Raw genomic sequence first — 72,089 nt, forward strand, 5'->3', positions numbered from 1 at the left:
GGACACCCAAGAGGGCCACAACACCCACCACCACCACACCCAGGACCCTCCTGGGCCCCCACCAGGCAAAGACATGCTACTCCAACTACACCTAAACATGTACCAAATAATACGCCTGATGTTGCAGAATCACAGCTGGTGACATGAATGTGTTGGCACGGAAATGACCATGACAAATTCATTATTGAAGCAAACAATTAAACTTTATTGAAACAACACAGACATCACATTAAGACACATGGCGGCTCCCCTTGATACATTCCAGAGGTCACAGCCTGCAAGACAAAAACCATGATGAGAAGGAGTGTCCTGTGCACATCAAAGGACAGACAGAGAGCTAAGGAGAGAGAGAGGAGAAGAGAGGGGGTGAGAGAGAGAGAGAGAGAGAGAGAGAGAGAGAGAGAAAGAGAGGGGGAGAAGGAGAGCGAGAAGAAGAGAGGGGGAAAGAATGAGATGGAAGAAGAGAGATGATAGAGAGAGAAGGAGAGAGAGGGAGAGAGACAGCCGACCCTGCGCACCCGGGCCACACTGCTCACCTGCTGCCACCGGTGTGTCTCCAACCTCTTGCAGGTACGTAGAGCAGCACACCAGGTCACACATCTGAGACAGGGCTGTCATCTGAAACAGAGTCCGGAGTCATCACTGGCCCAGTACACACACTTGCACAAAACAACATCGCCCATCCCCCCATGCACACCCAGGCAGAGGCATCTCAGCCCCTCTATGCGCCCATCGGAGCATGCCTGCCTATGCACACACGGGACTTACTGCTAACCTTCCGCCACTGGTGTGTAGACTGCAGGTCCCACCATGTGCAGCTGCAAGCCAGAAGGCCAGGGCCCACAGACATGGCACCCTCCACACTATGCATCCATGCTGCGCTGACCACAAGGTAACTCGTCTGGTGCTGGGACCATATTACACCATGGCATGGTATGAACCAGAGCACCCAGGCAACATCGCAGCCTGCACAGCCACTCAGCCCAATGGGTGCCACTAACTCTGTGACCCCGGAAGCGGGCCACACTGGGCAAGACCCGTACAGGACCCTGGCACGGCCTACACTGTGTCCAGCAAGGCACACAAATCCTGGTCAGTCCGGACCACCAGGATTGGCCATCATTGCAGGCTGCACACCCGCCCAGCAGCTCAAGGTGTAAATGACTCAGTGCACCCTAAGACACAGTCCCTTGGCGGGGTGCCTGTGCCGGCCACAATGCAGTGTCTGCCACAAACCCTGTCCAACCCTAGTCAGCGTCCCGTGGCGGGGTGCCTGTGCAGGCTGCTCTGCAGTGACTGCCACAAACCCTGTGCAAACCCAGTCATCGCCACGTGGTGGTAGGCCCGTGCCGGCTGCATGGCCTTGGGTCCCCATCCAGTCAACACCGGGAGAGGGGTATGTTACGTCATCTGCCCCTTATATTGCAGGGTCACATGGCCTGTGATGCCTGTGCCAAGTGGGTGTAGTGTGTGTGCAAACCTGCGCTCAGGGAGTGGCTGTGACATGCTGACAACTAGACCAGTGACTTGCACAACACCAGTTAGAATGCCTTCGACGGGTAGCGTTGTGCCCCCCTCCCCCCTCCCCCTGGTAGCATGAGCAGATTGGACTGGCCTGCCATATGCTCAAACAGGGCAGGGCTTGAGAAAATGACTTGTGGGCACTGTGCGCGGTTCAGTCCATGTCCGGACTAGAAAGTGGCCGCTGCGTGTGTCCCTGTTGTGGTGTCCACGGGGCCCCTGACACAAATTGGCATGTTACCCCCTTAGACTGCCATCACACAGGATGTCCATCATTGACTCCAGGGAAATCACTGTCTCTACATTCATCCACACATACATACATGATTGAGAAAAGACATGACACAGCAGTGAGTCACTGGATGATTATTGCACATCCAGTGCTTTTCCTCAGCTGGAGTGGTACAGGGCAATGCCACACTGGCCAGCCAGAGTCCATCCGTGGAAACCAAGTACTGCAGAAGAGGAGGGGTGCCATCCGCAGTCTGGTTGCTGTGTCATTGGTCATCAAACAGAATGTGGCAGTCCATGTCGCTGTCCAAGGTGAGTGCATCTGAGTGAATTGGGGGTCAGTGTAATTGTAATTGTAATTGTAAAATAGTTTTTATAGAGCGCATGCTATCGCTCCACGGAGCATCTTGGCGCTGTAAAAACCGTAGCCTAGAATGGTGGGCCGGAAATACTACTCACATCACTTTCAAAGTACCTGAAGGTTTATTTGAGCCTAGACTAACTGTTTACTAGCCGTGTCTGGTAGATTAAAAATCCAGGTTTTCAGGGCTTTCCTGAATTCGATTTCAGTGGGGATTTGCCGTAGGCTTTGTGGGAGTTTATTCCAGGCTTTAGTACCAAGGACGGCAAGAGATCTTCCTCCTTTGGTGGCTAGTCTAAATCTGGGGACTGTTAGGAGACACATGTCTGATGACCTCAAGTTCCGACTTGGTATGTACGGCTTGAACCGTGGGAGCAGATATTTAGGCCCTTTTTTGTGGTATGCTCTAAAAGTAATTACCAGTATCTTAAAGAGCACTCGCTTTGTATGGCGAGCCAGTGTAACTGCTTTAAGGCAGCAGAAGCAGAAGATCTCCTTGGAAGATTAAGCACCAGGCGTGCAGCAGCATTTTGGACAACCTGCAACCTGTGCAGGGTAGATCTATTCACTCCTGCATATATGCTGTTGCAGTAGTCTAAACGTGATGAAATTAGTGCCACTGCAACTGTCTTCTTTGCTTCCAAAGGGATGAAGTTGAAAAACTTTCGAAGACCACGTATGATGTTGAAACACGATCCTGCCACTGCATTCACTTGTTGTTTAAAACAGAGTTTTTCATCAAATCGGACTCCCAGGTTACGTGCGGATAGTACTGTTTTTGGCGGGATTTCCTCATTTGGGGGCCACCATAGCTGGGGGGAGAACAGATTTTGGGGACCCACAGGGAGAATTTCAGTCTTGCCCGTGTTGCATTTCAGATGGTTAGTCTTCATCCAGTTAAAGGTAGCGGTGAGGCACTTTCCAAGATTCTCCTCCGCTCTTGTAGATTTGCTGTCTAAGACTAAGATGAGCTGAGTATCATCTGCGTATGATACTGTATTGATGTTAAATGATGTTATTAGCTCAACTAGAGGTGTCATATATAGATTAAACAGCACCGGGCTTAGCCTTGATCCCTGGGGTACACCTGTTGGATTAGATTTTTTTGCTGATAAATACTGTCCAAGGACAGTAGTCTGTTTCCTATCCGCAAGGAGATTTTCCATCCATGCCAAAGCCGTGCCCCCTATGCCCACTGTAGTTAAACGGTTAATCAGTATCTCATGTGAGATCGTGTCGAAGGCCGCCGACAGATCCAGGAGAACAAGTACTGCCCTGTCCCCCTGATCCATGGCGGCCCTCAGTGTCTCCGTTGTATAAAGGAGAGCTGATTCCGTTGAGTGGGCGGCTCTGAAACCTGATTGGTTGTGGTGTAAAAGATCCTCATCCTCCAGAAATTTGGTCAGTTGTTTGTTTACAACTGCCTCGGTGAGTTTGAAGAGAAACGGTAGTAATGAGATTGGCCGTAAGTTTGATAGAGTGGTGGGATCGGCCATCGCTTTCTTCTGTAGGGGTTTGACCGCCGCTAACTTCCATTCCTGAGGGATTTTAGCTGATGTAAGAGAGGAATTTATTATGTTATTAATAATCGGGTTCACTAGGTCAATCAAAGAGTGTAGTATCTTGGGGGGGCATGGATCAAAAGGTGAACCGGATCTTCCAGTCAAGATTGCCTGGCGGCTGTCTTCCAGACTAATTGGCAGAAATTCATTCAGCTCCGCCTTTCTGGTATCTGGGTCTGAAGTTCCTATTTTATATCTCAACAATGGTGTGGGGAAGGCTTTTGTGAGATCCTGGACCTTTGCCTCAAAATAGTTCGCAATGGATGGTCCCGCAGTGGAAGGTAATGAGACCACGTGCGGGACCAACCAGGAACAGGCCATGTGCTCGTACCCGGATATGTGCCCTGCCCCACCTGGGGGTATTGCTGTACCAGCTGCGGCACTGTGTGGCACTGACACCTCAGGTGCCGTACGGTGTCTTTCTGCCACACTGTGTGGCACTGTCACCTCAGGTGCCAGAGGTGGTCTTTCTGCCACACTGTGTGGCACTACCACCTCAGGTGCCGGAGGTGGATTGTCTGCCACACTGTGTGGCACTGTTACATCAGGTGACGGAGTGGTTTGGCCTGGCATACAGGGAGGCATAGCCAAACCAGAGGATGGAGATGTGGATGGTGTGGGGGCAGCAGCATTCAACATCGCCACATCTTGTGGCAGCAATGCCATGATGAAGATCTGCAGGGCATGGTAGATCCCTGCTACATTCTGCTAATGTGAGCGGTGGCTGCCACCCTTTCTGCCTCCGTCCACACCCTGTCCTCCATGAGCCTCTGCATGTGTGCCAGCTCATGGCTGGTATCTCTGAAGCCACTCTGAGTGGACAGGTGTTCTGCTCTCCATGTCATGACTCCTGCTTTGTCAGTCAGGGCTTGTTGGAGACCATGGAGTGGGGCTACACACCCAAGGACAGCATCAAGTTTGGTTGTCATGTTGCCGAAGCCCAACCGCACCTGCTTTGCGGTGTCCCTCTGGCCCTCCAGCACATGGTGTTGGAAGGCCATGTGTTGTTCCTGGGGGTCTTGTGGGGTGCCGGGTCTGTGGGTGCCGGGTCTGTGGGTGCCTCCTGCTGGGAGGTTTGGTTAGTGGGTGAAGTTGTGTTATGTCATGTCGAGCAGTGTCCGATCCTCCGACTCCGGCCACGCACTGCACACTGATGACTATTGACACCAGCTCCTCCATGTCATCCAGGTCGAGCTGTGGCACTGGGCCCCCACCTCCAGTCTGCATTGCTGCCTTCCGGTTCGCGGAGAGTTTTTCCTTGGTCCCCCGCTTGATGTCATTCCATTGCCTCTTGACCACGTACATTGTCCTCTTGTGCTCCCCAACGACATTCACCTTGGCCCTTTTCCATGTGGCCATAACACGTTGAAGGTGACAAACTGTTGTTGATGGTTTTGCATCACCTTCGTGACTATGATCCTGTTCGCCTGCGGACTGAACTTCGTCTTCCTTTTCTTCTTGTCCTTGCCCTTCCCTGTCCACGGTGTCCCAGGTTGGTCATTCGGGGTGGATGCGCTCATCCTCTGTGCCTGCTCTAGCAGCCTCCATGGTTCTAGGGTGTTGGTCAGTTTGTTTTTGGGTGTTTTTTCTAATTTTATGGTGATTTTTCCCACCTGCCAGGTGTGTGTTGCAGGCCTGGTGCTGCTTATTGCTGGTTTCATTATTGCGCTTGGGCCCATTGCAGGTTTTTTGGTGTTGTGCTTTGTGTTATTGTCTCCATCGCGGTGGTTGTATCGAGGACATTGACTGCGGTTTCGGCAGACTATCGCATGCTACCGCTGTGTTGTGAATTCCACGTTGTCACAGGGTTATTGTCCCGAGATGGACTGCGATGTTGAAAGTTGTGTTACGCTACGCTTGCGCTAGTTATCACATGTTCTTGTGAATAAACCTCAATTATGTTTCTAGTCGGAGGGCTGTGAAGCTGGTGCTTTGTCCTGTTGCAGCGCAAAGGCAGTGCTGACAGAGCGGGATGGGCTAATTGCATTCAATCTTGCATTTTTACCCTTTGATGTTTGAAAAACAGGAGTTCTTTGGCTCTTCATGCATTTTTTCAATATTTTCAAACAGTCCTTTCATGTGATTTTATTTCTACTAGATCCTTTTCAGTTTTCAAGCTGGAACTTCTTTCAAAATAGTCCCAAATTAGGCCACCCTATCTCCCGTCATTTCGCCCCCTCACGATCCATGATCCTCCGGACTCGATAAGGTGGATGCTGCATCAGGATTCATTTGCATCGTGACTACCCGTGCCACGGTACACAGTAACCCGGACCACCTGAAACACCAACCAGCCTTCCATCATCATTTGTGACACCCTCCTAAAACATAGACCGCAAACGGTATGGTTTCTTGGCGCTTTTATTAATAACAGTAATGACTGCCACACTTCCAGTTGAGTCAACTCTGCCTGGATGCAGCTCTTTACCAGCTTAATCTGTTAGTAGTATTTAATATGCTCAGTATACTTAGTGGACCTCGAAACTGTCCGAGCTATGTCCATGGGAATGGCACATGCGGGATCGAAGTTACACACCTAAGCTCTGTAGCAGGCCTGTTAACCCCATGAGCTAATATAATTGGATCAGTGGTCTGCAGGTTACACACAGCAGACGGCATGTTCCTTCATTTCAATTCCTTTAGTCATCATAATATGCACGTTTCTCTATGAAGTTGTCTATCTCCAAAATGTTGCCCTTATTAAAATATGGAGTGATTTTTTTGTTTGTATCATTGTTCTGCTCGCATATTAAAGACTAGCGCAAATGGGATTTGCTCAAATTGATATTAAAGACTTTTGCAGCAGGCTATAACGAAGGTGGAGGATCTTGCACCCACGGAGAACTATATGAACTAATTATTGTGTTGAAATATTTTTAGCACAGTAGGGTCGTATTCCTTTATGTAACAGTTGTTTTAAAATGTTTAAGTCATTTTTGCATTCTTCATGTTGCTTTCAAATGAAAAAAGAAGAAAATATGGGAAAAATGAAGTTTTCTAATTCTTGCACCACGAGTTTATTATGAACATTTCACTTAAATAAAAAGAGCTATTCTGTTATTTTGAAGGAGGCAAGGGTATGTATTAATGAAGGTGCCTTTTCGCGCCCCCAAGGGGCAGCAAATGCCTGTGCAACCCTTTCTGTAATACTGATAGCGCTGGCACACTTAAAGTGCCAGCACTATGTTCAGGCGAATACCTTTGCCCATGTGCTTGTGTTGTATTGCAGACGGGGGTGCAGAGGCAATCCCTGCCTTGCAGGCGGGTGCAGTCCCTGACTGCGCCCACCTGCAAGCGGATTTCTAATCCCCTTACAAAGTGCAGGCAGATTGCTGCCTGCACTGTGAAAACACAGAGTATCTATAAAGCAGCCAATCTGTTTTTAACATGAATGCGCTGCCCTGAGGGCAGTACGGATTTATGGCTGCCCTGGGGGCAGCACATTGCATGTAATAGGGCACACTTTCCCTGTTTGTTCCTGGCGCACCTGTTTTAAGGTGCGCCGGGTGCAAACACGGAACGTGCCCCCTTTACATAATAGCGCCCCAGGTGTATGGTAAACCTGGCCACTACATTAGGCTCTACACTCCACTCTTGTGATTTTGCTGCCTCTATAGGTCTGGCACGTCAGTTTTCTGCTTTACATTTTTTTTATTCTAACACTTGAGTGTGGAATGTGGGAGATTTCACACCCTCATGGTCTGACAACTTGGATAACATTGTGGGATAGCTAAGCTGTCAGCTGTTCATAATATTGATAATAACATTAATATTATCATTATTGTAATTACATATTTATAGCTGACATTGTAAATCTGTGTCTCACAGATTTTAAAATAGGGGCACCTATAATCAACAGACGTCATCTTATTAACATTAGAAAAAGGAAAGTTTGAACAACTAGGTTTTACAGTACAGTCTATCACCTAATGCCAATAGCTACTGCAGTGGCCATCACCTGCGACCCGACACTGGCCATCATGTATTTAGCTGCCCAAAAGTGCTGTGGTGCCTCCCGTTCATGAGTGAGTCTTCAGTGAGCCCCTGTAAGTTGAAGAAGAACACTTTTTATACAATGTGTTTGCTGACTTTACCTCATTGGGTCACAAAGTTGACTCATTATAACAAATCTTGCATTTGTAAGGCACCTTCTGCAGAAATCTTTGTGTGCCCAGCAATTTTCAGAGCATTATAGTAATGGCAAGATACCTGTGGTGGTTACTGCACTTCCTATAGCTGCCTAAGTTTTTTCCAGTCACAGCTTCCACTCATCATAAAATATCATAAAGGTTTAATGTGCTTGCCCCAAAGCACAACTTTTAACATGCCTATTACAGATTTGATTTTTTTGAATATACCACTGCGAGTTATTAACCAGCATCAAAGCGCTGCATGCAAACTGTAAGGAATGAGTTCAGAAAGTAATTTTTTTCTCAATCATTCCCAAAACTTGGAGCAATCAGCGGCTTTGGAGACACTACATTTCTGGGGGCACAAGGGCATCCTTTTGGACTTTCCAATGACCCTATACAAATTGCCCATTGTGTGGATTTTTAGTTTGCGATCTGAACATTATCTGCGCCAGCTTGTCACCTATGTACTGCGTGCACGGCAGCCATTTTAGATATCATGGTCTCCCTGTCCACGATCGATCGCCAGCACGTCCCTCTGACCCAGCAAGCATCCTCCGCGCACCCTGGCTCCCCCTCCCTCCTCCTTATGAGCATGACCCTTCTGCATGACCCTGTCCTTGGGAGTCACGCCAGCGCCTGACCAACACCTCCTCTCCTCCCATGAATGCCCCTCTGTTGATAAACCTCCCTCCTGCGCTGGATTATCCACGCAGCATGAATACCACCCCATTGATGGTCCCTCACCCCGTGTCCAACTGTCCACACAGGTCCGAGGCCATTGCCTAAGCCGGGAGATATCATTTACTGCCCTTTATTGTATGAGGTCGCTCTCCTTCAAGGGTCCCTCTATTGATCCAGGCCTCCCCACCCCCCGTGACATGATCAGGCGCACACATCCTAAGACTCGACGGAACACTCAGCTGCGTGATGACCCCCTCCTCTTATCAGCAGGTTGAGGACCTCTATTGTGAAGGTATATGGGGGTGGGATTAACACGAGGATTACGGGGATGTCTTTTTCTTGCTTTACAAAGTTCTGATTGTGATAAGGGAAGGTCACATGCCATAAACCAGTGTATAAGAGGCCAGGCCTCCGAGAGGCTGTTAGAGCACCTCGAGAAGATACCTTGTTGTCTGATCTGATGTGTTCTGCTCCGTCGGAATAAACTTCTGTTTCCTGCCTTCTGGTCTCCGGCGCCTGCCTCATTGCTTGGTAAATCTGAATGGTACAAGGGCGGTTAGCGCCGGGCAAATCTTGAGAAAGGTCCTAGCCCTACCTTTTTCCACAATTGGCGTCCCAAAGCGTGGGGCCCATCAGCGACACGTGGATCCAGTGGGAGAGGTCCCGATGACAGAGTGAACGACTGCAACGATCGGGAAGAGCTCATGTCCGATAGACCCTCGTCTGACAGCCGATCATCCGACCTTCACTAGTTCTGAACAGACCTCTCTCGAGTGATCTACGGTCCTGACTGGGAACCATCAGGAGTGCCGCGAACATCACGAAGAAGAGAGGACGATCGGGCGCTGGATCCAGAGGACAGTAAACCGTCCATGCGGTCCGGGTAAGGTCGTGTAAACACGACGAATTGAGGAAAATTGTTTTTGTTTGGATAATACTAGTATTACGCTTTGTTGAAACCCTCTGGAGATTCACTGTCTGCAAACGGGGAAAAACAAACAGGCTCTCTCTTTGCAAGCAGTGAAGGATAGGTAACGCAGACTTTTGTCCCCGTTGTAATCCGTCGTGCCTATCTTCCTCCCCCACTGTTTCCCGAACTGTCGTTCGTGGATTATTGTCTGGAGATTCTTTGTCTGCAAATAGGGAAGAACAGGGTCCCTCTTTGCAGGAAGAGAAAGAGTGGGTAGCGATAATTTTTCGTGCCCACTTATTCTCCCCACTGAATTGTTTGATTGACCGATTATTCGGTATTGGTTCGTTTGAGGTATTCACCGCCGGCAAACAACGGAGAATAGAGATATTCTGTCTAGTCTTTGCCCGCCGTGATAAGATAGGTAGTGCAGACTTCTTGTCCCCGGTGTAAACCGTCATGCCTATCTTCTCCCCACTGGTTGGTAGCCTGTTTAGCCCGGACCGCTTATTAGAGATGAACCATCCAGCTCCACTGGAGGGCACCCCTAATAAGGACATGTTCACTAAGTATGGACTAGTCGCTATAGCTTACACTAGACTATGGCATAAATATACGAAAAAGAACCCTGAATGTCAGTGGCCACTGATAGGTTCCTTTAGTGAAAATAAAATAAAAACATTAGAAATAGCGCTCCAGAAGAATAAGACCACACCCACTATGCTCGACAGTATCGGCATGTGGCGCAAGGAAACGGAACAACGAAAGAAAAGAGAAGAAGCAAAAATAGGGAAAGAATTACGAAAGGCAGCCCACCTAGCTGCAAAACAACTAGAAGAAGAAATAAAAGGAAGAAACGAAGCTACACAAAACCAAGAATCAGGGTCGACAGGCCAATGTCCTGTTAGGACCCCCTCTGCGCTCTACCCTGAACTACCCTCCAAACAACGGGCAAACGATGAGTTACTGCTAGGTCCCCCAATCATCTACATGCCCCCTCCATATGCTCCCAGCCAACAAAACCTGCAAGCCCCGAGTGTGAGTGAAAGTGACCCTAGTGCTAGTACACCGGCCCTCACGGCCTCCGCACCAGCCACATTAACAACTTCGTCAGACGACCCCGAGGCTAGCAAACAATCATCAGCTAGGTTAAGTAGGTTAAGCAAAGATGAGCGGGATGGGATCAACGAAATAGCAAAGACATTGGTAGAACGAAAGGAGAGCGAAGAATACACAATGAGCATATATAATTTACATGCCGACAGCCACAGACGGCATTTCATTTTGCGATTTAGCTACCACACCCTGAACGCGTATGAAGATAGGTATCAGAGTAAGGGTCCTGCTAAACTAACAACGCTGTATAGGAAAATTGATGTTGGAGATGGGACTGAACGTGAGGCGACGGAGCTCTTCATGCAGATGCTTGAGGTCTTCCGCCACCTCACGGAACAAAAACCAGAAGCCAAGGCCACAGTCCCTGAAACGACCTCGGTAGAAGTAGCCAATACTATGATGCCTATCAGAGAAGCGGCTCCTTACTGGATCCCGCCACGGGGCCAGGGAACAAGCGACGATATTAATAATGAACATGCGAAAGGGAGGGTTGTGTACAATTGGGTTTACCAACCATGGGACCGGCAAGATATCCTAACCTTTAAGCAAACCCTGCCCGATTTAAGAAAGAACCCGACAGCATTTTATACCGAATTAGGCACAGCCTTGGGTTCGACAATAATGACTTTAGCGGACATTGACTTGTTCTTTGGGTTATGCCTGCCAGCTGATGTGTGGAAGCAAATCCGGAAGGCTGACCACACGGATCTGTTTGGACATACCTGGGACCAACTCGGTAAACTAGATGGACAAAGAGAGCCTGGAAGGAAACCAGTAAAAGACATACTGGAACTCCCAGATAAAATAGTTCCGAAATTAAAAACCCTGGTCCCGGAAAGAAAAGTAGACTGGTCGATAGTCACGGCCTGTCGACAGAAACCCCAGGAAGATGTGTCAGAATACTTCTCCCGATTTGAGACAGTGTTCTCCGACTACAGTGGCCAAGACATGACCACCGCAACCGGACAGCACCTGTTTGTGCAAAATTATGTAAAGGGACTAACACAAGAAGTCTCCCAAAAACTGCAGACGAGTGAGAGTAGCTGGGGGGCCTCCAAACCCGCAGCTATCCTTCAGATGGCTCAGTATTACGAGCACCAAAAGAATGAGAATGATAGGGCGTCCGAGAAAAAGAAGAAAGATTTAAAGGAAAGGGTAATGATAGCCCAGATACAGGGTATAGCGCTAGGACGGGAACACCAAAGGGGGAACTACCAATCAACCACCCCCAGAGATCTACCTCCTAAAGATCACACCCCAGCACCCCACACTGGACGTAGAGACGTTAGCAATGACCAATGCGCCTTCTGCAAAGGGCTCGGCCATTGGAAATTCCAGTGTCCAGTTATGCTAGAAATTAATAGAAATAGGGATTCCAGGGATGCGGCGGGTGGTCCGAGGAATAGAGTACAGGGACGAGGGAGCCCCAACGACACCAACAATGACAGATCAGGAAGACTGAACACATTTGACCGTCCCCGACAGAACCAATACCAGCTGTCCGAAGGTGAACATGCCCCCGACTTTGCATAGGACTGCCAGGGGCAAGGGAGGGATCCAGTCGAGCTCTGTGTTGACCAGCAAGGTCCTTATGTCACCGCTAAGGTCTTGGGTACAGAGTCTCCATTCTTGGTAGACACTGGGGCGACACGTAGTGTGTTATCAAAACGACTGATTCCAAGGGCACCCTTGTCTGGCTCACACATAACGTCGATAGGTTTCGATGGAACGCCCTCCACTAACCCCCTGTCCGTACCTATTACCTTTGACCTAGAAAACAACACTACTGACGCGACATTTCTACTCTCCTCCAACTCCCCTGACGCCATTATGGGCATTGACTTACTGAAACATTTTCGAGCTACCATTAGGTGTTCCCCAGATGGAATACGAGTCATCCTGTACGACAACCCAGACCTGCCCAGATCCCCTCCCCCACGACACATGTGCTCCATGACTGACGCTGACCTGTCCCTGCTTGACACCCTGCCTCCGTACCTATGGGCCAAAAATGACTCTGATGTGGGGCGAATGATGATTGATCCTATTCACATAACTGTACGACAGGACGTTATGCTCCCGAAACTCCCGCAATATCGGATATCGCCAGAGGGTGAGAAGGCACTGGTAGCGATCATTCAGTCTCTGGTAGATGCAGGAGTGGTTGAAGAGGTGGTTAGCAACGTCTGCAACAGCCCAATCCTACCTATTGTTAAGAAGCAAGGTGAAGGAGATGAGAAAGCGTACCGCTTCATCATCGACCTGCGAGAGATTAACAAAGTGGTTGTACCCCAATATCCTGTGGTCTCTGATATCACCACCATCCTGACCCTCATCCCGTCCACTGCCACCACCTTCTCTGTTATCGACCTTAAAAACGCGTTTTTCTCTATCCCCATTCATCCAGACAGCCGTTATCTCTTCGGCTTCACTTTAAAATCCCGCTCGTACCGATTTTGTAGAGCTCCCCAGGGGTACACTGAAAGTCCCAGCATTTACAGCCAGGCCCTCAAAAGACAGCTGGATGCCTTCCAGCTACCAGAGGGAGTGGTGTTGATCCAATATGTCGATGATATCCTTTTGGCGGCCGACACCACCCCGCTTGCAACGACAGCCACCGTCCAACTCCTACACTTTCTTGCAGAAAATGGCCATAAAGTCTCCAAAAAGAAGTTACAGTTCTGTCAGCCACAGGTGACTTACCTAGGCCATCTTCTGTCCAAAGAAGGGAGGAAACTTACACCCGACCGAATCCAAACCATCCTAGACACCCCCATCCCAAAAACACAAAAGCAGGTCCGCTCTTTGGTTGGCCTAACCTCTTTTTGCAGACAGTGGTTGCCTAATTACAGTCTCATTGTGAAGCCATTACTTGCCCTACTGACCAAAGATGTCCCCTCCCCGCTTCCTTGGACCGCTGAGTGTCAAGCCTCCTTTAAGGAATTACGGGATGCACTCTGTTCGGCGCCTGTCCTAGGAACTCCAGATTACTCCAAACCCTTCTCCCTCTTCACCCACGAAAGGGAGGGATGCGCATTGTCTGTCCTAACTCAATCAATTGGTCCTAAGCAGCGCCCTTGTGCCTACTTCTCCGCCACTCTTGATCCTGTAGCCAGAGCTTTGCCTGCCTGCCTTCGAGCAGTAGCCGCCGCTGCTGTCTCTATCCGTCAGAGCGAGGGAATTGTGCTTTCCAACTCCCTCACAGTGCTAGTACCCCATGCAGTCGACACCCTCTTGAACCAGACCAAAACCCAGCACCTGACTAGCGCACGACTGACAGGGTACGAGTTGACTCTGCTTGCACCCCACATCACACTGAAGAGATGCACGACTTTGAATCCTGCCACATTGTTACCCCTGCCTGAAAATGACCCCGACATTCCTCCCATCCACGACTGTGTGACCCTCACGGACGAACAAACTAGGAGTAGGGTTGACCTCCGAGACACTGCTTTCCCTGACCCCGATGGAGAGCTATGGGTAGACGGCTCATGCATCAAACTCCCAGATGGCACCACTTCAGCTGCCTATGCAGTAACGACAGCCCGAACAGTAGTTGAGACAGCCTGCATCACACAACGATCTGCCCAGGCAGCAGAGCTGATAGCCCTCACCCGAGCATGCATCATAGCCGCAGGGACCACCACGAACGTATATACGGACAGCCAGTATGCCTTCGGAGTGGTCCACCATTTTGGGCTCCTGTGGAGGGAGAGGGGATTCCTGACGTCCCACGGCACCCCGATCCTCCACGGAGATTTAGTCTCCGCTCTGATTGAAGCAGTACTCCTCCCCAAACGATTAGCGGTGATAAAATGTCAGGCACACAAAAGAGTGACAGACTTGGTCGGACAAGGGAATGCGTTGGCCGACATCACTGCACGAACCACAGCTGAGAATAGGACGGTGACACGCATGTACATGACCAGGTCACAAGCAGAAACATGGAGTGACACAAGGCTAATGATCAGAGACATACAATCGACCAGCACCCCTCACGAGCTGACTAAGTGGGCAAGGGTGGGTTTGAAGGATGAGGAGGGCTGTTGGCGAACGAAGGATGCCAGCAAATGGTTGCTGCCCGACTCATATCTGATTCCCATACTGACAATGGCTCACTCCCCCGCACACATAGGATCTGCACCCATGATTGAACTCATTTCCAAAGTCTGGCATAACGACAAAATCCCTGACTCAGCCAGACGTCTAGTTCAGCAGTGCCTTATCTGCCTACAACACAACCCCGGGAAAGGAACTGTAGTGCCCCGGGGAGGGTTTGGGACCCCCAATCACCCCTTTGAGGTCCTTCAGATGGATTACATCCAACTAGAGAGATGCCAAAACCTGAAGTATGTACTAGTCATTGTATGTGCCTTCAGTAAATGGGTAGAGGCCTATCCAACCCGCGACAACACTGCCATGACTACTGCCAAAGTACTACTGAAAGAATTCTTCCCTCGCTATGGCCTTTGCCGAATTTTATGGAGCGACAATGGCCCCCACTTCATAGCTGAGGTTATCCAATTAATCCTAAAGGGGTTGGGGGTGAAGCAACGATTTCATGCAGTCTTCCACCCCCAATCCGCTGGTCTAGTGGAACGCCATAATGCCACACTGAAGCTGAAACTGGCAAAAATAGTGGCCACCACTGGACTTAACTGGCCGGATGCCCTCCCACTGGCTTTGTTATCGATGCGCTCCACTCCCACCAAGCACCATCTGACCCCCTACGAGGTTGTGTTTGGGCGACCGATGAATCTCTGGACTGCTCCCAAACCGACCTCCATTCATGACGTCCCGGACGTCCTACTGTCTGATTATTTGTGCAAGTTAACCAAAACGTTGTCTGTCATTCATCAACAGGTGCAGCAGGCCATCCCCGATGCTTCCAGGGGCCCCGGCCACGACATCCAACCGGGAGATTTCGTATTGATACGAAATTTCCAGCGAACCAAGAGTCTGGAACCTCGGTGGACGGGCCCCTGGCAAGTGCTGATCACCACCCGAACGGCACTCCGAGTGGAGGGGAAGAAGCACTGGCTGCACGCGCATCATTGCCGAAAGGTCTCTGCAAACCTGGTCACGACAGAAAACGTCAGCACCCAAGAAGAGCTCCTGAGCAAAGACCGACCGATATTGGACTGTTATCCCGATACTGAGGCACTCGAACTTGCAAAATTCTCTGATCCCACTGTGCCATCCAGAGAAGGGTATTTCCTGCGTCGAAAGGAGGGAGCTTCGGCTAAGTAGGCCACAGACTAAGTTAAATCTCAGAACGGTGACCTACACACAATCAAGGGTTGCCGGGAGAGAAGCTAAACGAAGTCTGTGGTTCTGCCCACTACCGAGCCCCTTGAAGGTGATGGAAGCGCCAAATAAGAAGATGATGGAAGCGCCAGATAAGAAGATGATGGAAGCAACGGGAAATACCCAGTATAGAAATCCAAAGACTGACAACCTGCACAAATCAAAGACAATTGCACTCTTCATTGTCTTCCTCTTCTGCCTCCTCCTCATGACCTCCTTCTGGATTCTGGAGGAAAGCACACCGGCTCATGAGACATTGCTACCTACTGCACAGCCAACACCTCTGAAAGAGCATCACCTAATCTCTCTGTCGCCTCAGCTCCGAGAAAGGCGCAGGGAATTCTGGAACAATTCCTTCGTGCAACTGTTGCACCAACACAACCTTGCTGCGAATGCTACAAACTGTTGGATCTGCGGGTTGCTCCCGCATGCCACTGGACACTCCATCCCCTTCATCCCTTCACCCTTCTCAGTTCACGGCTCATGCCTCGCCTGGCTGATCCTCATGCAAGAGAGCCACAAGGACAACGCCACCTCCAGCCGGACAGTGTCACACTTCTACTCTGGGTTCTGGCTGAACAGAACCGGAAAGACTCCTACTGCCCTGTGTCCTGCGCTCGCAGGCGCCACCTTCCTCAAAGACATTCCAGCCAAGGAACGAGTCGAAGTACAGGTGCTCCACAATCCGGCCAGAACCACCTTCACTCATCTGCAAAAACAAACTACCGCCACTTTAACTGTGGCCCTGTCTGTTATCAATGTCACAGGTCTCGTGTGTCTCGAAGGCCAGGGGACGCAGCTGGTGGGTTACAGCGCCTGCCGAATCACCAGAACATTGGACTCAGCTGACCCCCCTTCCTTTGTTGCTTCTCCGAACATGTACTTTGTGTGTGGCACCAAGGCTTACACCTGGCTCCCGAAGGGTTGGAAGGGTATCTGTTACATTGCCTTCGTTCTTCCACCCACATATGTAGCCCCTGCCAACCATCACCGGCAGAGGCGTGCAGACGACCTTGGACAAGCCGACTCCACCGGAGCACAGTTCCTGGATGCAGCAAAGGGACTTGTTCCCCTGTGGGGCCCAATGGCAAACAGCCGTGCTATCCGGCACCTGACCCAGGCAGTAGAAACAACGATCAACATCACTGCCGGTATCCTCGCCAACAACACTGCGGAACTTCAGGCGGTCCGCCTTGTGACCCTTCAAAATAGACTTGTCCTAGACGTGGTCCTAGCCGACCGAGGAGGAGCATGCCGCATCATCGGATCCAGCTGCTGCACCTACGTGCCAGACAACTCGCCTTCAGTCTACAAAGCCATCGAACACCTCCACAGACTCTCCTCGGAGGTTCACCAAGAACAGGAAGGATGGTCGCTTGGGAGCTGGTTTTGGGACACTTTGAAAAAATGGGGCTGGAAGTTGTTTTCCTTCGTGCTGATACCTGTTGTGATACTATGTGGGTGTTGCTTAGGTATCCAATGTCTGCCACCTTTGTGCGGCCTTGTTTTTAACTGTATGTGCCCAAAGACTTTGGACTTCCGAAATGAGCACATGAGCCCCCTCTATGAAGTAGAAATACGTGGCCTTATGGGGATAAATCCAAACTGACAAGTTGGCGAGACATGTTAAAAGGGAGGACTGTGGAATTTTAGTTTGCGATCTGAACATTATCTGCACCAGCTTGTCACCTATGTACTGCGTGCACGGCAGCCATTTTAGATATCATGGTCTCCCTGTCCACGATCGATCGCCAGCACGTCCCTCTGACCCAGCAAGCATCCTCCGCGCACCCTGGCTCCCCCTCCCTCCTCCTTATGAGCATGACCCTTCTGCATGACCCTGTCCTTGGGAGTCACGCCAGCGCCTGACCAACACCTCCTCTCCTCCCATGAATGCCCCTCTGTTGATAAACCTCCCTCCTGCGCTGGATTATCCACGCAGCATGAATACCACCCCATTGATGGCCCCTCACCCCGTGTCCAACTGTCCACACAGGTCCGAGGCCATTGCCTAAGCCGGGAGATATCATTTACTGCCCTTTATTGTATGAGGTCGCTCTCCTTCAAGGGTCCCTCTATTGATCCAGGCCTCCCCACCCCCCGTGACATGATCAGGCGCACACATCCTAAGACTCGACGGAACACTCAGCTGCGTGATGACCCCCTCCTCTTATCAGCAGGTTGAGGACCTCTATTGTGAAGGTATATGGGGGTGGGATTAACACGAGGATTACGGGGATGTCTTTTTCTTGCTTTACAAAGTTCTGATTGTGATAAGGGAAGGTCACATGCCATAAACCAGTGTATAAGAGGCCAGGCCTCCGAGAGGCTGTTAGAGCACCTCGAGAAGATACCTTGTTGTCTGATCTGATGTGTTCTGCTCCGTCGGAATAAACTTCTGTTTCCTGCCTTCTGGTCTCCGGCGCCTGCCTCATTGCTTGGTAAATCTGAATGGTACAAGGGCGGTTAGCGCCGGGCAAATCTTGAGAAAGGTCCTAGCCCTACCTTTTTCCACAATTGTCTGATAGCTGTATGCTCCTTTAAGCGAATACAATCACATAGTTTTGTAGTGAAAAATTAAAAAAGGCAGGCATGTAGTCACAGTTCGCAAGTATGCTTCAATTGTTATTTACATTCACAAATTAGTTAGACCAAATGTGAAAAAACATATATTTAAATCTTGCATCTTCCTGCACCATGCAAAGGTGGGACGAAAAAGCGAGAATAAACTGAATACTCTTTGCCCCATTCCTAAACCTCAAAATACAATTGGACTAATATTGGAGGGTATTGGAGACAGACTGTAGGCACACAGAGCTGTAAGGGCAGAGAAATGTCCGCTTTCTAAAAGCAACATATGTATGTATGTATTTTATTACTTGTATATCTAAAACGGTAATGTGAAATCCAACCTTACTAGTAAAGAGGATTTATCTTTGCCATTCCAAAGATATAAAACATGACACAGCTACTCCTTTCTAACAGTAATTATAGCATAAAAGAGTGTATTAATGAACTCCCAATGTTAATCTATGATAGGAGTAGACCTCATAGTAGTGTAAAATGTATGTAGCTATTTTTCGCTACAAGGAAATGCAGAACTTAAAAGTACATGGCCTTCTGTTGTGTAGTTCCTATAAAGGTTATATAGGATATGTGCGTTTGGACAACATACACTGTAGGATTGGTGTCAGACTGATTCTATACACCCCCACAGGGTATGTTGGCCTTCTGTATCAGCTAGCTCACTGTGCCACTAGAATCTCCTCGACCAAGGAGAGAATAGTTCTTGGCAACCTTCGAACATGACAGCCCTGATCCCTCAGGACCATGAAAACAGTGTACTATTTTTCGCTCAGTCACTCGTGCTCACTTAGTCTCAGCAAGATACACAGAATAAACAGTCTGGACGTATTTCAATAAGCATTCATTGAACAGTCATTATTCTAGTGTAAAATAGATGATCTGCAAGAACCACTAGACAGTAACGGATATAAATAATAATAATAATAATAATAATAATAATAATAATAATAATAATAATAATAATAATAATACATTTATAGAGCTCCTGGTTATCCCAAAAGGTGTGTCCCTGCGCTAGAAGCACACCAGCAGGTGTTTAATAGCTGGATTAGAGATTGTAACATCAGGTTTTCAGTTCGCTACAAAAGACTGGTTCAGAGTTCTCCGATGTAGCTGAAGAGGGAGTGTATTCCAGTTTTTTGCTGCTAGATAGCCAAAGAATCGAGCACCCATCCTCGCTTTCCTTATCCTGGGAATCTTGAGTAACTGTACTCCTGTAGATCTTAGCTGTTGACCTAGATTGTAAGGGGTGAGGAAGTTGTGCCGGTAGGTAGGGTCTATCCCCTGTAGGCTCTTATGACAGAAACACATGACTTTAAAAATAATTTTCTTCTCAATTGGCAGCCAATGAAGGGCATCCAGAGCTTGTTTTGATGATGCTCACCTCGGTAGGTTTAGAACAACCCGTGCCGCTGCATTTTGAATAAGCTGGAGTCATTTCATGCAGACTTTAGATACACCCAGATACAGGACATTCCCATAATCAAGTTGTGAGGTCACCATGGTGTGGACTGTGGTTTTCCTAGCTGATATAGGGAGAATGTCTATTGTTTTTGTTAGCATCTTCAGAGTGCCAAAGCATCTCCCTGCCACCTTTCTAATTTTGGACTCAAACAAGAGTTTAGGAAAGAGCCACACAACCAGGTTTTTTACTTCAGTTTTGGGCTCTGGAATAGGCCCCAGTAATTGGGGCCACCAGGCTGTGTCCCAGATAGAGGGTGATTTCCCAACAATCATTACCTCTGTCTTACTCCCATTCAGTTTAAGGCAGTGGTTCGACATCCATGCAGCTAGATCTTTGAGACAGGACGATAACTGTAAAGCTGACTCATCAGAGCCTTGTGCTAGGGTCACCACAAGCTGCATGTGGAGTGGTGTGGCTCACCGGTTAGAGGCGGCAGACCTGGATGCAGAGAACAACCTGGGACCAGGGTTCAATTCCTGACGCGGCAGGGTCGTGGACCAGGGTCAGCAGACTCGATAATTCTCGTCTCGGTGCCTACTCTAACCAGGGATCACACTCGGGAACTCTGGGCATTAGCTTGCCTCATCTCCACAACGGCCCCCCACATACGCTGCTGGTTTCACCCTGGAGATACCCAGTACGGTCCATCTCACAGGGAAAGCCAGGATGGGTTCCCCAACGGTTTACAGCGCGGAGATACCCCATGTGGGGTGATTCATGTGCTTTACAAGACATCATTACATTACATGTTGCCCGTGTACGACACCATGGCGATATTGGAATTGGCCATAATCCTTGCCCAAGGTCCAGTACACAAATTAAAAAGGGTGGGACTCAAAGTAGATCCCTGTGGGACCCCTTGATGGAGTGGCAGGATTTTTGATTGGTGGCGGTGTTGTACAACCTGGAAACTACGATCTTCCAAGAAAGACCACATCCATTGTAATACTACCCCATCCAGTCTGCACTCCTGTAAATACTGAAAGAGCAGCTTGTGGGATACTGAGCCGAAGGTGGCACTTAGGTCTCAGAAGACCAAGGCCACCGTCTGACCTGCATCCACCTGTCTTCGTATGGTTTCTGTTGCAAAGAGGAGAGGGGATTCAGTAGAAAATGATGAAAAGCACTATGAAAGTAAAGGGATATTAGAGTTCTATTATCTTGCAATAGTCATGAATAGATACGAGTATATAAAATACATGATCATAAAAATGCATACTTCTACGATGCCTCTCTAACTGGATGTACCTAAGTGTGTAGAATAAAATGTACTTTTTAGGGGTTCACTGATGCACCTGGTACTTAAACCAACTAAGAAGAGATTGGCGCGGAAGCTGGAATATCAAAATAACAATTTTATTAACCTCACCTGAGGGAGACTGCATCAATACGGTACCCTCAGGCCACTGTAGGAGGCAGTCTAAGGAGTACAGAGACCAGAGACCTTATATATACATTTGTCACATAGTCAGCATGAGACCAAGGGGAGATACTGGCACATCCAAGAATAATTATTGACTAATATGGGTATACGAAAATTGCTTGCTCAACAAAGTGGGAGGGGAGACGTTTTTCCTTACATCAGTAAAAATAGCCTGACAGTTATACACTAAGACAAGGTGCATTCTGGCAGCTACAGGTCTTTCTGAGCATGTGCAAGGCTCTGGATCAATGCTGAAGGAGTTAATTGTAACTGATGACTTAAGCAGAATAAAAAGGCAGGCATAGTGAAGAGCGAGAAGCACATGGCAAGCACATGGCTAACTAAAATGGGTGCCAAAAACAAAATGGCTTCAGCTGATGCTAACATCCATTTCAACTAGTTTCCACAGATCGCTGTTTTAGCATTAGCTGAAGACACCCGCTATGATCTAGAAGGAATATAGAAAATATTTTGCACATTTATTCTCATAAATTCAATAATATCCTGATCCATCGCTAGGTGAGCATTTACATTCTAAACATTTCGTTGAATGAGTATATATAAGGTATAAGCAGGAGTAGAAAGGGAACAGAGCATTGGGTAAAAAAGAACACACAGAAAACAGGAGGAAATAATGACTATTATTACAAACAGAACTATCAAAATATTTCAACCCCAATCAGAAAGCAAATCCCAAAACCATCCAGTCCAATTCTGTGTTTCAGGGCTCCGAAATATTTCAGTGACCATCTATTTCAATCTCAAAATAGCCAACAGCACATATCTAGTATAGTATCTTAATAAAAAACATTTTTAATAGACCTTTCCGGTGTTCTTTTTATGAGGGCTGGAGTACCAATTAATACGCTCAAGAAGAGGGCCCAAAGGGGTACATTGCAAAAAGGTACTTAAAGAGTAGAAGCCGCTGTACAATCAGCCAGAGGGGAGTCTTCTACCTGTGTCTGTCTGAGCCCCACAGGCAGGCTCCTATTGTTCATCAAAAAGGTGGAGCTGCACAACTTGCAACTCAAGAAAACAATCACAGCCCAGTTTTAAGGGAAACGTTTCTTCTTTTAGCAAAGGGCAATCACCCTCTAGGGCAACTGCCCTCAGTGATCCTTTCCAGTGTCTCAGGCAGTGCACCTGTTTTCTTCACTTTAACCTAACAGGCACCAAAGGCACAACACCTGTACCCAGAACTCAAGTCCTTCACTAACTCCTGTGTTGCTCCGCTGGCGCACTGCTCTTTTGTCGGAGCCACAGATTGTACCTGGTGTGGTCAGGCATCCCTTGATCAACAAACAGAGGTGCAGGCTTGCATTCACTTGGGGACCAGGACTCAGGGGCCTGATGTTGGGATATCTGAAGCAACCCTTGCTTCAAAGGGTGGTACCTCAAGCAAAAGCTTCCATGCCGTCGTTGTCAGTCTGTGACTCTCTCAGCTGGGCATCAAAAACTGGATCCATGCAAAGAATTTTCTATCGCCCAAGACAGTAGCAGGGGTACACACTTCACGTTGTTCTATAGGCCCAGTGCTTCCGGCCTTCTACCTTCACTGCGGTCCTAGTTGCCAGCAATGCCCATGCTGGTTTCCTTTACCTTGACTCCAAGCTGGACTGGCGCTGACTCCCCAGGCTGGATCTGATGTCCGGACCCCTCTGGCAATGGTTGTAGGGCAGCAGATATCTATTGGTGGACAGAACAAAACATCTTTAGACAATGTATACAAATATTCTATCAACAGAGAGAATACTCTATTTTAGTCTTGGGGCGCCCCATACATTAGCAAGGCACCCAAGAACCACTTCATCTATCTGAGAGGAAAAGACATCCTGGACCCATTAGCGAGTAAAAAAGGAACACCTTGAAGAACTGACAGAGTAAACCGTTATACTATTTAAAGCAGCCAAGGAAGTCTATGTTTATCTACTGAATTCTGAGGGAAAAAGAAAAACAAATCAGACATACTCTAAATCCTTACATTTGTGTATTCTTATATTATTCATCTGAAGAACCTCAAGAAAGGGATTTTTTAGAACAAGCATTCTTTTGTGCTTCTTGTCTCAACAAGCTTGTGTTTCATAAGTCATAACCTTTCACTACTTGTACAGGACTGCAGAAACTTCTAAAATGATTTTCCTTATGTAAAAACGCCTACATTTTATGCTTAGGACCATGCTCTCATGTTATAGGCACAGCGTGAAAATCATAAACTGCTAATTTAACCATGATTCTTATTACATAAATGACTAACAAAACCTCAACATAGTGGGTACATGATAAATACATATGAGTATAAAAAATACATGATAATAAAGTGCGTACTCCTATAATGCCTCCCTAACTAGATGTACCTAAATGTACCTAGCATTTATGTAGATGTTAAGCCAAAAATCCCTCTAGGATAAAGTCAACCCCATTACATGGATTGAGGGACTGTGGGACCCCATCCTGGTCTCGGGTTCGAAACCCCGCAAGGGATTTTAGACCACTGCAAGCTGGAATTTCTGCATGTAGGAACCTTAGTGTCTTTGGTCAGTGTGTTGGCCAGGAAGTCCTTGTCTCCTCTGCCTGTCTTAGTATGGTGTGATGCATATATACCCAACGGTCTCCCTGGGGGTTCCAACTCACTGTAATACTTTTTCGGACCTAGGATGACGTTGGAAATGAAATTTCTACGTAGATATTATACGAGAGATGGTAGTCCTGCTATGCTTCCAAGAATCCTCATGAATAATGTATGGGGCTTTTACCAGGGAAAATCCTGCATTCTGTGTGCAGTGTAGTAGCTAGGTAAAAGGCCAGTCCCTAAGAACCTATATGTATGTAATTTAGGGTAGAATATAGGTGAAGGGTTATGATGTTACCTGAGCCAGCTTATATTAGGGTACCTATATGGAATATAACACTACCTAGGGCCTACCTTAAGGGTGACTTATGTGTAATAAAAGGGACGTTTAAGGCTTTGCATAGGCCTTTAATACCAATTGGACATGGCAATAAAACTGCACAAGCAGGTTCTGCATTGGTAGGCCCAATGCACATTTAAATGCCTACTAGTATGGGTGGCACAATCAGTGTTGCAGACCCACTATTAACATTTAATTTACAGGCCCTGGGTAAAGGGTATACCATTGTATAAGGTACTTAAAAATTAATTAAATATGCAAGTTGTTTATACACCAATGTTACCATCTTTAGCGGAGAAGTATATGCATTTGAGAATGAGTCAGAAGTGGTAAAGTGCTCAGAGTCCTAAGGCCAACAAAAAGAACCAGAAAAAAGAGGAGGTAAGCAGGCAAAAATTTGGAGGGAAGACCACCCTAAGGCTGGTAGATCTATTAGTATGTTATAGGATTCTGTGTGTCTGTTTAAGTACTGCAGTCAGTCAGATGCCCTTTTGGAACCCCCTGGTTTAGCGCGGCACAAGATGGAGATCTTGAATAGTTTCTCAAACACTGGACGTTTAAAGCCTACATTCATGTGGCTGGAGGGTGGAGGGACCCATAATTCATCGCGAAGTATACAACAAAATACAGAAACTTTTGTTTGTCTAATTGATGAGAAGCGTATGGCTGAGATACCCGCCACCCCCTCTCAACACAATCCCCAAGAATGGGAATACGGAAACATTTCTGAACTTTTGGAAGGCGGGAGGGAGTTACCCTCCCGGCCGTATTTATTAAAATATGAAACAAAATTAAAACATTAAAATAACAGTTCCATATCATGTACAATTTCATTTCCACATTACGATGTTTTGGCTGACCTTAACACATTTCTAATACAAAGGTTCTCCTAGCCGATACTAACATCCTACAAATGCATTTTCAAATTGAAATTGTACATCCTAACGTTAAGGGCCAACGGCAAGGTCGTAACCGGTGTCAGATCCCTAAACCAGAACTCCCCCCCTCACTTGTGAGGGGCGGCCGCACAGAGGACTGCACCTCATGTGCACATACCAATTTCCCTTTTCTTGACGGGGGCCCCAATTAACTCGACGCCATCTTATTGGTCGTCCGAGGACTCGTGTGAGGTGTCTAGAAGGTAGCGTAGACCCCCCTCCCCACCCCACACAACTTACCACATCTGCCGTCGCAGATGTCCTGGCCCCGGGAAATTCCCTGGAGGGGCCCGTAGCCCCTCCTATCCAGGGAGGGGCCTTGACCGCCTTCCCTTTCCTTTCGGCGTCCCATCCTTAGAAGGGACCGCCTCCCCGTTGAGGGGCCAATGGCCACCTCCCCCCGGGCGCTCCCATCCGTAATGGGTGACGCCCCCCCCTAGGGATCTTCCAATTACTGCTCACCGATCATGACCTTACCGCCCGACCAAATAATAAATACGACAAACTAAACTAGAGAGACTAATTACTAAAGAGGAAAAGACAAAAAGATATTCAAAGTATGAACTTTCCAAACATCACTGATCAACTCTGGTGCCAATACTTTTATTCGATAAAACCTACTGTAAAGAATTATCCACTTTATTGCATACTGAATCACAACTTTATTCAGAACAACCTGTAAAAAGTAAATTACCACGTTAAATAACTTTATTTCAAAAACAACTTGCTGTCTTCAGGGGCTGGTGGGTGGGTCAAAATTGGCTCTTCGTTCCGTCTCGAGCTCACGTGCAGCGGGGAGGTGCAGCTTCAGAGCACAGGAACAAGAGGCTGCTTCCATGGCTTGTCGCTCCTTTTATCCTTCTTCGGGCGGGCGTAAACCCGCCTCCGCCCGCTTCCGGGGGCGTGGCTGGCGGCTTCAGTGTCTAGGACAACCCACTCTTGGGCGGGAAAAAGCGCGCCCCGGCTACGCCGCTTTGGGCATACCAGCCGAGACTCGCCTCCCGCCCAAGATGGCTTCCCGGGGGATCGGGGTACTCCACCATACGTTCGGGGGGACCGAGTGGTCGCCCCTTTCCATATGGCTGAGATACCCGCCACCCCCTCTCAACACAATCCCCAAGAATGGGAATACGGAAACATTTCTGAACTTTTGGAAGGCGGGAGGGAGTTACCCTCCCGGCCGTATTTATTAAAATATGAAACAAAATTAAAACATTAAAATAACAGTTTCATATCATGTACAATTTCATTTCCACATTACGATGTTTTGGCTGACCTTAACACATTTCTAATACAAAGGTTCTCCTAGCCGATACTAACATCCTACAAATGCATTTTCAAATTGAAATTGTACATCCTAACGTTAAGGGCCAACGGCAAGGTCGTAACCGGTGTCAGATCCCTAAACCAGAACTCCCCCCCCTCACTTGTGAGGGGCGGCCGCACAGAGGACTGCACCTCACGTGCACATACCAATTTCCCTTTTCTTGACGGGGGCCCCAATTAACTCGACGCCATCTTATTGGTCGTCCGAGGACTCGTGTGAGGTGTCTAGAAGGTAGCGTAGACCCCCCTCCCCACCCCACACAACTTACCACATCTGCCGTCGCAGATGTCCTGGCCCCGGGAAATTCCCTGGAGGGGCCCGTAGCCCCTCCTATCCAGGGAGGGGCCTTGACCGCCTTCCCTTTCCTTTCGGCGTCCCATCCTTAGAAGGGACCGCCTCCCCGTTGAGGGGCCAATGGCCACCTCCCCCCGGGCGCTCCCATCCGTAATGGGTGACGCCCCCCCCTAGGGATCTTCCAATTACTGCTCACCGATCATGACCTTACCGCCACAGGCCGGATAGTTGACCGGCTATCCGGACCCCCCACAAAACTCCTACCTAAAGGTCATGCTGTAAACTCTTCAACCAGGCTATGAGGTCTCCTATGAGTAAAGAATTCCCCACCCGGGACAAATGGACCCCATCTTCTAGATACATATGGTCCCCCCTGATACACCCATGAGGAATCGAATGCAATGTACTTGCACGGAACAGTCTACCAAGCTTGTTATTTACCTTCTTCACAGAATGATTTATAGCCGACACTGAATTAGCCCCCCGCCACACCTTTCGTGGAATCATATGGGACCATGCAATCGTGCACCCTGGAACCCTTCTTGCCAAACAACTTACTGTGGATAGTATCGCCTCGAGAAGTAGTCGTCTACCAGTGGTCACCAAATCATTGCCCCCAAGATGCACTATGATTATAGATGGCGGTGACCTTGTCCACCCTAACAAACCCTCGAAAAAAGGTTGAAACTGGTCAATACAGAGCCCGCCCCTTCCATAGAAGGTCACCCTGTACCCGTATTCCCCAGCCATGTGAATCATGTCACCTGCTTTGAATACGTCCGCGGCACGCCTCACGTATGAGTGGCCCACGACCCACACCACTTTTTCCTCAGCCGGTGATCTTTGACCGCTGGTTCCCAGGTGTCGGGTCGACTGCACAGTCCGCCCCGCCTCGTAAGCTTGCGAAACTGAAAAACCAAACAAAAACAAGAAGCGTGAGTACATGATATCAGCTTCACAACATGTGCAACCGCACATACCTTTTGTAACAATTCGAGGACCAACGCCCCAACTGTTTCACCTTTTCCACACTCAGACCCCTGGCTGTAGCCTCTGTAGCAGCCCCTATCCGGAAGGAATGGGTCCCAAACTCGCCCGGGTTCAAGGCCGCGGCCGAAATTGCCATTGCAAGCACCCGCTGGAACTGAAACCTCGTCAGTGGGGTGGCATCAGCGTGTCTCAACAAGGTCCCCCCCCATGATGCCGCCCTCTGCGCCAAATATTCCTCAACGCATACGACGGGGCACATGGGAGATCCGGGAATCCGATGGACTACTACGCTGTCCCCGATCGCACCCTGATCGGTCTTGGACCTGGCAAACGAGACAATCATCGTCTCCCCCTTAACTTGAATGTGCTCTCGGCACAGTCCCCCCCGTATCCTGCTTGTTCTTTGCCACCAGTTCGCTTACCCGCATAGCCCCATGGAATGCTAATGCAAAAGCGGCCCGGAATAACACTGTTTCTGACTGGGATGAACATGTCGCAGGGAGTACGGACAGTAACAGGGCCAACCTCTCCAGACCTATCGGGTGCCTTTCATCTACTCTGCGACCCTCAAGGCGTTGCCACCCACACAGCGCCTTCTGTACTACGAAAGACGCTGTAGGGTCCTGGATACCATGAGCCCGTGCCATGAAGGAAATGGCGGCCCGATGCCGCTGGGCCGTGGCTACCGATTTGCCTGCCTGATGTAATGACAGCAAAAACTTTACGACAAACTCTTCCTGGCCCCAAAGCTCCCCCCTGGCAGAACCCAAAAAGGACCAATAGGAACGGAACGCCCCTTCATATGCCTTCCTTGTCCTGGGCGCTAAACTCTCTCCCACGAGGTTTTGTAGTTCGGGGCACCGAGAGACCAGAGAGCTTCGGGAAATGGCGCCGCCACTGGGTCCGCTGTGGGCAGACAACCCCAGAAGACCTGTATACGGAAACGAGAAAGCGCATCAGCAGCCTGATTCAGCACCCCTGGCACATGTCTCGCCCTGAAGAGCACGTTTAATTGCATACATAGTAAAACAATTTCCTTGAGCAAGCTCAAAATCCATTTGCATCGTGCTGCCTGACTATTGATACACTCAACCACGGTCATGTTATCAGACCAGAAAACCACAGAGTGATCCCGAAAACCCTCAGGCCATGTTTTCAAGGCCACCAGAATAGGGAACAGTTCGAGAAAAGCAATGTTACTTGTAAGCCCACACTCGTGCCACCATGACGGCCACGTTTGAGCTGACCAGTGATTACCAAATATGGCGCCAAAGCCTATACTCCCCGCCGAATCTGTCCACAGCCCCAACTCCTCGGAGGACACCGCCGGCTTGTTCCAGACAACCCGACCATTGAAATCCGCCAGGAATGCCAACCAAATGCGCATGTCCTGGCGAATCTCTGCAGAGAGCCTCGTGCGGTGGTGCCCCTCCTTAAGACCGACCATGGCTTGTGCAATCGAGCGGGAAAAAGGGCGGGCCATTGGCATTACTCTAAGGGCAAAATTCAACTGACCCACAGTCTGCTGCAATTGATGCAAATTCACCTTAGTCTCGCTAATACATGTTTCAAGCGAGGCCCTGAATTTCCTCACCTTTTCTTCGGGCAACCGGAAGCAACCCTCTTCGGAATCGAGCTCTATTCCAAGAAACTCGAGCGAAGTTGATGGCCCCACAGTCTTACCTGGCGCCAATGGCACACCAAACTGACTCATCAGACCACAAAATTCTTTTAAAGCCTGTGCACATTCTGGGTCCCCGGCTGCCCCCAGGAACAGAAAATTGTCAAGATAATGCATAACATGCTGAAACCCCTTCATTCTTGTGAATGCCCATTGCAGAAAACAACTGAATTTCTCGAAATAAGCACAAGATATGGAGCATCCCATTGGCATACATTTATCCATGTAATAGCGCCCCTGAAACATAAAACCAAGGAGACGCTGATCGTCTGGGTGTACCGGGAGCAACCGGAACGCTGACTCGATGTCTGATTTGGCCATCAGCGCTCCGGGCCCCAGGCGATTCAACATGGCGACGGCATCATCGAAAGATGCGTACCGCACCGAACATACCTCCGGGTCTATCGCATCGTTCACCGACAGACCTCTCGGAGCTGACAAGTTATGTATCAATCTAAACTCACCCAGGTCCTTCTTGGGGACCACTCCCAAGGGTGAACAAACAAAATTAGCAACTGGTGGCATGTCGAATGGTCCGGCAACCCGACCCCGGGTCACCTCCTTCCCAATCTTCGCTTGTACCACCGCCGTATTCTGCAGGACCGACAGTTGGTTCCTACATTGTGCTTTACCCTGAAAATTCCCCACTGGGATGCGGAAACCATACGAAAAACCGTCTCGCAACACCCCAGCGGAGACATGATCCGGGTATTCATTGAGCCAAGGAATCATTGCCCTGGTATCAACCGGGGTAGGTAAAGGCGCCCCTCGGACTGTTTCAAACCTGTTTGGCTCTTCCCCTACTTCCGTTATCACCCGTTTTGGCTCTGCACATGGTCTCGGGATGCGAGGACTGTCCACACCCCCCACAGTCGTGCCTAAACTTGCATGACCCCTGGGGCCTTGTACACTTTCCCCTGTTAAAATTCCAGCAGACCCCTTTTTTACCTGTATTGCCATTCGACCTTGAGTGATGCTCGTTACTTGAACCCGCCCGAAAGGGCGCCCCAGATGCATGGCGGGAAAACTCGCCCCCGTTTCCCCCCAACAATGGCGCCTTTGTCATGCCTGATTTCTCCATTTTTTGCCAGGAAATGGAGTCGTAACAATCCCACGTCAGAGATGTGTCGAACTCCTTGGCCTTACGAAAAATATTATCATAACAAAACCACTGATTGCCCTCATATGTCTGAGAAAACTCCATAATACGTGTCTGGTACACGGGTAACTCGGCCAACAGTTCAGGCCTCCGTTCCCCCATAATTGAAGTGAATATGCCAAATGCTCTGCCCCAATTACATATCGTCTCGTCGACTCTAAAAGCGGCCATCTTGGCGCGCCAAACACTCGGGTGCATAAACTCTTTTTGAGCTTTCACGTGCTCAATCTCGTAATGATCAGTTAGTAAAGAAAACATGTTTACATATTTCTCAGCCCATATCCTCTCCTTGATTTCAATCGGAATATGCTGAGCCACTTTCTCCCTTCTCGAGGGTACTGACCCCTCCCCCGTAATCGGCAGTAGCTGTTTACCTGCACCAGAAGCTGTAACCGTAGTCGCCGCCGAACTCACGCCCGCTGCGGGTTGACCCACTGGAGCCTGCGGGGGAACAAAAGGAGATGGAGCCTTTGCAGCCTCTCTTGATTGCTGCAACTGCCTCATTACTGCCCTGGCGTCTTCTGCCGTAGCCCCCTCACTCCCTTTCCCCAACCACGCTGCCAACTGTGCAGCCAACTCGGGAGGCATATCCTCCCCGTTCACAGGGGTGACTACAACGGGGATTGGTTGCCCCTCCTTCGGGACCGGGATCGGCGCCTCAGTCTGTGTATCAGGGTGCGCCGGCGGCGCCTCGGGAACCGGGGCCTCTTCCCCAGTTGCTCCCTTCTTAGCCCTTCTACTTCTCCCGTTAGGGACTACTCCCGGCAATGCTGGTCCGACGACTCACTTAGGGCCCCCTACACCGTTCATTGCCGCCATCTGTTTCTTCATCTCGGCCATGTCTTTTACGAGCATGCGGAGCATCTGATCGGTTCCGACCCGCTTTCCGGCCTTTTTGCCCGGCACTCTCCAACGCTGATTTCCTGGAAGAACAAAGACAAGAATTAAAACGCTCAAAATTGGCTCTTCGTTCCGTCTCAAGCTCACGTGCAGCGGGGAGGTGCAGCTTCAGAGCACAGGAACAAGAGGCTGCTTCCATGGCTTGTCGCTCCTTTTATCCTTCTTCGGGCGGGCGTAAACCCGCCTCCGCCCGCTTCCGGGGGGGTGGCTGGCGGCTTCAGTGTCTAGGACAACCCACTCTTGGGCGGGAAAAAGCGCGCCCAGGCTACGCCGCTTTGGGCATACCAGCCGAGACTCGCCTCCCGCCCAAGATGGCTTCCCGGGGGATCGGGCTACTCCACCATACCTTCGGGGGGACCGAGTGGTCGCCCCTTTCCATTATTGCAGGTGGATGATATGAGTGTAGTGTGCCCTCAAACCGCATTATCTTGCACAAAAATATAAGAAACCCTATGAGATACATTTGCAATAAGAATTAAACTTGTGTGGGATGCTCACAAAAATGAGATGTACACTTTGTGTGGAAGAGACATGCTTACCAATGTAAAAAAAAGCCTGCTGTGAGAGGCACATATGAGATGCTCACAAAAGATAGGTATAGTGAGATATGCAGAATGAGGTGTGTGGCAAAGCTCAGATATAAGGTGTTAGTGATAAACATTAGAAACATAGTGTTTGTGTGTGAACCCTACAAATGAATGCAGTGGGTGGAAGGTCACAAATGAGTAGTGCATGGGATGCACTAAATCAAGGCTCACAAAAACTATAAAAAGCTCAAAAATAGCAAATATGGCCCACACTAGGATTATTCGAGCCAACATATTGAGCATTTAATTGAACAATGATTGAAGGCATAGAGGGCTTGCTCAAGACTATGATGATTTATTTACAAGTGACATTTGGAGAGTTGCATATTAACAGTGGAATAACGTCTCCAGGATTGGGCGACAGAGAAGAACATCGTTACCGACCTTCAGTATGGTTTCCAGGAGGGACTTGGTACTGTTGAACAGGCCCTAAATTTAACCCTTTTAATAGGCAAATATGTGGGAGTAAAACGGGGCAACCTCTACCTGGTCTACGTCGACCTTAGTGCGGCGTTTGATTGCGTGATACACGCCAGGTTGTGGTCCATCCTGGAAGAATTGGGTGTCGATCCTCCACTTATCAAGTTTCTGCGTGAGCTTTATTCCGATGCCACAGCCTGCGTAAGATACGGGATAGGCGGAGAACTATCACCCTCATTCCCTATAACACGAGGAGTCAGACAGGGCTGTGTCCTGGCCCCCTTTTTGTTTAACCTATATACTAACGGGCTTGAAACAGCCATTTTAGAAAGGAACCAGGACCTACCTACTATTAACCACCGCCCTATCCCAGCATTACTCCATGCTGACGACTCCATCATACTAGCCAGAACACTAGTACAGCTGCAAAAACAACTGGACAAATACTGCAAATATATGCTTTCTCTGGGGCTAAAAGTGAATAAAAGCAAGACCTTTGTCATGTATACGGGACCGAAGGTAAAAAACCCTAAACACCTTTATATTGAGCAGACCAAATTAGAACGAGCTAGGGAATATCCTTACTTAGGTATTTTAATTGACGACCAATTAACCTGGAAAAGGGCGACGGCAAGCAGGAAGCTGCTCTATCAGAGAGCGACCTCGGCGCTTGTCTCCTTCTCTAGAAAATTGGGCAAACCCGCTCCATCCGAGTTGCTCAAAATTTATCAAGCCAAATGCCACAGCATTGCAACATATGGCGCAGGCGTCTGAGGCTACGTAAACACAGAAGAACTACAACAAGTCCAAAATGGTTTCATAAAATACCTACTGGCACTCCCACAGAGCGCTCCAATATACGGTTGCCATATTGCGCTTGGCATTGACTACCTTTCAGATAACATCAAATGTCAGCCAATCCTCCTATGGCACCGTATTTGGAACAAACCACAATGTCACCTAACACGTGCCCTGATTTCTGATTGTTTAAATATGACGTGCTGGAAGAAAATCCCATGGTTAACGTACGTTTTTAATTTCCTGAAGGACCTGAACCTCACACAATACTTCACTGAGCCATCTTCATCGGTTGATATAAGCAGAAGTGCTTTGAAAAACCAATGCCTTAGCCACCTAAGAGAACTGCGCCTCTCTTGTGAAGTAGATAAGCAAACAAACGTGCAAGTATTGATGGTCCAAGTTTCCCCTGGTATCCGGCCCTACCTCACTTTTTACCTATTGAACTATGAAAAGTATCTACTAACTAGGTTCCGTTTTAACTTATTTTTCCGTCTTGTCACCTTTCCCACTGTGTCAAATTGGTCTCACGACCTAGCCAAATGTCCGTGTGACCAAGTCTCTCCCCAAACGACTATCCATGCTGTTTTGTTTTGTCGATATTACGATCAAGCGCGCAAACGTTGGATTATCCCACTTTTGCGCCAAATGGGGTTGAGGACCTGTCGTCCGGCATTCTTGGCACTCCAGCTGTTAGACTCACAATATGTGGCTAAGAATGTAGCTCTCTTTTTAAAATCATGTTTAACGACCCGCAATACTATCGGGATAATGTCTAACTGAATTTATGACCATCTGAATCAATTTGTACATAGATTTAAAGCATAGCCTTTTTATATATTCGCTTTGTAATGTAATAATGTGATTTTATGTAAATGTATTCAATTTGTATGATGTACTTTTTATGATTATCTAAACGTTAATCGAATAAAAGATTTGAACTGAACTGAACAGTGGAATAATCTTCAAGGAATAGCTATTGCTACCATGAAAAAAATTCAGATGGGTAAGATAACTTGGATATGGGTGGTGATGCTCCAGAAGATGAGCCAGGGGTGTCTAACACCCATGATTCTTCTTTTGAGCACATGCAGGAGGAGTCTGAGGATCCCTTACTGGAGAACTCTCGTCCCCCAGGGAATAGTTGTAGTGACACAGAGGGAGGCCCTAGAGTTAGGACCTCCTTTCTTCCGCCATTCGAGGATACAAAGGGTCCAGGGGAGGTTCAGGTCCCCTCAGTTCATTCAATATGGACTTCCATCTCCAACAAGAGGGAGAATTCTTTAGAAAGGGAATACCACCTGCTCAAACTTGAGAAAGCCAAACTTGGAATCACGAATTAACAGTTGACCATACATAAGGAAACCCTAGAAGTCCAGGGGGCTATAGCGCAAACAAGAGCTAAAAACTTGGGTGTCAGAGGGTTTTACAGTTCAACTGCATACACATGATATCCCATTCTTTAACACACATACTACAGGGGAACGCAACTCATCCCAGTGGCATAGGGTAAAGGTTGCAGTAGTACACAGTTAATAATACAATTCAACTCACACTAAATTTCGCACCAAAAAAACGACTGAAAGAAGTACTAAGAGTCTACAATGGTTTATGTATTGCATGACAAGACCAGAAAAGACAATGAATTTGTCAAGGAATCTGACATTTGTCCTCGGAATTGCAAAAAGACCACTAAATTGTTATGTGAGGAATTTCCTCATCAGAAAGGACTTAATCTCCTTTTTGAATCGAGGAGCGTTGGTAGCCCTTCTAATAGTCGGTGGGAGTGAATTCCAATTTCTAGGTGCTGCTCCAGCGAACACTCTATCATATGTTCTCTTCTTCCAGAAGAAAACTGGTTTCAGTAAAAAATCTCCAGCCCCCTTGAAGATCTACTACTACCAGACAAGTGATTTTCCGGTAAAGGTAACAGGGAGTTGTGTGATGTAGTACCCTGTGTGTTATACATGCAATCTTTAGCTGTATTCTTGCCTTAATGGTAGCCAATTGAAAGCTTTCAGGGGAGGGGTGTTATGGCCAAATTTTTTGGAGCCCTTTAAAAGTCTAGCTGCTGCATTGAGACAAGCTTTTAGGGGAGCGGTTGAAATCTTACGAAGACCAGATACCTTTGAGCAACCATACTCAATTCTAGAAATGACCGGCACCTGGACTGCCCTTTTCAAGTCATCTGTGCCAATAAACGCCAATTTGCTTTCTAAGGTAGCCCAGATGGAAGCAGGTATTTTTGCCATTGTCTTGATGTGGGTACGCATGCTTAACTCCTTATCCCTCCTACAGCGCCACTTATGGCGCACCATCAACCTTGGTTCACAAAATAGAGAATCATCACCCATTAATTGAGGACGAACCATTGCCTTTGTATATACTGTTTTTTTTCCACACTGCCACCTTGTGTCCTCGCTGTATCCACCCACTTGTCACTTGCGCTGTCACTCTTTGCTTCATTATCACGTAGTGCACAAAGCCACCTTGGGTTGCCTCTGCATTTTATGCCCAAAGTGCTGCCCAAAGTGCTGCCTTAACTGTTCTGTATGAAATGTATCCTTAAATATATGATGTTACGTGCACTTTCTAAAACCAAAATTCAGAGTCTCTCTTCCTTTTTTTCCCACACTCCTGCACTGATTTGTGCATAAATGTGAATACTTTACCCCTTCTACTGAATCTGAGATATTGTTGCTGATAATACATAACTCCTTATCCAGCGTGATTCCTAGAGACTTTGTTGACTCTATTAGTATCAGGGAGCCATTTAGCACAGTCAATCAATCAATCACTCAATCAGGGTTTTATAAAGTGCTCCACTCACCCGTGAGGGTCTCAAGGCACTGAGGGGGTAGGGGTCCAGTTCAGTCAAAGAGCCAGGTCTTGAGACTCTTCCTGAAGGTGTGCAGAGTAGGGAAGCATCTGATGTTGACTGGGAGTTTGTTCCAGGCCTTTTCTGTGACGTAGAAGAAGGCTCTTCCGCCCGCTCTGGTTCTGCGGATGCGATGGTTCACTGCCAGGGTGAAGTCGGCGGAGCGGAGGTTCCTTTTGGGTGGGTGGAAGAAGACTCTGTTGTTGAGGTAATTGGATCCAATGTTGTGGAGGGATTTGTAGCATGGGTAAGTAACTTGAAGGTTACTCTCTTCTCGATGGGGAGCCAGTGGAGGTCTCGTAGGTGCTGGGTTATGTGCTTGTGTCATGGTGTTCTGAGAACGAGTCTGGCCACAGTGTTCTGGATGGTTTGGAACTTGTGTAGCAGGGTTCTGTTGATTCCGGCGTAGAGGGCGTTGCCATAGTCCAGTCTGCTGTTTATGAGTGCATGGATAATGGTCTTTCTGCATTCGGGAGGATCCAATTGAAGGTCTTGCGGAGGATGCAGAGGGTGTTGAAACAGGCGGAGGCGACAGAGTTGATTTGGCGGGTCATGGTGAGGGAGGAGTCTAGGATGATGCTGAGGTTTCGGGCGTGGTATGATGGAGTAGGTGGGTTTCTGAGGGTGGAAGGCCACCAGATGTTGTCCCAGGTATAGAAGGAGGGTCCAAGGACGAGGACCTCAGTTTTCTCTCAGTTGAGCTTTAGGCAGCTGTTGTCCATCTCCTTGGTCCATTCTTTAATCCTGGAGTCGCTTGTAGGAGGGGTGATCAGAAGGAATTCTGTTTTCTGCCAGTTGAGCTTGGGATAATTGCGCGTTAGCCATTTAAAGGTCTTCTGTAATGTTTGTTTCATTATAATGATCTCTTCCAATGATGTAATCTTCACATACAGCTGATTGTCGTCTGCATACATGTGGAAGGAAATGTTAGCTTGTTGTAGTAATTCTGTTAATGGTTCAATGTATAGATCGAGAGGGAAGGCAATAGTGTTGATTCTTGTGGGACTCCAATTTGAATTGGGGATGGCGAAGATTGCTTGTGGTTTACCAGGAATCTCTGAGAATTTTCTCTAGGAATAAATAGAACCATTTTAAGACTATTCCCAATAGGCCCATCCTGTTTTCCAGACGATCTAGAAGTTTGGCATGATTTAGTGTCAAAAATGGATTATGGGTCAATACGGACAAGGAACCAGGTTTCATTACAGTCAAGAGCAAGATAGGAGTCATCTACTATGTGCAGAATAGTTGTTTCCTTACTATGATCTGGTCTAAACCCCGACTGGCAATGATTTAGTAACTTAAAATCAGTAATGTCTTGACTCAATTGTTGTTGAGCCCATTTTTCTATAACTTTGGCTAATAAGGGAATGTTTGTTACGGGCTGAAAGTTGTTAGGATCCAAAGGGTTTTTCGTAGGTTTTTTTAATAGAGGGATGACCTGGCCAGCTTTTAGACATTCCAGAAAAGATCCTTGCACTAGTAAAACATTGATTTTCTTAGTCCAACGTGGGATGACCTTGTGGTTGGATGCCGGCCAACATTTTGCGGGCAGTGGATCATTGTAGTGGTTGTTCAGTTTCAAAGATATTATAGTTTTAACAATGTCATTATAATCGTATAGTTTGAATGTTGACCAATGCGCATTATTTTTAGGCATTGTATTTGAAGGTAGTTCTGGCTACTCTTCTAGTGTACTCCTTAGATTTGAGGCATTGTCAGCGGTACTCAAGAGTTCACTCTCCAGTGAGCTGGCTTTGGATGTAAGGATGATAATAAATCTTCAGAACTCAATTCCGATTTATTTGTAGGGAGGGAGGATTTGGCCAACTTGTTAGATTCGAAGAAGTTTCTGGGTCTGTTGTTTGCATTATCCAGTTTACTTCTAAAAAATATTTTTTTTGAACTATGTACACTTTTATTGTAGGCTTCCCTTGATTTCCTTAATTATTTTAGATGGAGGATGAAGGGTGTTGTCTCCAATTCTGTTCGGTTAGTCTGAGTATCTGTCTTTCTACATTCAGAGAACCATTGAATCATGGATTTTTGTCCTTAACCTGTATTCTTCTATATTTCAAAGGGGCTATATTATCAATTACTTTAGCCATCGTAAGATTGTAATGGTTTTTAGAGATCACTGGCATCTTCCAGTTCAGAAGGCAGTATCAGATCATCTTTGCACTGCTCTGCCAGACTCTTCATGTTCAGGCCCTTAGTGTCTCTAAAGCATCAATCAATCAATCAATCATTACATTTGTAAGCACGCTACATACCCGTGAGGGTCTCAAGGCGCTGGGGGGGAGGGAGGGGAGCTGCTTCTGATCGAAAAGCCAGGTCTTGAGAAGTCTTCTGAAGGCCAGCAGGTCCTGGGTCTGTCGTAGGCTAGTAGGGAGAGTGTTCCAGGTCTTGGCGGCAAAGTAGGAGAAGGATCTAACACCAGCGGTGGTTTTCCGGAAGCGTGGAACTGTGGTGAGGGCGAGGTTGGCAGAGCGGAGGCTGCGGGTAGGCGTGTAGAAACTGAGTCAGTCGTTGAGGTATGCTGGTCCGGCGTTGTGTAGGGCTTTGTGTGTGTGTATGAGGAGTTTGAAGGTGATCCTGTTGTTGATGGGGAGCCAATGTAGGCCTCTCAGGTGGGGTGTGATGTGGCTGCGTCGGGGGACATTGAGTATCAGTCATGCCCAGGCGTTCTGGATGCATTGCAGCTGTCTCAGGAGCTTGGTTGTTGTTCCTGCGTAGAGGGCGTTCCCGTAGTCCAGCCTGCTGGTTACGAGGGCCTGGGTGACATTTTTTCTCGTGTCGGAGGGGATCCATTTGAAGATCCTGCAGAGCATTCGGAGGGTGTTGAAGCAGAAAGCGGAGACAGCGTTGACCTGCTCGGTCATGAAGAGGGCGGAGTTGAGGATGACCCCAGGTTGCGTGCATGGTCAGTGGTTTCTGGGCTGTTCCTAGCTTGTTTGCCACCAGGAGTCATCCCAGGCTAAGGGGTTGGGGCCGAGGATGAAGACCTCCGTTTTGTCTGAATTCAGTATCAGCCTGCTGTCCTTCATCCATTCAGTGACGGCCTTTATTACTCTGTGGAGGTTGGCTTTGTCGGTGTGGGTGTCTTTGGTGAGGGATATAATCAGCTGGGTGTCGTCGGCGTAGGAGATGATGTTGAGGTTGTGTTATCGTGCGACGTGGGCGAGTGGTGCCATGTAGATGTTGAACAGCTGAGTGATGATCCCTGTGGAACGTCGCAGATGATCTCGGTGGTCTTGGAGTGGAAGGATGGGAGGAGGATGCTCTGGGTTCTGCCGGAGAGGAAGGATGTGGTCCAGGCCAGTGCCTTCTCTTGGAGTCCGGCATCATGGAGGCGTGATGTTAGGGTGCGGTGGCAGACCGTGTTGAAAGCTGCTGAAAGGTCCAGCAGGAAGAGGGCAGCCGTTTCTCCTTTGTCCATAAGGATCCTGATGTCGTCGGTGGCGGGGATGAGGGCGGTCTTGGTGCTGTGGTTGCTGCGGAAGCCGGACTGGGATGGGTCTAGTATGTTGTTGTCTTCGAGGTAGGGGTCAGCTGTCTGTTGACGATCTTCTCCGTGACTTTCACCGGGAAATGGAGCAGGGAGATGGGCCGGAAGTTCTTGAGGTCGTTGGGATCCGCTTTGGGTTTCTTCAGTAGGGCGCTGATCTCGGCGAGTTTCTAGCTCTCTGGGAAGGTTGCTGTCTCGAAGGAGATGTTGATTGTTTTCCGGAGATGGGGTGTGATAGCTGTGCTGGCTTTGTTGAAAATGTGGTGAGGACATGGGTCAAATGGGGATCCGGAGTGGATGGAGTTCATGATCTTGATGGTGTCTTCGTCACTGATGTTGGACCAGGCGACTGGTGCAGGTTGTGGTCGCAGGGGTGGTGGTCTCGACGGTGGATGTGGGGGTGGCGATGTTGAAGCTGTTGTGGATGTCGTTGATCTTGCGGTGAAAGCCAGTGAGTTGCACAGGTCTTGCGATGGTGGAATGTCGTTGGTGATGGAGCATGGGTTAGAGAGTTCTGTCAAGATGTTGAAGAGCTCTTTGCTGTTGTGTGCGTTGTTGTTTAGGCGGTCCTTGAAGGCGGTCCTCTTGGTGGTCCTGATGAGTTGGTTGGGTCTGCGGGTGGAGATCTTGTGGGCTGTGTAGCTGCCTGGAGTTCGGTCGCGGAGCCAGCTCTTCTGCAGCTTCCGACAGGTGCGCTTGGAGGTCTGGAGGACTTCGGTGAACCATGCGGCTTTCTTGTTGGTGTGATTGGTGGCGGAGGTCTTGAGTGGGGCGAGGGTGTAGGCGGAGTGCGTTGATCCACTGTTTGAGTTTGATGGCGGCGGGGTCGGTGGAGTCGGCGGGTGGTCCCAGGGCGAGGGTGGTGGTCAGTTGGTCCTCGGTGACCTTGCCCCAGCAGCGGCGTGGCCTCTGTTGGGTGCGGTGGGTTTCCTGAAGGTGAAGTGGACTAATCTTGGGTCTGTCCAGTGGGGTTCGGTGGTGTGGTTGAAGGAGATATGGGGACTTGCGAAGAAGATGGGGTCCAGTGTGTGTCCAGCGGTGTGGGTGGGTGTTGTCACGAGCTGTTTGAGTCTGAGGTTGGCATGGTTGTTGATCAGGGCGGTGGAGTTGGCGTCATTGTTGTTCTCGAGGTGGAAGTTCAAGTCCCCAAGGAGGATGTAGTCCGTGGAGGAGAGGGCGTGGGTGTTGATGAGGTCGGTGATCGAGTCACTGAACTGTGGCCGGGGTCGGGTGGTCTGTAGACGAGTGATCCTCTGAGGGTTTTGTTGGGGTCGGTGTGGATCTGGAAGTGCATGTGCTCGGCGGTGGTGAGGGCGTCGTTGGTGTTCGTCGAGACTCTGAGGCTGTCCTTGTCAAAGATGGCGATTCCCCCTCCAACTCCGATGGTGCGGTCTCTGCGGGAGATCTTGTAGCCTTCTGGGATGGCTATGGCGATGTCTGGTGCCGAGTTGGCGTTCAGCCAGGTTTCCGTCAGGAAGGCGACGTCGGGGTGGTTGAGTCTAGGAGGTCCCAGAGTTCGATGGCCTGCTTGCGGGTGGAGCGGGTGTTGAGGAGGAGGCAGCAGAGGTCGTTGGGTTCTCTGGTTGATGGTTTAGCAGGCCGGATGCTGGTGAAGCTGCAGTTCCGGCAGGTGAAGGGCCCTTGGGTGCGCTTCGGGTTCGGCCCCGTCGCAGGAGTGGTCACGTCCGGGGTTGAGTGCATGGAGGGTGCTGGAGTCATAGTGCAGTCTGGTGTTGTGGTGGCTTCAGGGTCCAGGGATTCTGGCACTGGGCACGGTACCAGGCATAGATGGGCACAGACAGGCTTGCCTTTGGTGCGCCAGCAGCGTGCCTGCTGCTCACACCCGCTGCTCTGCCTCTACACGGCCTCCATATGAGGGGTTATGGGAGGGAGGAGCAGCTTGGAGGCGGGAGCGGGATGGCTAATGGGGCACCTGGGGTGGGGCCACAGGGAGGCAGCAGCGGGTAGCGAGAAGGGAGGGGTGGGTGGGGGGCAGGGGGGAGGGCACAGGCGACAGTGGAGGAAGTGTGGAAATGGGCATAAAAAACAGTGGCAAAATTAAAGAAAGAGCAGTTGGCACAAACGGAAGTAGAAAAGGAGTCTGAGGCCGAGGAGAGAAGAACGGCTGCAAGCGGAGGCAGCCAGGGGCAATGAGAGGGAGGAGCAGATGGGAGGCGGGAGCAGGGTGGCAAATGATGCACCAGGTGGCGGGGCCGCAGAGAGGCAGCGGCGGGAAGCGGGAAGGGAGGGGAGCGGGTGGGGGCATCGGGGGAGGGCACAGGCAACAGTTGAGGAAGTGCAGAAATGGGCAGAAAACAGTGGCAAAATTAAAGAAAGATCAGTTGGCACAAACGGAAGGAGAAAAGCAGTCTTAGGCCGGGGAGATAGGAACGTCAGCAACCGGGGGCAGCCAGGCGAGGAAAAAAGGGCAGCAGTGAGCAGCGGCACAGGGGGACCATGTAGCGGCTGAGGGGGTAAACCTGCCTGGTGACAGGGTCAAACATTGCTTGGGTTTGACTAATTGAGACGCGGATTTCTTCTTTCTGTATGGTATATGGAAAGTGATGATGTGGTGATCTGACCAGTCACAAGGAACAAATGAAATTTATTCCACCACTTTATCTTTGGAGATGATCCAGTCTAAAATCGAGCATTTAAAATGAGTTGGAAGTGTACAGGCTTGCATTTGGTCATGCTCTGCTAGGAATTCTTTAAGAATAACGACCTGAGTATCCTTAAGGTCAGTCCTATGAGGATTGAATATCATTGGAGTAAGGACCTGAATTTGCTGTAATAATTTCCATTAGCTGGTAATTAAAATTGCATTTTTCCCTGGAGGGTGGTAGAACGCGTGCAAATTGTAGAAGTGATTGTCTGTAAATCTTAGTGAGAGCTTGAGGTATTCACTCGATTCCATGGGGTCTGAGAGAACTTTGGAGATGACCATGTCCGATCTGTGGATGCAGGCCACACTTCCCCCTGTTTTGTTTAGCCTGTCTATTCTAACAATGTTGTAATTTGGGGGCACCAGTCAATCAAGGCATGGGGAAGAGGATTCTGGAAACCACTATTCCTTTAGAATAGCCACATCCATTTCCTTGTTCAGGATTAGGTCGACAATGTCAGCAACATCTTTTACTGCTAAGCGGGAATTAACTAGTAGGCAGGACATTGGTTTTAGAGGGTTGTCTCGATTAGTGTCATGCCCCTCTTGGATTCTCATTATTTCTTTCAGGTTGCTGGGGTTTAGCCTCCTGCAATTTGATTACGTTGTTCTGTTTACATTAATAGGGACATCTCTAATTTTCTGATAAGTTATCTTAGCTGGGAGAATGGATGTTTCCTCGTAAGATAGTACTAAGGGTTGTGTTTCGGTGTCGGGGAGGTAGCTAAGGAAATTACGGGGACAATAAATCCAGACAAGTCAACGCCATCTCCTCTTCATGCTTTCACACCCTCCGCATGCTCCACAAGATCTTTCGATGGATCCCGATCGAAACCAGGAAGACGGTCACCCAGGCCCTCGTCACCAGCCAGCTGGACTACGGAAACACCCTCTACGCCGGAACCACAGCCAAGCTACAGAAAAGACTACAGCGCATCCAGAACGCCTCCGCCCGACTCATCCTTGACATCCCTCGTCGCAGCCACATCTCCGGCCACCTGAGAAACCTGCACTGGCTCCCCGTCAACAAGAGGATCACGTTCAGGCTCCTCACCCACGCACACAAGTCTCTCCACAACCTGGGCCCCAAGTACCTCAAAGACCGCCTGACCTTCCACACGCCCACCCGCCAGCTACGATCCGCTAGCCTCGCCCTCGCCGCCGTACCACGCATCCGAAGAGCCACCGGCGGAGACAGATCCTTCTCCTACCTGGCGGCCAAGACATGGAACTCCCTCCCCATCCACCTTCGGCTGACCCAGGACCACCTCACCTTCAGGAGACAACTCAAGACCTGGCTGTTCGAGCAGTAGCGGCCCCCTTCCCCCAAGCGCCTTGAGACCCTTCCGGGTGAGTAGCGCACTATACAAGTGATATTGGAACAATAACGTGTCCAGGACCCACATGGGAAGGCGGGAAGAAGGACAGAACGAACAAACTTCAAAGACATAGGGAAGAGATAACACACGGGAACAACCTGTTTGGAGAAAAACAAGAAATAAAATTACAATGCAAACAATAACAATATAAGTTGACTACTTTTTACCTATTAATAAATGACACTTGCGTCAAAACTAAATTCAAAGATCATGAAAAATTAGTAACCATCACAAAATCTGTACATTTTCTAAGTAGAGATAAATGAAGAATTAGTATCCATTGTGTTAGTATGGTACGAGTATAGAAAGCTCTTCAGTTTTATTGGGCCCTCGTAGGTAGTGGTTTTATTATCAATGGTCACGTTAAATAGGCAGGGGTAAGAGAGACCATATCTTGCGCCCATTGAACGTAGTTGCGGACGTAATGCCAAGAGCTCTTTGCGTCGATCAGCAGTTGGTTTAGCATAGTCTTGAGAAAAGAATAAGGAGTTTTCTGACCAAGGTATGAAATTAATTGCTCTGGCCACTGACATGACATTCAGTAAGTCAGTATATTCAAGAAAATATAAAATCAATCCTCTTGGTTTTTGTGCTGATGAAGAAGACGTCAGATGTAATGTTGGCCCCTATCGATGAGCCCTCCGGATATTTAAAATAGTGCTCTCAGGTAACTTAAGAAGTTTTGCAAGAAAGGATTTGAAGAAAGTAGATGGATCCGAATCCTCCGTTCCTTCAGGAAGACCATAAATAGGAAGATTATTCCGCCTTTGTTTGTGGAGCATGGAGACATGGGAGCATAGAGAGTCTACTTTGGAAGTAGAGGAAGATAAGGAGTAAAAATTCTGCTCCAATGTAGAGACTCGTTTACCCATATTTTATCATTTATCAGAGAGCATCTGAAGCGTGGAATTAGTTTCCTCCATAAAAGGGCGCAAGGCTCTAATTTCTTCTACTAACAAGTCCATTGTGACAGAAGTGGATTGTTTAGGTGGAGAAGGAGGATCTTTCTTCAACCTTTTCGTTGATGCTTTAGTGACGATGGAGCCTGAAGTGGTATGAGACGTCGAAGCACCTTTAGGTGAGGTAATGGCTGAGTCATCCATTGATAGACAATTGTAGCATGAACTAGTATGGATCAAAAATCTACGGAATGCAGTTTTAGGTAGGGGCACATTTTTAGATAATCTTCCCATAGATAAGAAAAATGAGCCCCATCAACATATAACAGCTGTAGTTACACATCAGGTTACAATAACCAGAAAAAGAACTCCGTAGCAAAAATATTTAATTGGTAGTCAAAGTCATGTGCAATGAATTAAAGTATTCTATCAATATAAGCGCATCACTATTAGTGTTATAAAAATTAAGAAGAAGAAACAGACTCAAAATACCAATGCCAAGAAGGGTATTAAAGAGAGCCAAAAGAGAAACCTATAAAATGAATACCATGCCAATAATAAGCACCCTCCGAAATGTGCTATGACTAATACAAGCATTTGTTTGGAAGTGGTATATACAAACAATATAATATGCATTGCTTAAATAAAGAACATGTCACAATAGCAAGAAAAGGACATGAGCATAGTATTGTATATTGGAAGTGAAGCATGGTAGAGGAAAAGTTCAGTCACAATCTTAAGAGAAGCACGTCTCCAGCGCATATTTTGAAAAAATGGCAGTCTTCAGGAAAATAGAAGGGCAACAATAAGAGGCATGAGGTGAAAATACATTTGAAGAAAAATGCCCGCAGGATGTTGTTGTACAGTGGTCATTTACCACAATGACAGGTGAAAGGGCGTCACATTAAGAAAAGGCTGTATGTAGAATGATCCTAAAATGGTGGAGACATGTACAAAAAAGCTGCGCTGCACCGTGGTCGTGAAGGTAAAAGACCTACATGCTTCAAAGTGGCATAAATGTACCTGCAGTGTCATGAAAAGTGCTCCGGAGTCATCTTTAGGCAGGGAGCGAGCTGTGGCAATGAAACGCCGCGTTGGAGAAAACTCCGCCAGCGGCCGCTAAAATGACAAAATCGCAGACGCGAGCTCAAAGGAGCTGCGCCGCGATTAACCCGTGCCACTACTCCGTCTACCAACAATGAAAAGCTGTGAAAAGGGATCCTTTAGTGCCGCAGGTATTCACACCGCATATCCCACAGTTTGGAGAATGCGTGTGGAGAATTACCGCGTTCGCTGCGTCCGTGACCCCGTCACCACAGGAGAGTCATGGAGCTACCGCCATCTTCTTTGGGCGCAAGCCTTGCCCCCCCCCCCCGAATTATTGTATTCAAATTAGAATGAATTGTTATGGCTCTTTTGTAGCAAATGAAATATGATTGACTAATTGACTGACTATTAGCAATGTTGTACCTTATTGTCACAGAAAGGATGATTGGTTTGTCTAGCTTAAATATACCTGAGTCCATTGGTTGTACACTATGGCAATGTAGCAGTGCTAACTGATTAGCAAGGTAATATAGTACATTTAGCTTTTAACATTTTTATTAGGATTGCGTCTCCATCTGTTTGTTGTTTTTGAATGCTTTGTTGTTACATCGGTAATGAAAATATTAACATCACGACATTATAACATATTAAATTGATATCATTAATGCATGGCTGCTTGTAAGAACCTTTGTTTACTCCTTCGATTTGGGTGTTTATTATCCTACTTATTTCAAAACCGAGTTATGTAAATATTTAGTAAACACATTTATGTTTAAATTGATATAGTCACCTAGCAACTAATACTTCAGGAGTATGTGCTTCAAGTCAATCTATGTGACACATAGCAACTCAGTTCGAATATAAATGCAAGTTTCATCTTACATCTAACTGTTTGTTCAAACGCTATTAATATTTTGAACTATAGTGCTCAGAAAACATTGGAAGGATTACTGATGAATGAATATCCATGAGACCCACAGAAGTGTCAAGCGCACACTTTGAAAATCGAATGGGTCATTTCACCTTTTTCAGATGGGAAAACAACCGTACATTGGTGGTTCGCCCACCCGACAACTAATGTTTACATCACTACGTTTTCTATGCCAGAGCCTCAGTCTGCTCTGTCATCGAAAGCCCTCTGCCAGCTACCCCTTAATCACAGGTCCAGTGGCTTCAGGGAATCTGAAGACCTGCTTTATTTAGGGCTGGCCTTCAATGCTCTTGTTTTCTGTTGGCACTCAATGAAGAAGAGCTACAGTAGTAAATCTACAGAAAATGAAACTATGGATCTCAGGTGCATTGAAAAAACAGCTGCACCTCAAGGTAATTTATTTTTCTAGCACTGTTGCAAAAATGATCATCAGCATTACACTGGGGTCTCTACGTGTGGTGAGTATTCTTCCACTGTTAGGATAGAGGAGATGGCCTCCAGTGAGCAGGTGGGCTGCCAGACAATCCGCATAATGTAAATGACCCACTAAATCCCACAAATGGTTAATGGAAACCCCTCACAATAATTACAGTTACCTCCTTCAATTTGTTTCAAGGTTTTAGCTGTTCGTCAATTACTTCTTATAAATGAATAGGTATTTGGCTCTATAGGAGCCTGTACTGTTACATATTTCTCCTTTTCCTTGTGCAGGCAATTTCATATTATTGTTCTCCTTCCGCCTGTACATGACCAATATGCGCAGGCTCTCCAGTGGGTGGTTAGAGTGAACCGTTGACACTTTAGTTGTTCTATCATCCCAAAATACAAATGGGAATTTTAGGGTTAGTAAGTGTCAGGAATCAGTCTGCACACTTTGCTTCTTAAACAAATACTTTTCCCTCTATAATATTCCAGCGACTTCCATGTATCCCATCCAACAGTATGTGAACTACTCAGGCTAAACTGCCTCCTGACACCAGAACCAATCCTTTACATTTTATTCTCTCACTAGGTTAGCATTATTAGCTATAATGTGGTAAATGTAGAGGGTTTAAAACTTCCAAAAGTGCTATTCATGTTGGATCCTGCTCGTTCACCTGTCATCTTTTGATGTCAGAGTTCACCTCTTACCCTCTATTTGCCACATTGAAGTAAGTGTTCAGCATCACTGGTTTGAGTTAATATTCCAAGGGATTAGCACCTGTCTCATAATGATTATATAAGAGGCCTTAGTATTTTTTTCAAACTAAATCTGCCAGGGATTTACATACAATACTACTCATCAAGAGACCTGCAGGAAAGTCACCCCTCCAGGTCTCAGCCAACTCCCAGCTGCTTCAGACTCACTTTTCAATCAATATGTTGATATCTCTCTAAGATCAGATGTGCAGAATGGCTTACCCACAGGAATGTTCTGGGGCTCATTGGGCAATTTCATGCAGATACCATTTCTTCCAGAACCCCCGAGACGGCGTGATTCATCCGCAGGAGAAGGGGCTATTCAACTCCCGTTTGTGGAAGCTGTTTTTCCTACCATCAGAGCGCTCTGCCTTAAAACACCTGCAATTTTCAGCAGCAACAGGCTCCGCAAGCACGATTAGCTTTTCCTAAATAAACTGTGTATACAGTACTCATCTCTTCCCAAAACCTGATGAGAACGTATCACTCTATATTATAGATGCTCTGAATAACATCCATCTGAATCAGAAGGAATTTGGCCTACACTGCATTTAAGAAACACGGTTGAGATTTGGTCCCCCGACTCATTTGTTAATCACTAATTGCTGATCTGTATAGGGTAATTTCTCAGACCCAGAAACAAGACAGACATCAAACCTTAGTCTTGATAAAGGTGGATCATATTTTCGTCAAAAACCACCGAAACGTGTCGACGCCCAACCACTGTACAATTCAAGCCCTTTCCTCCCTTGTTTATATAAAATTTGTGGCTTTACAACAAGGGTGTGATGAAATCATAGCGTTGAATGTACCACTTGTATTTTACAAATTTTTATGTTTTACACATTTTTGTCTGTCTTTTGTATTGTGCAGGTCACAATAGATTGTATTATTAGTTGGAATTTTAATTGTTATGCTTAAGAATTCTATGATGCATAAATGTAAACTGTTTTTATTCTTGTTACTTTAATACATTTTGTAGTACTTCATGTTTAAGATCGCATTAGTTCATGATTTTATCTTTTTGACTTAAGGCTAAGTTTTAGCTTATTTTATATATTTCCCAAGGGAACCAGTTCATTTTCAGGTCTAATACCCTACTTCCCTTGATCTACTTAAGGGATTCCTCTCTCTTCTAATAAAATACCACTTCAACATCCAGTGAGTAGGAAAATATAGTTCTAAGGAAAACCGCCAAGAAGAAGGAAAACCCAGAGGCATAGAAACCAAGCTAGGAAATTTGCCAACACAAGTTGTGCACAACTGAAGACAGAACGTTAAGTCACAAGGCTGGCTAGGCAGGCAGGGGAGTGAAGGAAACATTGCTACAATCAATGGGGACCCTTTCAGGAAGGAGAAAAGCAGGATTACATATTTGCTGGACAAAGTCACGAGAACCAGGAAGTAAAATCCCACTAGTTCATTGTATGCTGAAATGTGCCCAAGCCGAACAAATAGCAGCCATGATGGATTGGGCTAAGACGAGTAAGTCCCACCCATTACGACACTGCGAATTCCTCTTTTTCCCATGTTCAGGATGACAGCTTTCTGGACCAGATTAGTCCACTGCGTCTTCAAAATATTACCAGTGCAGTGCCTATCACCACAACACATTAGGGGAGGTACAAACAGGCAGCGCAGGGCTATGCCATTTCTCTGTATCTGCCTGCAAGTACTTTTCCCCACATGTAGGCTCTGCTTGCATCTTTAACAATCACAGAATTTCTGTAGATTTGGCTATGCCAAGAGTTTTACCTGGGAGAGAATATAGCACTCATACTCTCTCGCACTGAAAACAAAATACAGGCCCTTTTAGGAAATATAATCAGACATCTGCTCTGAAAATACACTTAGACCCAGTTAACAACAACAATACTACATTCAGTGCCTAATTGCTGCAAAGCAGTTTCTAAAACCGATGACATTACTGTAAATCTAACAGGTTATATGAACAGTAGTACCAAAACATATCACAGGCAGGAAATACCATAGCTAAAACTCCAAAACTAATTGTGTTAATAAGAAAAATGTAATGACTAAAACGACATTCAAGTCAAGTCAAGTCAAGTCATAAAATTTGTATAGCGCACTACATACCCAGAGGGTTTCAAGGCGCTTAGGAGGAGGAGGATTATTTGTCAAATATCCACGTTTTAAGCTGCTTTCTGAACGCTAGGTGGTTCTGGGTGAGGCGGAGGTAAGCGGGGAGTGAGTTCCATGTTTTAGCAGCCAGGTAAGAAAAGGATCTGCCTCCCATGGTGGTCTTGTTGATGCGAGGTACAGTGGCGAGGGCTTGGTCGGAAGAGCGTAGTTGGCGGGAGGGGGTGTAGAAGGACAGTCGAGAGTTGAGGCAGTCTGGTCCGATGTCGTAAAGTGATTTGTGTGCGTGGGTGAGCAGTCGGAAAGTGATCCTCTTATTGACGGGTAGCCAGTGGAGGTCTTTAAGGTGACCAGAGATGTGTTCGTTGCGTGGGATGTCTAGTATGAGCCTGGCTGAGGCGTTTTGGATTCGTTGGAGTTTCTTCTGGAGTTTAGCGGTGGTACCTGCGTAGAGGGTGTTTCCGTAGTCCAGTCGGCTCGTGACCAGGGCGTGGGTGACTGTTTTCCTAGTTTCAGAGGGGATCCAGCGAAATGTTTTTCTGAGCATGCGAAGAATGTTGAAGCAGGAAGAGGATACGGCGTTGACTTGTTTGTTCATTGAGAGTGAAGAGTCCAGAATGACGCCAAGGTTCCGTGCGTGGTCTGTCGGGATGGGTGCTTTTCCGAGGGCTTCCGGCCACCAGGAGTCGTCCCAAGCAGAGGGGGATGTGCCTAGGATGAGGACTTCTGTGTTTTCTGAGTTCAGTTTCAGACGGCTTTGTTTCATCCATTCGGCGACTTCTTTCATTCCTTCGTGCAGGTTAGCTTTGGCGGCGCCGGGGTCATTGGTGCGGGAAAGGATCAGTTGAGTGTCGTCCGCGTAAGAGATGATGTTGAGGTTGTGTTGGCGGGCGATGGCCGCGAGGGGGCTCATGTATACGTTGAAGAGGGTGGGACTGAGTGAGGATCCTTGAGGTACGCCGCAGATGACTTCAGAGGCCTCGGACTTGAATGGAGGAAGGCGGACTCTCTGGGTTCTACCGGTGAGGAACGAGGTGATCCATTCCAGTGCTTTTCCTTGGATTCCGATGTTATTGAGGCGTTGTAGAAGGGTGCTGTGGCAGACTGTATCGAATGCTGCAGAGAGGTCGAGGAGGATGAGGGCGACTGTGTCTCCATTGTCCAGTAGAGTTCGAATGTCATCTGTTGCTGCGATGAGGGCGGTCTCGGTACTATGTTTTGCTCGGAAGCCAGATTGTGAGGGGTCGAGGGATTTGTTGGCTCTCATGTTGCGTCAAACGTTAAATAAAAAAAAGAAATTGGAATGCTCTTTGAAGATAATCTTTGAGCATAACATTAAACAAAATAATGTACTTGATGTGATTCTCAAAATTACCACAATGGCAGCAGTGCAGTCATTTCTGGCAATGAAACAAAGAAATGGCATGAGGGAATTATCGTGAAAGAAACATGCTTTTGTCAGCTCATCCCCCATCTCCTCTCATATCCCGCCTGACTTTAGCAGAGTTACAGTGTAGGCACTGATATTGTCTCCCTCGCTCTCCTCAGGAACATTTAGGATTCTTATATTGTTTTGTTTTGGCGCTGTTCTTCAATGATTAAAACGTATCTGGGCATTCTCTGTCTTTGGTTTCAAGAAATGTATTTATTCTCTATCAGAGGCCTTGTAGGCTTTTAGCTCCAATGCAGACTCTTCGAACACCTGTGGCCTTAACATCTAGGAGTCCAGTTATTTGCCAAGCCTTCACATACACCCTAATCTCCCTTTGATTTACTTGAGAGGTGGAGATACCATTCTTGACCTCTTCTGAGAGGGACTGCAATATACATTTTAGAGCATCTGTATGGATTAAGTTGGGATTTGAGGGCAATTTGGGTGCAGTTTCTCCTGTTCCTAGGGCATCCACAATATTATCCAACTGCTCTCTACTTGGCTGGCTAGGGTTGCCCCTTGTATTAGGATTGCATCAGTTCCAACCTCCTCCTCGGACTGATCAATGTTTCTATCACACCTTCCCCTAATTCAGCCAAACACTGATATTGAATAGTGGGGGAGGGGGGGCATTTATATTTCTTCTACCTGCCCCCTTCTCTAGGGTCGGTGCCTCCCTAGACATTATTATTTTAGGCTGGATCTTAAAAAAAGACCTAAGTCAAGGGGCTATTATCAGATGTTGCTGTTTATGGGATGCACCTTTTTTAGTCTCTGCCCTGCAACCCCTGTGTAAGGAGCCTTGGTGACCTGTTTTTGGGGTTACCAGCTGAGACGAGTTGTCCCTTGTCCTTCTCCCTCCTTCATTCACCTTTTCTTTCATGGGCTCACAGTTATGTTTTCCTTCTGTGGATGCTCTCTGAAAGCGGATGTCTGTAGCCATGCTTCTCAGGGAGTATCTTTCTCTATTGTTCTGGCTCCTGGTGCTCCCTAACCAACCCTCTGTTTCCCCTGCAGTCCACCTACCTTCTTTTACAGGATTTGCGTGGGTGATATTGCACCACTCCACCACTATTAGGCCCCCTTCTCCCCCAACAGCTATTTCTTACACCGCAGCCTCATCGGGGGAGCTTTGCACAACGACCTTCCCCTCCAAACACTAAACCACCAACATGTGGTTGCTGTCGCTATGGCCCTTCACCCGCAATGCGAACCTCGCCTCGATTTTGTGTGCCTTCTACACTTCCTGCAAACAAAACAGGTGATGGACTGAATGTGGATCAATGTCACACATTCACCCCAGTCCAAAGATCTGGGCCCAAATCCATCGTTTTTTTGCACTCCACACCACCCTGGGTTAGACAATGGCAATATGCAAATCAGCTCTGACCCTGTGCCCCATGGGAACAGTCCAGTCCGGACTACAAAAGCCATGTCCTTCCCAGAACGGAATCAAGCATCCGAGGACCGGACCGGTTTCGAGGTAACACCTCTCATCAGCTCGGCTAGCTTGACTCCAGTGGTGTGGAGTGCCTGGGACCCACATCTGAGCATCCTCAGCGCACTTATGGCGAATTTGCAAACAAAACAGGTGATGGACCGAATGTGGATCAATGTCACACATTCACCCCAGTCCAAAGATCTGGGCCCAAATCCATCGTTTTTTTGCACTCCACACCACCCTGGGTTAGACAATGACGATATGCAAATCAGCTCTGACCCTGTGCCCCATGGGAACAGTCCAGTCCGAACTACAAAAGCCATGTCCTTCCCAGAACGGAATCAAGCATCCGAGTGCTGTTACCTCGAAACCGGTCCGGTCCTCGGATGCTTGATTCCGGTCTGGGAAAGATACGGCTGTTGTAGTTCGGACTGGACTGTTCCCATGGGGCACAGGGTCTGAGCTGATTTGCATAAAGCCATTATCTGACCCAGGGTGGTGTGGAGTGCAAAAAACGATGGATTTAGGCCCAGATCCTTGTACTGGGGTGAATGTAAGACATTGATCTACATTCTGTCCATCAAATTGTTTTTTGTAATTTTCTCCCTGAGTGTACTGGGGTAGCCCAGACGTGGGTCCCAGAGCCTCCACACCACTGGAGTCAAGCTAGCCGGGCTGATGAGAGGTGTTACCTCGAAACCGGTCCAGTCCTCGGATGCTTGATTACGGTCTGGGAAAGATATGGCTGTTGTAGTTCGGACTGGACTGTTCCCATGGGCACAAGGTCAGAGCTGATTTGCATAAAGCCATTATCTGACCCAGGGTGGTGTGGAGTGCAAAAAACGATGGATTTAGGCCCAGATCCTTGTGCTGGGGTGAATGTAAGACATTGATCTACATTCTGTCCATCAAATTGTTTTTTGTAATTTTTTCCCTGAGTGTACTGGGGTAGCCCAGACGTGGGTCCCAGAGCCTCCACACCACTGGAATCAAGCTAGCCGGGCTGATGAGCGGTGTTACCTCGAAACCGGTCCGGATGCTTGATTCCGGTCTGGGAAAAATATGGCTGTTGTAGTTCGGACTGGACTGTTCCCATGGGGCACAGGGTCAGAGCTGATTTGCATAAAGCCATTATCTGACCCAGGGTGGTGTGGAGTGCAAAAAACGATGGATTTAGGCCCAGATCCTTGTACTGGGGTGAATGTAAGACATTGATCTACATTCTGTCCATCAAATTGTTTTTTGTAATTTTCTACACTTCCTGGGCAGCTCTCAACTACTGCTCTGTTTCGGGTTCCTGTGGCATAGTGAAATCTACGATATAGAATGTAATGAGGTCAGGTATGATATGTGGGGGCTGTTAGTGGTGGAAAGTTAAGGGGGAAGCGCCGTTGGATGAGAGGTAAATAATAAAGCTTCACTTAACATATTGAAGCGTGTCGTGTTTCCCATGTGAAATATACCACATTCATGGTGACAGGATGAGGTTTTCATTTGGGACATGGCAAAACACCTCAACAAAGCAATGCCGATTCTGAGACCGAATGGTGAGCCGGTGTAGCCCTGGAGTCAGCACAACTGGGTTGCAGTGAAGCAACGAGGTGTGATGAGTTAGGCAGCTCGTCTTTGGAAGATTTGGGAAGGCATTTGAAGAATTTTGGGGCCAGGACGCATGAGTAATTATATTCTTCTTGCGGGTGCATATTAGGAAGCGGCTGTCACGAGGTTGGAAAAAAAGCCAAGTGTGTGACCTACAAATGCGTGGTGATCAATGTACCTGTAACTTGCTTGTGGTGAAGCCAAAGGCGTGGTCATCAGTCGCGTGACATCCACATCCTTGCCTAGCAACTGGGTGGAGTCACAGCGAGTGGTAGTGGTTCTCTGTTCAAAGTGCCTAACAGCCGGTTCATGTACGTGCAGGTGAATTGAAATTCTGCACAATTTGGCGCTGGGTGTTGTTGTCTTCTTCTGCTTTCATGGAGCGAATCGAAAAGTGAAGTAGTTCAACATTTCACACTTCCATCAGTCGTTGGTGTAGTGGAGAATATAACGATTACGCAGTCACCATTTGTCAAGTTCGGCAGACATTTGGTTGAGGAAGAGAGTTATAAATCAACCCAATAAAAGTGAGATTCTTTTATTGGAACAGCAGTCACACACACACCAATGCTTTTGTAGGGAAAACATTCAAGGTGTGTTCACTGATACAATGGTGATAAACACACTGTTGTCATCTTACAGCCAGTGGCGTAACGAAACTTGAGGGGCCCCCCTGCACCCCTGCAAAGTACATGGAGGGGGCCCCCCTACCAGCGGCCCGGCCCACTACTTACCTCTTCTCCCCATCAACCACAAATCTGGTATATTTTGATTTGACTCTTACAAAAAGTGAGAGGGACCCTTAAACACCTAAAGGACTTGGGTTCAATCAGAAAAAAACAATGGGTTGTCCTTTGGAGATAACTTCACCACTGTTTAACTCTACTCAACCACTACAATCAACATACATACATACAGTCATGAGGATTACTGTTCTGACCAAAAAAACAGTGTACTAGCACGTAGTTCTTGATTCCAATTTTGTAAATACAATTTATTAAAAAAGTTCACAGGATTTAAAAACGTAATCATACAAATACACTGTGTGTAATAGCAGCAGCATTGAGAAAACCTTCATAAAACTACAACAAATGTATTCACAATTGACAAATTAAAAAAACAATACAAGAACTAAGCAAGAGAGAAAAAGGACACTACTCTTTGTCATAGAAGACCATATCCATATGTTAAAATGTTAAAGATGCACCCTGATGTACTGCAGCCTGCCAGCATCTAGAGTAGCGTTACAAATTTGTAATCAAGGTCTATGTGCTAGCTCACTGTTTTTGGTCAGCACAATAATCCTCATGAGTGTATGTATGTTGATTGTAGTGATTGAGTAGAGTAGGGTTAAACAGTGGTGAAGTTATTTCCAAAGGATAATCCTTTGTTTTTTTTTATATTTTGATTTGAAACAGCCAACATTTAATAAAATGCCTCTCGTTCAAAGTTTTAATAAGAAAGTGGGAACAACTCTTAATATATAAACTACACCATTTGTAACGTTATTGTCAAGACCGGATTATTTAACTGAGACAATAATCAGAACAATGCCAAGGAGTGGTCCAATTCGCTTAGGAACTGCCTATCGCTGAATAACAAAGAACTCTTTAGGGTCTGAATTAGAATTTACATTGATAGACAATAACTTGAAACTTTGAAAGACAAACCCACACCTGGAATTTCACAGACTCGACTGACAATATACATGAGGAGTACACAAGATATAGTATCCTGCCAGCCCCAAGAGAGATAAACTAGTGAATTATCTGCATGCCACACACGTGTTTTCCCAGGCCTGTGTGTCTGGGTTTGAGAGGGTGAATGCAAAATACATGTTCTTATAATTCTTAGTCACCAGAAAGTGTATTTTACAACCTACATCCCTGGTGACATTTGTAAGTGGTGGGGCGTAAAAGTTTGGGATGGGAGACAGGTAGTGAGCGAGCGTAGTGTGCGAGCCAGATGGGGGTTCAGGAACATTTTTGAAAAAAGAGTGGACAAATGGTGCATTTTCAAGCAAATTTGAGATAGCAATAATGATAATGAGGCAACAGTGAAAGGGTAGTTATGACATCAATAAAGAGACTAGCTCTAATAACCCTGAAACCTGGAGAGCACCTCTTTAATCTTGGATTTTGCACAAATTATCTCATTTTGGCAATTCAAATTGGGATTATGTAAAATAATTATTCTGGGTGTCCTAATTACAACTGACCTATAGAGTAAAAGTAGCAGGCTGCAGAAGATGGGGCAAATGCCTGGTTGAGATTTCAGAACACAGTGCGGTTACAGCATCCAGAGTTCTCTTGAAAAAAAGTGGGAAATTTGCAATATCTTTGTTCTTAATAAATATTCAATTGTGTATGGACAGATCAACAGCAATCTGAAGCCTAATTTTTCGTAGAGTGTGCTTCAAGTGGACTAAAACAATACAATCAACCAACAAATAAAAGCCAATAAATGTCTACTTTTCTCTCTTAATTTCTGGGGGTGTGTAGTATATCTTGCAACAGGATAGTCACACATGTCACTGCAAACAAACCCTTCTGCATTTGACTTGGACAGTGGACTCATTATTTCAAGCCAATGCGGGAATGTGCAAGGTGACATGGGAGATTCTAGTCTCAGATGAGGGTCACATGGGGGGTGGGGGGAGATGTAGCTGTTGCATTCCTAGGAGGTTGTAGAAAAATAGAGATTCAAAGGTGTGACAGGGGCAGTGAAGGGGTGAGAGACGAGTGCCAGAGAATACTGGAGTGTTTTTGTATAAATACATTTCATTTCTGCCTCTCAACAGGGCTCAGTAAAGCAGTAAGTTTTTCAATACCTTTACTAAATGCACTCTCTGCCCCTACTTAAGCCCCCAATGTTGAACCTTTATCAAAACCAATATCTCTGAGTGTTGGAGTAGTGAGTTTGTGGCAGCTGGGAACAGAGTGCAGATTCCTGAAGGGTCTCGTTTATTATTTTTTTTTTTACACTGCTGCTGGATTCCAAGCAACTTCGAGTCTGGCTCCAAGTGCTGCCATGCTGTGAAGCCAGGGACCTGGGCCTGAACGTGGCACAGTGGGAAGTGCAAGACGGAGACATTCAGAGGTGATGAGCAAGGTAATGGTCAAAAGGAGGATGGAGGAATAAATACCTCTCGAGTTCACTGCTCTTATTCACCTAAATAACAATAGTTAATCAACTGGTAGGGAAGAGGAAACAATAGTGTCCATTTTATTTCCCCGGGTGAGTATTAATTTAATCAAAAGAAAAGGACACTTGTAACAAAAGTAAACCATTGGTTAGAAAGATGGAACACCCTCAAAAACTCAATGTTGTTCGTATTTAGTGATATATATTTTTCATCCGCCCCACATTGGAGTTATGGCAGTTATCATTAGATGTTCCAATACGTGCTCTTTTCCTGCCTCATCCAGAGGCACCTCTGGTTGTAGAATGCAGTGTCCAGAAATTAAGAGGTTCCCCCCAAAAAATAGTGTGAACAAGACAAGAGGTGAAGTTAAAAAAGGAGAAAGTCACCCTTGTGCTTTAATGTGAGGTGAAATTCTGCTTAGCAAAAAATAGACTGATACTACAGAAAGATCGAGTTACTGGATCTTTTAGTATTTATAACAAAAGATTTGTCGAAATGTTTCAGCTCCCTCTGGCCCTACAGGGTCTGTGGAGCTTTCGTCAGGACTAACACACATTAATTTGTATACTCACACGATTAGTGTAGTAATTTTAGAGTTCTCACTTTTTGTTACTCTATTATTTTAACTCTCCGCAATCTGTAATAAAAATGAGAGAAATATACAACAGTACATATAATTCAAACAACATGTTTATATGAGTGGGGGGAAGAAAAGAAATAGGAGAATGTACATAGATATCATCCTATTCGAATATCAGCGTTTATTTTGCTGTGATATTAAATGGGAAATTGTTAGGCGAAGGATTAAGAGTTATAATAAGCAACTGCGAGTTACATCATGATGTTGTAATTAAATGATATGGTAAAGAGATGACAATGTTAACAGTTGGAGCTCACTAGTCCACATCTTAAATAGCGTGTTTGTAAGCTATTGTAAGGTATGTATCTGGGTAATTGCTGGTTTGTTAGGTGGCAATGTTATCATGTTAATGAATCTGTTGATATCAACTAGGAAAAGAAATCTAGAAAGTTCATTTTGGGTTCTTTATGATGATGTAGTTGTAAGAGAATAAGTGGTTTTGGGTATATTGGATCTCCGTGTTATCATCATCAACTATATACAAAGTGGCAAACTGTGCACTAGATGGTTCTCCTGTCTCAATTATTCGTGTCTTAAAGACTGTTGTACAAAGACAAAGCGTTACATAGACAATGAGGTTAGTTAATCATTTGAGCTCCCGTCTGAGTTCGCGGGCAGAAAAGCAAAACAAACCAAAACAGAAAGAAACATCACTCTCTCGATATATGTCATACCTGTTTCAAGAGAGCAGTCTTCTTCATCAGGGGGTACTGCTTCAATGAGCGCAAAGCTGTAGATAAGGAAGCGGGACATTAGGGATGCTGCCGGTAGATCTTACCGTTACTTTGTACGAGTAGAACGCGGCCGTCATTACCCGCATGGTATGAAGTTCTCCGACTTGTGCTGACTCTGCCCCCGGATGTAGTACTACGTATTGCGCACCTTTTACAGGGCTACTTACTGAGTTGGAAAATCAGGTTTTTTTGTATAACTTTATGTGTCACACTCTCAGTTTTGACAAACAACTTCTTCTGCAGGACGTTGTAAGATTAAAGGTACTGGTGACCCATTTAAACATAGAGCAGAGTTTCTTATATGTCCAACTGCTCATACAAGTGTTGTTCTTTGATAGGTAGAATGTATCAATCAAAAATCGTTATTATTTAATTCGAGCCAGTTTATTACTTTCAACGTTTTGCGCTCTTATTTAAAGGAGTTAGGTGTTTTGAATAACTTTATATGTAGCTATCACTATTTTGGTGAACAATTATTAACAATATGTGTTAAGTTGAGAGCACTGTTTCCGTTTTAATATAGGGCAGAGGCTGCTGTGTGATGAGCTGCTAAATACGAGTATTATTCTTTTTGGTTAATCCAGATTGATATTATTTTCTAATTTTCCAGAAGGAATTGTTATTTGGCAAATTGATGCCACTGTACGTTATCATTAAGACCTTGCTGAGAGGTTCGGAGGCGGTTTACCCACCGCTGTTCCTTTTCAAAGAGTATTCTCTCCGAGTTCTGTGATTTTTCTGATAACATTTCAATCACTGTTCACTGGAGGTTATCACAGGAATGGTTCATTTTCACAAAGTGTGAACATAACTTTGTGGTATTCTTTTTCAGTCTTATATTACTTCTGTGTTCCCTGATTCTTGTTTTAACTTTTCGACAGGTCATCCCTATGTATTTCTTTGAGCAGGGACAGCTAACCATGTAAATGACATGTGTTGAATTACAATTCGTATGCTGCCTTTGTGTCTATACCAGAGTCTCCGATAATTGTAATGTTTTAGACACTTTGGTTGTTTTGCATGCCACACATGTGCCACAGGGGTAGTGACCTGTTATTGGTGTCATTGAAATGTCTCTTGTTAGTGCTGGTGGTGTCTTCTTTGTAGGTCGTGTATGTACTAATACATCTTTCAGATTTTTTGTTCTTCTATTGGCAAACCTTGGTTTTGGCCAGTCAAATCTCCCAGTATTCAATATATGCCAGTTTTTATTTACCAATTTCTGCACATTGTAGGATAATAAGCTATTCTTAGCTGTTGGCTTTGTATAGGTTTTGGTTTGCAAGATGTTGTTGTCTGTGAAGATTGTTAGATCCAAGAAATCCAATTGTGTGTTATTGGCTGTATAGTTAAATTTAAGCCAAGGGTCAAGTCTGTTCAGCCAGTCCATGAAAAGTATTAGATCTGGCTCTGTGTTCCAAATTAAGAAAATATCGTCAATATATCTTTTCCAGTATAGGATACTGGAAAAGAAAGGGTTCAAATCATTCAGGACATGTCGGCTTTCGAATTGAGTTACATACAGACCCGCCACCGACGGCGCAAATGCACTTCCCATGGAAGTACCATGGATTTGTAGGTACAGGTCTCCATTAAATTCGAAAAAAAATTCTTTTAACGCTAGTTTACAGCATTCGAGGATGAAGTGTCTCGGGGTATTATGATGCCAATGTTCCATGAATAGGACGTCTTCTAACATCTGGATGGTTTCATCTTGAGGTAAGCTGGTATACAGCGATTCAACATCTAGGCCGACGAGGAGCATTTTGTCTGGGTCAAAAGTTTTGTCTGAGATCTGGATTAATAGATCCCGTGTGTCTTTCAGATATGTTTGTGTTTTTTGTACCAAGGGCTTGAGGTATTCATCTGAGAACTTTGACAGGGGTTCTAAAATCGACCCAATACCTGAAACTATTGGTCGTCCAGGTGGGGGAGATCTATTTTTGTGAGTTTTTGGAAGCGAGTAAAAGTACGGGGTCTTTGGTTCTTTAGTCAGTAAGTAGTCAGCGTCCTTTTTTTAGATCCACATGTTTGTTTCGGCTTCATAAACCATTATCGCTATAGTGTTCAAGAGTCTCTCTGTTGGATCTCTAGTAATCTTTTTGTAGAATTTGGAGTCTGACAGGAGGGTGAGACATTGTTGGTTGTAGCCTGCCTTGCTAAGTATTACAATGCCTCCCCCCTTGTCTGCTCGTTTGATTACTATTTCATTGTTTGTTTGTAGAGCCTCTAGTGCCAGCCGTTCCTTTTTTTTTTAGATTTTGGAAGGCCTTTTTCTTATTGACTTCCATGTTGTCTACAACTTTTAAGAGTGCCTGCTCAAAAGTTTGCAGTTCTGGGGGGACACTGCCTGGTGGTGGATTGAACGTTGATTTTCTTCTGAGCGGAGTGTCTCCTTCTTGTATTGAAGCATTGGTGTTTGAAAAGAAAGCTTTCAATTTTAGTATTCTGCAAAACTCAGCTAGTTCGCATTTGAGTTTGAAGGTGTCGAGTGGTGGAGTAGGCACATATCCTAGGCCTTTATTGAGGATCCTGATTTGATCTTCAGATAATTCCATGTCTGAAAGATTAACTACTAGTGATTGTTCTTGCTGGTTGAAGGTTGTGCTGCTGACATGCTCCTGGTCAGTATGTTCCTCTGTTGGTCTTGCCAGGTCAAGGACTTTTTCCTGGCCTCTGGATAAAAAAGGCTGTTCTTGTTGTTGATTTTGCCCTGTCATTTGTGGGTTTCCCATTTGGGGCATTTGTTGCATTCCTTGATTGTATGGGTCCATCCATCCGCCATATTATTATTATTATTATTATTATTATTGCATTTATTGAGCGCACAGCTACCCGGAGGTTTCCCGGCGCTTGCCTTGGGAACTCGTCCTGGCTTTTCCCTGTGAGATAGCCCCTACAGGGCATCCCCAAGGTGAAAGCCAGGCATCCCGCCGCAGGGGGCCGTTGTGGAGATTAAGCAAGCTTAATGCCCAGAGTTGCAGAGTGTGAACCCATGATTAGAGCAGGCACCGAAGCGAGAATTATCGAGTCCGTGGACATTTGAGCTCAAGACCCTGCCGCGTCAAGAATTGAACCCTGGTCCCGGGTCTGACCTCAGCTTCCGGGTCTGCCTGCTCTACACCGTGAGCCACACTTCTCTATTGTGGAATGAATGGTCGGTAATATGGTACATTGAAACTAGGGGAGTATGGTGGTTGCCATCTGTTACCCTTCCTGGGACATTGATATTGATAGTTGTTCCGGCCTCGTTTTGGGGTATAGTCTTCTGAACTGCTGACGAAGTTGTTAGAGGAATTCTTCCCAGTTGACTCGTTGTCTGAACCTGGATCTGGGAAGGCATCTAGTGCACAGTTTGCCACTTTGTATATAGTTGATGATGATAACACGGAGATCCAATATACCCAAAACCACTTATTATCTTAGAACTACATCATCATAAAGAACCCAAAATGAACTTTCTAGATTTCTTTTCCTAGTTGATATGAACAGAGTCATTAACATGATAACATTGCCACCTAACAAACCAGCAATTACCCACATACATACCTTACAATAGCTTACAAACACGCTATTTAAGATGTGGACTAGTGAGCTCCAACTGTTAACATTGTCATCTCTTTACAACATCATTTGATTACAACAAAATGATGTAACTCGTAATTGCTTATTATAACTCTTAATCCTTCACCTAACAATTTCCCATTTAATATCACAGCAAAATAAACGCTGATATTCGAAATTGATGATATCAATGTACATTCTCTTATTTCTTTTCTCCCCCCCACTCATATAAACAGTTGTTTGAATTATATGTACTGTTGTATATTTCTCTCCTTTTTATTACAGATTGCGGAGAGTTAAAATAATAGAGTACCAAAAAGTGAGAACTCTAAAATTACTACACTAATCGTGTGAGTATACAAATTAATGTGTGTTAGTCCTGAGGGAAGCTCCACAGACCCTGTAGGGCCAGAGGGAGCTGAAACATGTCGACAAATCTTTTGTTATAAATACTAAAAGATCCAGTAACTCGATCTTCCTGTAGTATCAGTTTTTTTTTGCTAAGCAGAATTTCACCTCACATTAAAGCACAAGGGTGACTTTCTCCTTTTTTAACTTCACCTCTTGTCTTGTTCACACTATTGTTTTGGGGGAAACCTCTTAATCTCTGGACACTGCATTCTACAACCAGAGGTGCCTCTGGATGAGGCAGGCAAAGAGCATGTATTGGAACATCCAATGATAACTGCCATAACTCCAATGTGGGGCGGATGAAACATATATACCGCTAAATACGAACAACATTGAGTTTTGAGGGTGTTCCATCTTTCTAACCAATGGTTTAGATTTGTTACATGTGTCCTTTACTTTTGATTAAATTCACTTAAATAACATTCATAAAGTGAGGGATTTAGTGATGAGCCTGTGCATTAGTCTCCTCCGTGGTGTAGTTATCATAGAATGCTATGTACTGAATCTCAACCTGCTCAAAGTCGATCAGTGGCAGCGCTGCCCGGGACACCCAAGTAGCGGCACTGTTAGAGCACAGACAGTCCGAAATGGTGGTTGTGCAAAGTGTGCTAAAATGAAATTGCTCGGCCACGTCATCCTTTGATAACGGGCATGGCTTGTATCCTTCTGTAGACCATCAACTCGTGGTGTCAGTAAGAACTATTTTCAATTAAGGTCACGTAGTCAGCTATGGCAAAATACCTTGTTAGTCGTTATCACGCCACAATGGTCTTTACTCCTGCTTCAAATAGTGTCAGAAAATGTACCCCACTTCTGTATAGGCCGGTATATGCGTGCTGCAATATGGGCTTGCCTACAGGTTCGATTTGTAGCTTGATCGAAAACCTTGCGCAGCGTCGATTTACGCTCGGTAGGTAGCAGGGCAGGGCAGATACAGATGACATGCGCGCCTTGACTCAGACTGTACATCACTTTGCATGCTTCCTCAATCATGTCTGAACTCTAGCTCAAAGGGGGTGTCACAGGGACAAAATCATGCAGCAAACATTCGAAAGGGGAATGTTTGTGCATCAGCCCTATCAGGGAAAGAGCATCAGAAGCCTACACCAATCTAGGCCTACACCTTACAAAAACAGCCAACAAGGACTTGGAAAAGGCAGTCAGCTTAACAGCACATGGTTGACCGCAACCCTGCAAAGCATGTGAACAGCAAGAAAGGTGTGAAGGGCATGGGCTTACTTCACCAGCAGTAAGTCAGTCAATTGGTGCACATGGTTGCAACAAATAATTTCCATGAGGTGAACAATATCAATTAATACTTACAATTCATCTTACAATGAGAAATAAAAAAAAAACAACTCTCAATCAGCGACCGAACATTTTATTATCGAATTATTTTTACCTCATATTTATTTGTTCTACACTTTTGCCACCACTGACATCGGCTTCAAATAGATTTTCAAGTCTAACTCCAAATGCTGCCTTGTGGTGAGGCCAGGGGTCGGGCCTGGGGCTAACCTTTCTTCACTCTGCTGTATCCTGGCATTTGACAGGGCCGGAGCGACTGTATCAAAAACATGTCATTGCCCAAGCAGTATGCTATCTGAAGACATCTTAAGGCTGCACTGCACTAAGCATGCCTTGTCAATGGAAGATGGGAGCTGAAACGAAAAGCTCCCTTCACATGTGCTGTTCATCTGAACTCCTGCACTCTACGAGTCCTGCTGCGTGCCCTGACATGGGCTCTTTAATCTCTTAGGAGCATTACTGGGTAAAGTAACGACAACAAACTAAGAAAGATGCCAATTCGTCTTCTTACAGGCCTGCCACCTGAGCTGCCGCGCCCCCTATGGACCAGCCGCCCCTCAGGGAAGTGTCTGACGTTGTCAAACTTGAATCAGGGACTGGCTGACACAGATCGGTCGCAGTTGCACAAGCACGGAGTAGTGTAAATAAACGTTGCCAGCGCCAGCTGTGTGGTCTCTCTCTCCCTCGTCAATCCCCAGTGCGCTGCAGGGGGCCCCTGGAGCTCGGGGGCCCCCCCCGCACCATGGGGGCTGCATGGGCCTGTGTTACGCCCATTCTTACAGCAGTGATACACACACAAGTTGTTTGTAATTAATACTGGTTGGTGGCATTAAAGTGTGATTTGCAGGGAAATTGAGAAGCAGTAAAAGGAGCAAGAAGGATAATGCAAAATGTCACAGCTCCCCCTTTTTTCTACCATCTCCTGAGGAACCTTTACTCATATGGGGTAAATGGAAGAAAGACTTTAGTAATTTTGCACGGGTGTGTGGCACAAATCTTAGTGCAGAATGGAAACATACTCTTCTATTACACTGTTAAGGTGCTAAGGACCGGACGTGTTAGAGAACTTACCAGAATGTAGCCCGGTGGAGGGTGCGATCTCAAAGAGTTTGAAATACCAATTGCAAAATTTGATTGCCATCATTGGCAGCATGTTAGTACCATACTAGATCCATTATGGTTTGAGGAGTCAAGGTCATGATGAGTCAGTAGGAGAATTTAAAATGGGTTTAAGGAAACTGGCATCAACGTGAAAGTTTGGTGGCACTGTTGAAGAGAGACTCAGGGACCAGTTTGTGCTACGTTGTAATAGTGATAAGATACGTGAACACAGAATTGTAAGAGGTGACAGAAGTATGTGTTGTAAAAATGAATAAGAACTTACCAAAGTCAATCGAGACAACAGTCAATGGACAGAAAGTGGATTCTGATTTTTTGGGGACTTGTTTTAGATGGGGGTTTGAACTTGAAGGTCATAAGGCTAAAGACAAGTCTTGTCCAGCATTGTTTTCAGGTGTGCAATTCTTATGGGATGAGATGTCACTTTAGCAAGTGTTGTGAAAGCTGGTTGTAGCAAATAAACAAGAACAAAGCCAACGAAGCATGTCAGGAGGTGGATTAACAAGTGGGTGAGGCAGACAACATGTTCTCTTCAGAGATTGTAATCATCAATGATGTGCATGTTTCAATGAAATTTGACTCATGTTTGTGAATCTCTATCTTTCAAATCAGACATTTGTCAAGTGTTTTCCGAAAGGGAAGACCTTAATTGAGATGGATGTTAAACCAGGTGGGTATGGAGGAACAAAATGTTAGGGTATTTTGAAGCTAAAATCAGGATTGGCGGGAAACAGATTTGGAGGAAAATATGTGTGTCATGCCATGGTGATAATCTGTTTGGGTGGGCTCATCAAAAAGAATCGTGTGTTGGGATTCTTCCTTACATGGTACCACAAGTACAGGTAGAGGAAGTAGGTTTGGTTCAAAATATATTTGTAAATTAATTTGAAAGTCTGGTCCACGAAAGATTAGGGAAATTGAAAGGGTACAAATATAACATTAAGTTGAGGTCAAATGCAAGACCTGTAGTAAAAAAAGTCAGAAGAATTCCATTAAAAATGCAAACTGCTCTAGCAAATGAGTTGGAGATGTTATGTGAATGTGGGGTGATTGAACCCATGGAAGCAACAGAATGAGTGACCCCATAGTGGTGGCACGCAAAGGGAATGAAGATCTTCTTCTATGTGTGGACTTGCTTGCGCTGAATAGAGAGTGGTAGTAGTGGATACATTTCCATTATTGAATATTGAGGAGATGGTTTCAACTTTTTCTGGATGCAAAAATATTAATTACTCCTGACTTGGTGTATGCATATCACCAGATTGAACTAGAAATAACTTCTCAGGATCCAGCTGCCTTTGTGACGCCATTTGGAGTCTACCCCTTCAAAAGAATGCCTTTCTGATATATCTCTGCAGCCACAGTGTTCCAAAGAGTCATGATGAACATATTGAAAGGGATACCTGGAGTAAAATGCTATCAGGATGACATTCTTATTTTTGTATCAACTTGTGCTGCTGATCATGATCACAGAGTAAGGGACGTTTGGGCAGTTTACAAGAAGCAGGTTTAACACTTAGAGCGGGAAAATGCAAGTTTGGTGTGACTGAGGTTAGTTATTTAAGAAACAGAATCTCAGAAAAAGGAATACGGCCATGCACTGAGTTGATGGAAACAATTAAATACATGGTAGAGCCAAAATCAAAGGAAGAATTGTCATCATTTTATGAATTGTAGAATATCACAGCAAGTACATCAAAGACTTTGCTAGTAAGACACATAACATGAGTAAATAACTTAAAAAAGAGGTTGGAATTCATTTGGGATGAAAAGTGTGTGAATACATTTGCAAAAGTAGAAAGAGAATTGAGTAATGCAGCTTCTTTACAAGCTTATGATTCAGCATGTGATACGGAGATGGTGTGTGGTGCTAGTGCAAAAGGCTTGGAAGCTCTTCTTATTCAAACCAAGAATGGTAAAGAGAACTTAATAGCCTGCGCTTCACGTACATTGAAAGTGGAGGAGCGCAATACTCTGTCATTGAGAGGGAGTCACTGGTGGTATTTTGGTCTGTTAACAGGTTCAGACAGTATCTGTCATTTGTAGTTCAAACAGATAATAAGCCATTGGTGGAGGTGTTTCCAAGGAAAGGATTGGATTCCATCTCGTCATGAATTAGGAGGTGGATTGTAGATCTGCAAGATTTCAGCGTTGCAGTACAAATTGATCCAGGTGCTCGTACCTCTTCGGCAGACTGTTTAACAAGGTTGGAAGATATGGAAAAGTCTGGGGCAGAAGGGATGGAGGATATGGATGAAGAAGACTCAGTGAGTATGTTGAAAACCCACTGAGTCTTAAACATAGATGAAGAATGGAAACAAATCATACAAATGTTAAAGCCAGAGAGACCTGTGCCAGCAGAATTAAAAGAGTACAGAGGATCATGGACGAATTTGTTACATGAATTGGTAGTAGACAACGGATTGTTGTTAAGAGGAACAAGATTAGTCCCACCGAAGAATCTGAGACAAAAAGTGTTGCAACTTACCCAGGAAGGACACATGAGAATCGTAAAAACCTAAAGGAGAGTTTGCCTTGACTTTTGGTGGCCAGCTTTGGACCTTGATGTTGACCGTCTGATTAGAGATTGTGTACAGTGTGTGGTTTGTGATAAAGGACTGAGAAGTAATCAGCCTCCCATTATATGCAGAGAGTTACATTAATATCCATGGGAGGAAGTTGCAATTGATATTGTAAGTCCAGTGAAAGGGGAACATGCCACTCCTTATGTGCTTGTACTAATGGACTGGTATTCCCTGTGGATTGAGGTGTTGTGTGTACATGATATATCTTTCTCTGCAGTCATTAGGTTTGTAGATAATATCTTTAAGCAAGAGGGTTATCCATGCTATCTGCTCATAGATAACAATGTGCAGTTCTGCTCTCAGGAAACCGAAGCTCATCTGAAAGGATGTGGAAATGAACATAAAAGGTCAGGTTTGTATCATCCTCCAACTAAAGGTGCCATTGAAAGGGTGGTAGAAGCATTGAAAAAAGGTATACAGTTTGCAAGAGTGAATAGTTTGGACTGAAAGAGAGAATTGATGTGTAGAATATCTGGTTATCGTGTTTCTCCACACACTTCCACAGATAATCACCATTTGAGTTATTCAAAGGGAGAGCTCCAGCCACCAAAGTATGTCCTGGTTGGAACAAAGGTGGTGTCAACAATGCTTTGGGTGTGTGGAAGGAGAAGGAGATTTTAGCTCAGTATAATAGTAAGGAGTGTTTTCATAAATTAAGGGAATGAGAGATGTGGTGGTCAGGGTTTAAGATTATGTAAAGATACGCGCATCCAAAGGTTCTGAATGTAGTCCAAGTATACTAGGAAATTACAATTAATTTCAAGTATGCAATCAAAACCGAGGATGTCTGATTTGGAATAAGTACAGAGTAGAGGTTCTTAATGATGTACCGGACATTAGTACCTCCTGTAATTTCGAACATGGGCAAGTGGTAAGAAATACTGTCAGTTCAGATAACCAGGAGTCACAGTCAAATGTAACCCTCAAACTGAGGAAGAGCATTTGAGACATCAAGAAACCTTCCTATCTCAAATATTTTATTGTGTAATGTAGAAAGGGGTTTAGATTTCAAAAGCGTATTTTGTGTGTTCATAATGCTTTTACTGTAGTTCAGTTATTGTGTGATTTGATTTGATATGGAAGGGAGAAGTGTGGTATAGTGAAATCTACAATACAGAATGTAATGAGGTCAGGTATGGAATATGGGGGTTGTCATAGGGAGACAGTTGAAGGGGAAGCACCATTTGAAGAGGTCTAAATAGTAAAGCTTCACTTACCACACCAAAGCATGTCGTGTCCTCCATGCAAAGTATACCATACTTCCCCTGATGCCGCTGCCGAGGCCATGTTTGCTGCAGATGTGCATTGCTACCCCGCCTACTGCTACGCTAATCCTGTTTGAAATCAGTGCCTCTGCACCATGCCATAGTTATTTTCCTCACTGTCTCACTCTACCACTGTACCATTGCATTCATTGACACCCACTATGAGCTGGCCGCCATGCTCCCCATACAAAGAGTCTATTGAGACCCATTTAAAAAATCCTGGTAAATTACCCCACTTACTCAATCAAAAAGTACATTTTTATTACAACAGGGAAATTGCTTCTTCTTTGAGATTCGGTCAGATGTCTAGCGCGCAACCCTGAATAGGCAGTGAGAGTTGGGGAATTTAAGAAACTAGGGGCTATGGCCTAGTTGAAATTCCCAGCTACCCTCAGCGTAATGTTCAATAACAAAATGTGCAACTTTAGGGATTACGAAGAGGCAGATGTGCTGTTAGAAAAGATAAGGCAGACCAACATCCGCCTCCGAGTTAAGGCATTTTAGAACTATGCCAAACTTCCTTCTCCCCCAACTCCTGTCATAAAATTTCCCTTTTGATGCAGAAAAATAGAATGGTTAGACGGGGGTGTATAGGGCCCCACTCCTGCTTTTAATTTGCTGTGTTAAATTTGGGTTTTCTCACTGTATAGCTTTTATTTACTACTTTTGTTCTTTAGTCACTCACATTCCAGTGAGCACCAAAGGGCTCCTTAAGCCATAAGGATATATGGGAGGCTTCTCCAGGGATAAAGATGGGGGTTGTTTGAGTGAGGAGCATAGAGGGGAAAAATACAATAAACAATTGTCCTCAAGTATACCGCTCAGGGATATTTGATCTCCAGAATCCTTGTGAAAATGGCCTCAACACCACAGACAAGCTGTAAAATGGGGGGAGAGATGAACACAGTCTGTTTTTCATTGAGGGACGTAAATGGGCTCTGTATAAAGATAAGGTGAGCAAGAATTTTACAGTATTTGAGGGATTCACCCGCCCAGATTATTGTATTACAGGAAACTCACTTAAACAGGAGGGAGTTTCTGGAACTGTTTAGTGCACAGAAGTGGACCAAGCGGGTAGTATATACAGACCAAACTTGCCACACCAAATGGTGTAGCTATCCTGATAAATAAAGCAATAGGAGTGCTCTATTATGGAATCCAAGACAGACATAAAGGGCAGATGGATAATTGCCAATATGAGACTAGCTGATAACATTTACACCGTAGTAGGGTATTATGGCCCAAATGTGGAGGACGTGGAACCGCTTAAAAACCTATGCTTAGAGCTAGAAGAAGCTCCTTACCCTATAATAATGACAGGAGACTTTCATGCGGTGATGAACATCACACTAGATAAGTCTGTTAATAATAGTGCCAAACTATCCTCTAAAATTTAAACTTACATCTGATGCATGATGAAACATATGAGGCGGTACAATTTTTGGAGTTTAAGGGCAGGTACAGAGTGAGAATGCTCATTGAGAATAGATTCTGTCCTGGTAGACCAAGGAATAATCCTAGATATAAAGCACTTAGCTGTACATCTGTCCGACGGTGTGACAACTGTCCTAGAAATGAAAATCGAGTAAGGGCATACTTCAAAAAGCTGGACACTACATCACACTCTGTTATCAGACCAAGAAGTGGTTTAAGTTGAAATCGGCCGCCACTGGTTTCTAGAAATGGATATTGACTCTTTACCTTTTAATATTGTCTTGGATACCATTGAGGCCTTTATGAGGGGTATCCTAATTAGCATGTCAGCCCGTAAGTATGAAGAACATAGAAAGATAAATGGGAATTTAGAACAAGAGGTGATTCTCTTGGTACAACACTTACAGGATCAGCACCAACGAGATGAACACAGAAGTGTAGTACTTAATGAGATATAAGAGCGAAAGCTCAGTATTGCATTAGTCTTGGAAGCTAGAGGGAGGGCCAAGTGGGAAGTGTGCAAGTTTGCCCACTGTGAGTTCTGTGAAAATGCAGGGAAACTCTTAGCATCAAAAACCAAGGTAAAATCAATTTGGAATGTGGTGAGAGATATTCAATGTGGGGAATCCTAACAAATCGAAAGGACATTGAAATAGCCTTCCTAAACTTCTTTGGGGAGCTTTATACAAAGGACCTAAACATTACAGAGGAAGCAGTTTAATAGGTAAAAGGATTGCCAACAGCTAAGCTCTCAGGAGGCAAGAAAGGAAATTTGGATCAGGTGATAACACAAAGAGAGGTTTGTCAGGCAACAGTCAAGTGCAAGTCAGGTAAAGAGACATGTCCAGATGGGTTGCCAAAATATTTCTATAAGCCATCAGGAGATCCTAATGCATCACTCATGACACAAGTGTCTGTGTTGATCCTATAAGAAGAGGCCACCCTCCTGATGTTGTGGGCAGAGGACACGGTCATTCTGATCTTGAAACCCAATAAGTATCTGACCTTTTGCAAGTCTTACAGCCCGATCTCACATAATAACAATTATAAAATATCTGACAAAATCTTAGCCAATTGGCTGAGTAAGGCAGTGGGGGGCTAATTCATGGCAACTGGATAGGTTATATGAAAGGATGGTACCTGCATGAGTTAGCACAGGAATTCATTGGGTCCATTGACCTAGCCACTGTGGGAAAAGTCACACTTGCTATTCTAATGCTAGATTCCACTAAAGCATTCAACAGGGTAAATTGGCGATACTTGAATTCACTGTTAAACATTGCAACCTGGGGGATGCGTTTCCTGTTAAACGACAACCTCACTGAGGGAAAATAACAAGGGCTACTAGACAGGGGTGACCGTTATCACTGCTACTACTTAACTAGTACATAGAACCCCTGGCTTTTAAATTCAGGAAAGAGAGATAAATAGCCCTCTTTGTACATGGGAAATTGGAGAACTGAGGAGCATATTATCAAGGGGGTTTATCTCCGCTTTTTTGGCTTTAAAAGCCAAGAAAGTAGAGAT

The sequence above is a fragment of the Lissotriton vulgaris genome, chromosome 1_1 (genome assembly GCF_964263255.1).
Source record: "Lissotriton vulgaris chromosome 1_1, aLisVul1.2, whole genome shotgun sequence".
Taxonomy (NCBI): Eukaryota; Metazoa; Chordata; class Amphibia; order Caudata; family Salamandridae; genus Lissotriton; species Lissotriton vulgaris.